Source organism: Catharus ustulatus, chromosome 3 (genome assembly GCF_009819885.2).
Source record: "Catharus ustulatus isolate bCatUst1 chromosome 3, bCatUst1.pri.v2, whole genome shotgun sequence".
Taxonomy (NCBI): Eukaryota; Metazoa; Chordata; class Aves; order Passeriformes; family Turdidae; genus Catharus; species Catharus ustulatus.
In genome coordinates, this window is record NC_046223.1 from 57,018,284 (window position 1) to 57,090,372 (window position 72,089).

General features: G+C 40.1%; 1 protein-coding gene across 2 annotated transcripts; it reads right to left on the reverse strand.

Annotated features, from left to right (window-relative positions):
• Window positions 1-1,995: 1,995 nt before the first annotated feature.
• OPRM1 (opioid receptor mu 1) lies at window positions 1,996-54,829 on the reverse strand. Of its 2 annotated transcripts, none has more exons than XM_033056579.2 (4): window positions 54,699-54,829; window positions 11,027-11,379; window positions 8,934-9,454; window positions 1,996-3,721 (listed from the first exon to the last, which is right to left on the reverse strand). In XM_033056579.2, the coding sequence occupies exons 2-4, from the start codon at window positions 11,367-11,369 to the stop codon at window positions 3,683-3,685; spliced, it is 903 nt and encodes a 300-aa protein (XP_032912470.1). In that variant the 5' UTR covers window positions 11,370-11,379; window positions 54,699-54,829; the 3' UTR covers window positions 1,996-3,682. The 2 variants fall into 2 exon arrangements, with proteins under 2 accessions (XP_032912470.1, XP_032912469.1); XM_033056578.2 differs by lacking the exon at window positions 54,699-54,829 and adding an exon at window positions 24,549-24,909.
• Window positions 54,830-72,089: the final 17,260 nt, after the last annotated feature.

Sequence of the window (72,089 nt, forward strand, 5' to 3'; positions counted from 1 at the left end):
CACTGACCTTATATAGAAAACTGCAGTGATCAAAAAGAACCCAATACACTGACATCTGTGAAAAAAAAGTAGCAAGGACAGGGACACCACGAGAGGACTGTGTCTGCAGGCAACCCACACTGGAGCAGGGACCCACTGGAGGCTACCAAAACAGTAATTTTAATACTGCAGTTGGCGTATAGTAATTTTCAGAGTTTTTCCTGATTAGCTGAGTCCTTATGGTTAATTAGCAAGAATTAGTTGAGACTGCTTTGCTCATGACACAATCTAAGTGCCCTATTTTTTTATTATTTTGGAGATATGTAAGGTCATGATGTAGATTTCTAAGGTTTCTTCCCATTATTCAAAATGAGATTCAGATACCTGTGGCACAAGTAAGCCTACTCATGCTGCTTGGACTTAATTAACAATAAAGCCAAAAAGACAAGGAGTTCAACTGTTGAGCTCTCCCTTCCTTTTGTTAGTTGAGTGAACCAGCATAAGTCAGTTCAAAACCAACTGAGCTGCATATTTCTTCTATTAAGGCATCTGAAATTGCACTCAACTACATTCCAGCTTCCACAGAGACAAACTCACACAAAGAGACTTGGGTTCATGGAGTCTATCTCTGCAGTGGAAAATGTCAACTCCAGGATGGAGCACCTCTTGTCAAGGGGTCATTTAAGTAGAAAATCTCTTCAATTTTCCTCTTCCCTTATATGGAGACTCCTTCAAGTAAATAGGGAATTGGCTGGTGTAATTGCCAAGACATTCTTCTTCATATTTGAAAAGTCATGGCAGTCAGGCGTAATCCCAGGTGACTCAAAAAAGGGAAACATTGCATGTGTCTTTAAAACGGGTAGAAAGGAGGTTCCTGGGAACCAACATATCAGCCTCAGCTCTGTGTCTGGGAACATCATGAAACTCCTAGAAGTTACGTCAAGGCACATGGGGGACAGGGAGATGATTTGGGACAGTCTGTATGGCTTCAACAAGGACAAATCCTGCCTGACCAACCTTGTGTCCTTCTATGATGGAGCGACTACATCAGTGGGTTAGAGAAGGGCTTTGGGTGTCATCTGTCTGGACATAGGTAAGACTTCTGACATGGTTTTGGTTTCCCACAAATGTCCTTCTCTCGAAATTGGGCACACATGGCTTTGATGGGTGGACTGTTGAACAGATGAGAAACTGCTGGGACGGCCACACCCCAAGAGTAGTGGTCTAAGGCTCAAAGTCCAGATGGACATTGGTGACAAATGGTCTCCCTCAAGGGTCTGTTTGGGATCAGTGCTTTTTAATGTTCTCACCACAAACATGTACAATGGGGTTGAGTGCAAATCCACAAGAAACAGACATTTTTATTAAAGGTTTACAACGCAGATACAGAAGTTGTATAATAATATGCTACTTACTGGAAAACACTAACAATGAACATTTGGGCCTCATGGTAAAGAAGATATTTTTATTACTTTTTCCTAGTGCTCTGCTAATAAAATTTACTTCCTCATATCCTTAAACCATCAAGGCTACAACATTATTACTGCTAAGCATATTTACAGTCAGGTTTCTCAATTGTTGGATTGCAGAAACAGAAAATGTCCTTAAAAGTATTTGGCTGTCTGCTGGCACAATATTTTGCCTGTGTGCTTCATGCAAAGTAAAGGAGAAATAGAGGCTTCAATTAATTTTGTTAATTTTGTGAAAGCTGAACTTTTGATTACTCACAAAACTATGATCTTAAGTTAACTTAAACATGTTTTTGGTCTATCAGTTAAGACTTTCCAAATACTCATTCAATATTTTAACATTTTTTGATTGTTGTATGTGAGCATGTCAGACTACTCTGAATCCATCAGGTAGCAATGATGTCATAGGATGTCAGTCCATTTAAATCCAGTGTATTCTGTGTTTTTTTATTTAAATAGTACTGCTCTGTCGTGCAAAACAATGTATCAACTTCTTCCAAGTGCTTCTCTAATGCTGTTTGAGAATTAGATGCAAAACCTCTCAGAATGGTGATGACTCTGGTTTAAACTTTAATGACAACTATGAGGTGATACAGCTAAACTAACACAAAATTAAACATAAATCCATATGACCACACAGTGGAATTTTCAACAGAAAGAGAAGAAAATTAAGGCACTTCTTTTATGTCTAGCTTCATAGTTTGCTGATATATATGCTACATATTTAGCAGCAACTCAGTGATTAAACTCAAATAATCCTTTAATTTACAACTTGCAAAGATTTGGTCTTCAATCTTTATTATGCAGTCTATGGCAGAAACAAACAATTTCACATTAAAACCTATTATTACACATTTAACAATGAAAATAAGAAATATATTTTGGCTGCAGAAAGACAAAGACAAAACCCACGCTATTCTATATAGTTGTATTTCAGAATACACTTAAATTCATCAAAGTACATTTCCCCCCAGTCAGCTACTGATGATTTATTTACAAAGCAAGTAACAATGTATAGAAAATACATTACACCACAAATTATCTACATGGATATTTCTAATTTTCATACTAGAAAACAGCTAAGAAGGCATTTGCTGCAGCACAATGTTTCTTCCTGAAATCTTAATGTGTTTTAGCAGCTAATACAAAATGCAGATGCATTTATGTTAATTAGAAAAGCAAACACACCATGGGTTTGGTTAAGAAAAAATAGATATCTAGCAAATTGTTTTTTAAAATTTCTTCTTTAAAAAAGGTCTAATGCACTAACTGCTCCAAGTACTTCATATAGGGGCTGTTGTTTACTTACAAATTGAAAATGCTGCTGACAGAGAAGCTGAAATTTGAGAAACTACTTGAAAGAGAAGACATGTGCATGCTCTGACAGGCTTATAGCTACATTTTTATTCACAAAGAGATTTATGTTAATATATGCTGTTTTGGGGATCATCTGACAATCAATAACAATGTAGAATACTTTCATTTACTCATCTCTTTTAGAAAAAGTGATAGCTCATTATTCTGATTTTAAAGTCTTTTTTAATATATGTGAAGTAGAAGCAGAAGATGAAGCTTGAAAACTTTTTTGTTTGGTTGTTTTTTTTGTTTTTGTATTTTTTTTTTAGGGATCACTAAAAAAAAAAATTTCCTTTGAAAGTGAAGAACATGCAACCCTCACAAGAGAAGACCTCTTGAATTACAAATGTGTTGTTCTACATGACCTTGTGAGACTTCAGCACGCAAATCACCTGCACAGAAAACACCTCTACAAATAAATTTTAAGAGTAAATAGAGTGTACTCAACAGTATTAAAACTTTTTATCCCATTATTTTCCATCCTCAAGAACTCACCTTATTTTTCAAACTATAGTTGTCTAGTGTTTGAATTTTTCTTTTCAACCTGTTTTAACAGCACTGTACCTTACCAAGAGCACATCAGGTTGCTACAGGCACAGTAGCTTTGTTTTAGACTAAGGTATGTGCTCCTGCTAAACAGGACTGCTTGGAACACTGGAGCCTGGAAGGTCCCTGTATCTCCTGGCTCTGCTCGCTGTTACATTTCATGCTTCTGGTATGTGCAATGCAGATGTGCTGCAGAATCAATTTTTGACAGACTGGAAAAGCAGGCACTTTCCTCTGTGGTATTTTTTTGAGGGAAAGCATATCCTACATGTTCCCACTAGCACTCTGTGGCAGTGGCAACTGCTCTGAGAGCCATGCACCAGGAGACCCTGTCACGGCAGTGGAGTGGTTTCAGCTTCTTGAAGTTCCAACTGAAAGGAAAAAAATTGCAAATACAATGAACAATTGCTTGATATCTTCCCACCCACAAGCTTGTGTGTGTGCTTTTTTTAGGATGAATTTGTTTCTCATTTGCAACTACTGTCCTGATGTATAAAGCTAAGCACATAGCCCAGAGTAAAGCAGGACTATGCTTTTGCCATGAAGCAACAGAGGAAATAATCACAAAGAAACATTAGTAGGTCTGAAATTTGAATTAGAATATACTTCATATCAAGCCAGTTGTTCTCTTTCTGTTCTTCTCTATGAATTTCATGAGCATGGAAAAAATTTACTCCCTTTCTGTATTCATTCTGCAGCAGTTACAGGGGAATCAGTATTTTATTTGAATACATTCTGTGCTCATATCAGAAGTGTCTAACGTTTGGATTTTCAGTTATAGTCTAGCTGTGAGGTGGACTTACACCAGCAAACAAACCCAACAACCTCTCAGCCCTGTGTGTCCACAGTCTCCATGTTGAGTCCTACTTGCATGCAGGCACAGTAGCACTACAGATGTTTTCATCAAGAAAACCTTACTGCATGGCAAGTCCTGAAAGGTTGCTACCCCTTTTTGCTCAACAATTTTTGTACCAGAACCTGCTGAGAGCTGGGTGAGAGTCACTGCAAATCAAGGGTTTATGCAGTGGAAGGCAGAGACACAGATGAAGCCAGGAGATTCACAAAGAATCCATGTCAATGCATATCAGCTCCAAAAGACAGCCCAGTTCTAAGGCTCTATTGAACTTACACAAGTGTTTCATAGATATCACTATGTTGCCAAAAATGGCCTTTTAAAGAAACCAGTGCTTCAAAATTATTATTGAAATACAGTATAATTCACAAAGGAGATATATTTTCTGAAAATACACAAGAAGGCCATTCTCTGTTAATACAGGTAGATGTGAATCTGCCGAGAAGCTGCCCATTTTTTTTCATGTTTCTGCAACAGGAATCACCAGCATTCCCCATAGTTGTTCACAGTGGGTTATACAGCACAAGGAAAATTAAGAAGTAAGAAAACTCATTTATTTGATAAAAGTGAAACTAGCTTTCAGTTTTTCCTTGTTTTAACTTAAAAACTTTTTCTTGAATCCAATATCTTTCTTATTTCTACATGTGGCTGCCAATTCAGGTAGTAAAGGCAAAGCTTTCAGGGCTGAGCCTTTTATTATTGAACATATCTGAGGCCTCATTTTCAGCATGTGGAGAGGATTTACAGTTTCCATTAGGGCATTTAGACATTTTCAGTACTTGACAAGAAAGCATCAGAAGCTAAAACTGAAAAGAGTTACACATGGGACGACTAAGTAGTCCTGAAGATGTGCCTATACATAATTTGCTTAGTTGCTTGGATACATTCAGGTGAAGTTGCTATAAAAGCAGCTATAAAAATGGGTCACAAAAAATGAATCCACTGAAACAAATAAAATTTCTCAGATTTCTATTATTATTAATAATCCACTTCCCTAATTATTTAGGATTTTTTGTTTTTAACATAGATGCTAGCAAAAACTTAGTTTTCGGGGGAAAATAACTATCAATTGATTTTACATTTAAACCGTCTTTTAATCTCAGAGGTAGATTGATGCAGAGAGTCTGAGCATCTGAAGTAAAAGATATTTCAATATACTTGCCAATATTTTGATAGGAATCAGCTAATGCCAACAACAGCAAAAAATCCTCAGCCTTTTGCAAAAGCTACTATTTGGTCCTTCATTCCTCTCCCCTGACAATACTTGGTCATACAGAAAAAAGTTCAAAGAAAGCAGTTTTGCTTTTCAAGCATTTTTTCCTCATTTTTTACATCACTCATTCTCCATGTAAATGCACTTATAAGATTGCATAAACCCTCCAGAAGAGTATAAGCACTTAATCTAGACTTTTTTGGTAATGCCAAGGAACCAGAGACTAGGCCAAAGGCCAGTATATTAACTCAGAATAATATGAATATTTATGATGTTTCCTGTTGGTGCTTTTAAACTGATAGAAGACACTGTTAAATACTTAAGAGTGTTAATTCTAAATGCTTTTAAATACCTCAAGAGTGTTAGGCCTTATGTGATTGAGCCTTGCAGTTCTCATTAACTTTAGCAGGAGAAAAGAACACTCACTTGGCAAAAAAGTACCTTGTAGAACATCTGTTCCTTAGAAAATTATATGAAGTGTGCCAAGTACTACACAGCTTTGCAATTAGAATTTATACCAAATGCTCTCTGAGGCCTTGTCTATACAAGAAAGAGCTTATAAGTATACTTCAATCAATAGATACACAAGCTAGACTTTCTTTAAAAGTAAGCACTTACCTGTAAAAAGAATACCCTGTCCATAGAATCTACAGAATCTCAGTTTCTGAGCAAATATTGGTTTGTCTGGTCAGTTATTTTCTTTTTTTCTTTTCTGAGAGATAAAGCTGCACTCACTCTAGGGCTTTTTGTGTTTAAAATAATAATATAAAAATATTAGGTATTACATTTGTAGTTACTATTTCAGAGAACATTTTCAGTGTAGATTAGTTCAACAATTTTGTCTCATTCTGATAAAAGCAGACATCAAAAAATGTCTCTTACAGAAATGTTTGAGAGAGAAAAAAAGACAAGTTTAACATTAAGCTTTGAACACGGCCTGCTGTGAATGTATTCCGTGGACATTGTGGATAAAGACTGTACCAAAGAGCTGCTGAGCTGAACTCCAGGGAGAAGGCCCAGTCAGCATTCAGGGAGCACATGTGGCAGAAATAAACCAGTGGCAGCATCAGCAGCTGCCAAAGCAAGGACTGCAGGGATGGTGGTGAAGGAAGCAGAGTCTTTCAAACACCCGAACATGCAAAGACTATCCACCCACCTATGAAGACCTGAGCTACCAAGCTTCTTCTCCCTGGCTCTGGGGAAATCTGATGGTTGGCTGCTAGGAAGAGCTATCAAAATAGCCAATTTATTCTAGCTCTGCATACAAATTTCTTTGTTCCATGCAGCTTGGCTCTTTGCCAATCACTTTCCATCCTTACTGCCTCACTTGGATGTCATTCCTTATGTTTACCTCTCCCCTCAGCATTCTTCCCTTCCCTTCCCTTCCCTTCCCTTCCCTTCCCTTCCCTTCCCTTCCCTTCCCTTCCCTTCCCTTCCCTTCCCTTCCCTTCCCTTCCCTTCCCTTCCCTTCCCTTCCCTTCCCTTCCCTTCCCTTCCCTTCCCTTCCCTTCCCTTCCCTTCCCTTCCCTTCCCTTCCCTTCCCTTCCCTTCCCTTCCCTTCCCTTCCCTTCCCATTTTACTTCTTCATCACTAATTTATTTCAACACTATTCCCTAAAGGAAAAACAAACAAACAAACAAACAAACAAACAAACAAACAAACAAACAAACCACCCCTAACCAGCAAAGAACCCAACTACAGGACTAGCTTCCTCCTTATTGCCACTCTCAAGGTCACTTCACTGGCTTGCTCCATCCCTGCCCCAGCAGGCTGCGTCTCTTGGTGGTGTAGGCTGAAACATCTTTCTGGGAAACATCATCTTCTATTCTGTGTTTTGTCAGTGCTCAGGGAAACAGATTTTATTTCACTCAGCCTCTAGGAAGTACCACATTAATCTTTTGGGTAGAAGTTTGGAAGGCTACAGCTCTCCTAGAAGTAATATAAAGACACTAAATATAGAAAATGGGTGCATACACACTGCACTCTAAAAAGCTAGAATTGTACTAGACAGAAATACAATCTTGTTGTCAGATACATGCACAAAATTGACTCCACTGAGGATTACAAATGCATTATTAACAGATGAATGTAGTAATTTGCTGCACCTAGTAAATACTACAATACATACATACATACATACATACATACATACATAGGTGCGCCTATGCCAAGTTTGGTGGTTCTGCTTCACCACCAGACTGAGAAGGTGCCGGTTTCACAGGCCACAGTTTGGCATGAATCAGTATGAATCAGACACTGGTGAACAACACCAATTGTTGATGCTTAATAAAGCTTCTCGCTTTAGCCCTTCTCCCTTTAGACTCCTCTCCTCTTTTGTGGTGCAAATACTGTTTAGTCTCCTTGGAGATGGGAATACTCTTATTTGGGCTATCTGGTAGCAGCTGAGTGCCAGGCAGGTAGCTGCTTTCACAAGAAGCCAGCGAGTTCTGCACCTCGAGGAGGCAGCCAGCTTGTGGCTGAAGTGGCAGCAGTGAGAAACTGTTGCATGAGCAACGTAAGTATATTGCTGAAAGGTGACATGGCAAGGAATGAATTAGGCTTTTGTTCTTATTTTTAAGGAATTACAGAGACAACTCAAACTTCTAGTGCTTGTGATGTGCTTGAATTACTTTCATGAATGTTAAGATTTGCTTTCATGTTTTGCTGAGAGATGGAGCTTGGAAATTCTCAGACTAAGCACAGGACAATGGATACTGAACATGTACAAAAGAGCTTCTTCACAAAAACTATGCAAAAATAGACTGAATTAAAAAAACCCATCAACAAACAGCTCTTGTTATCTGATGTGCCATAAAATCCCTACTTCTTAAAGGCTTTTTCTACATGGAAAAGGTATTTTCTTGGTATGCCTGAAATGGCAAAATGGCACATTAATATTTAACATATGTGTATGTATTTTTATATATATATATATATACATATACATACATAAATATCTAGCCCCACCTTATTCACCACATAATTATCTGACACAAGGACTGTATGTAGACAGTCTATCTCTTGCATGACTTTCAGGACAAACAAGGCCAGGTAGGCCTTCTTTGTACATCAATCAAAAGTGAACAAGCACAATTTTTTATCTTTTTATTCACTGTTGCAATGGGAGAAGAAGAAAGATCTGTATTCCGTCCCACTCCTGTCTCCATCAGCAGACAAGGAGTATGAACAGGGAAATCTGTGATTAATTTTCAACCTGTTGCAAACATCCTGTAAGTGAAACAGTTTTATGTGCTCTGTACATGCATGCACGCTGGACCCAGTCACTCAAGGTACCCTTTAGAACCCTTGGCTTCTGAGCATCAAGCAGGACAGAGAAAAATTAGCACCATGCAGGACTGGGATCTCTGTGTATGCATACACCAGTTTCAAATATAACTTTGAAAGTGTTCAGACATTCCAAAAGCTACAAATCAGTGTAAGCAGTAACTTCAGAACACATGTCATCTCCAAGCTGGTGGCCTGGATCCAGAGATGACATCTCCACTGCTAGTCATACCTGATGGTTAGTCCTATCCACAGTGTTGGCAGTGGAAGCATGGTCACGAGTGTTTTGTCGGACTCGGGTGGAGTTTTGCTGCTCAATGGTTGAGGAAGTGGGGATGCAGAACTCTCTGAAACACCTTTTGAAATTCTCATCTAGAAATGCATAAAGGACTGGATTAAGGCAGCTATTTGTATACCCTAGGGCAATACAGAAGTGCCAGGAGACAGTCTGGAAAGTAGTTTCTGGGATGTTGACCAGGGCTTTAATGATAACATAAATGTGGATGGGAGTCCAGCAGACAATAAACACTGCCACCACCACGAGAACCATCCTTGTGATCCTCCGCAGGTTCCTATCCTTCTCTTTGGAGCCGGATAACATGCGAACGCTCTTCAGGCGTAAAATCATCAGCCCGTAACACACGGTAATGATCAGGACTGGCATGATGAAGGCAAAGATGAACACACAGATTTTCAGGAGGTTCTCCCAGTACCAAGCAGGGTGGGAGAATGTAAGTGTGCAGTCAATTGAACCTGAGGAAAAGGAAAACAGCAGAGAAGAGCATGCAGGTCAGTTTTTATTTGCTTTTCTTTAACCTTTCTTTAATTAAATATCATCGGCAAATATATGAAGAATTTACACCTAAGTAAACATGTAAAACGAAGCAATATGTGACCTGTCATTTGCACAAACATTGGTAGGACAGAGTGCTGCAAAACATGCATGAAGCCTGAATTAGGAAAAGAAAACCAAATTAACATGTTCTCGTTTGCATGTTATGGCTTGGAATTTAATGTATACTAAACAAGGAAAAGAGCTGATTTGTCATATATGCTTAAACTTTGACTTATTTTCACTTCCAGTATAAAACATGGTGAAAAGAAAGATTGATAAGTGTCCTGGGGTGATGTTATGGTGCTTGTATCCCCAATCGTGTGTTCTGTTTAAGTGAAGGTTTGTTTTGTCTACTTATCAGTTGGCTCCCCTCCCCCATTGTCTGTGCTTCGGAGGCTGGGTTTGCAGACTCGGACTGGTTTTTGCTTTGCTTGCTTGGCTTGCTGGCTTTAGCTTTGCTGGCTTTTGCTTTTGCTTATTAGTTAGTTTAGTTAGACAGTCCCATCTCTTTCCCTGGACTGTTTTTTTGTTCTTTCTTTCTTTCCCTTTTTGTATACCATCTGAACCTGTTCTGGACCGGGACCTGGGAAACACCAAGGAACATCAGGAGTCTGCAATTTGTGATCTGCAGCAGTCATCCCCAGCACTGAAGACTGATACCACTCATAGGAGAGACTTTCTGAGTTTGTCATTCTCTCACACAGGTGAAAGAGGTCTTTTTGTCATCTGGGGCTGTTCCATTTTCTTCTCTTGTGTTGGGGAGTGTTTTGTTTGATTAATAAACAGTTTTTTCCACTTTTCCTCTGAGGAAATTCTTCCCGAACCTGGTGGTGGGGGGAGGAATTGTGGGGGTTTTGTTTTCTGGGGGCTCCTTCCGGAGGTTTTCTCAAAATTTGCCCTAAACTAGAACATTAAGCCACCATATATGCTAAGAGTTTGGGCATTTCAGGGCAATGGGGAAAAGAACGACACAACACTTGGTAGGGAGGGTCTCGACTTGTGTTGACATGCTGTCACTGTCCCTTTATGGAAGGTCTTGGAGCACCACTGGTTCAGAACGTGCTCTCTGTTCTGTATCATGTCCTGTCAGACAGGGTGTAACATATCTATGACTGCCTGCTTCCCAGTGGGAGTATCCTGGGTAAAGCACAGGCTCCTGTGCTACAGGGTAATGCAGAATTGCCCCACAGGAGAAGACAGGCAGGCACAGATGCTTTTCCAAACACTACAGTAACCGAGTGTCCCAGCAGGACTTGCATGGGCCCACAGAAGAAGCTGAAGCTGCTTGTTGTAAAACACAGGCCACATGCATTGCTTGTCCAGTGAACTACAGCAAATGCAAAACTGCTGAAGTGGCTCATTTGCACTGATACTTGCTTTACATGGGTTGGAAGTCAGCAGTTAATTCAATGCCTCTATACTACAGTGAAACAATGCAGAAAGGAGTTTAAACGTTGAGTACTCAGTTTAGGAATGAAAGCCAGACTTACCATGCCTGTATTTAGTAGTTGCCATGAACATAACTGGCAGGCCAATGGCAGAGGAAAGAATCCAGTTGCAGACATTGATAATTTTGGCATTTCGGGGGGTACGGAAATCAAGGGCCTTGACTGGGTGGCAAACAGCCACATAGCGATCCACACTCATGGTGCAGAGTGTGAAGATACTGGTGAACATATTGTAGTAGTCTATGGATATGACAATCTTACAAAGGATGGTACCAAAAGGCCAGGTTCCCATCAAGTAATTCACACTCTGGAATGGCAGAGTACTTGTGGCTAGGGCATCTGCCAATGCAAGATTGAAAATATAGATGTTGGTGGCAGTCTTCATTTTCGTGTACCTAGAAAAGAAAAATTGGCAGAGCATGTGAATGATCACAATTGACTTTGTTAAATAAAACTGAATTCAGTGCATCATCTATAGGAAGCTCCTATAAAATAATGTGCTAGATACTGTCAAAGATCACATTTTCTGCTTTTAACCAAATGAGCATGCTATGATCCACCTATATGTTGGCATTCCAGTGAGACATCAGCTAAAGGGTGTAAGGAAGAAAAGATTAATTTAACTTGTGCAGAAGGAAAAGACACACATAGAAGAAACAATATTATAGATGCTAAATAATTCAGAAGCTGAAAAAATTGTATGTTTACAGATCAGACACTGTACTACGTGGACAGATTTTCTGTACCTGCTGATGTCATGCCAAATATCATAACTATGTTCTGTAGAAATAGAAAATTTATTTGTAGGTTGTGGAGTAGTAATAATATAATTCAAAATGAGCAGCACTTGAGACCCACTTTTTATGTGAATGCTGTACTTTTGCAGTGGTACAAAAAATGTTTCAATTTAAGTAATGTTCCTGTCCATGCTGCCCTGATGGCTGCTCAGGTTGCTGGACCTTGTGGCAGCTTGGATTTTGCTGGGTCAGATGGCTTGCTCTTTTGATGAAACTTCCTTCCTGTTCCGCAAAACTAATAAGCAGAGTGTTTGATCAAACATTTTACAATTTATAGAGTTCTTTTCAGGAGGAATAGCTCATTTCAAAAGACCTGCCGGGGAACCTGCTAGGGAAGAACAAAATGTAAAATACACTATTTCATGGGTTTTATCTCTCTGAGTTAGATCTCTTCAGAACATGAGTCATTTGCAAAAAATCCCAATGAAAGAATTCTGTAGGAAATGTGCATTTGGAACTTTTCTTTGGCAGAAGAGCAGACTTCATGTTGAATGGACCGAGAAAGCTTTATGATTAACATGTGAAGTAATTGGTACTGGATCTGTTCTCTCATTTTTAGCACTGTGCATGAGAAGATACTAACAATACTAATTTCAATATAAGGTGGTTTTTAAAAACAGATTTTCAAGTAGATCCAAACTCTACCTTGACTGCTGCCTTGAAAAGGTATGATCTGAATATGATACTTTCAAGTTGTAAATAAAGTCCATATTCTGAAAGTCCTGCAAAAACTTTTCTCACTCCATTTATATAACAAGTCTGTAACTAACATAGATGCTGTAAGCATCTACAACTCTCTCTCCAGGAAACTGGAAAAAATGTACAGGATTGCAGTGTGGGAGAGGCACACAATAAAAGCTACAGCTCTAAAAACTGTTTGGAGGGAGGAGAAAATATTTCTTGGGCAATTTGCTGGAGAATCTTCCAGATGAGAATGAAAGCAGCAATATTTATATTTTGCTTTTACTATTATCTAGTACTAAGCCCTGTGGTTTATCAAAATAAGTATGTCTCCAAAGGTCTGAGATATCCAAGAGTAGCTGAAGGTGTGTGCAGAGCTAACCTGAAGATGTTGTGGGCAGACATATCCAGCTTGCTCCCACCTGACCTGCTCAGGCTGGGACAGCGACAGAGGGGCAGTGGCTCTCAGCTCTGCACAAACAAGCAAAGGTGATGAGGATTCTGTGCCCTCACCTGGGCTGCTGATCCCTGCTCAGACCTTAGATGATTGCTTGCCTTCTTTACAGCTGGGCAAGAAAGCACCTTGGGAATGCTGCTCAGTGCTGCTGCCATCACACATGATTCCGGGACAGGTGTGTCTGGAGAGCGTGTGGTCAGATATTAGCAACAACGTTTTGTCATCAGTAGTTAAAGCCATTATGATTCGAAAGGAATGCCTGACCCAGCAAAAGCTTCCAAAGCATGAACCCATATGTAAATGACTTTCAGGTTAGCATGACAGACCATGGACAGAAAAATGCTCTGAATAAATAGAATAGAATAGAATAGAATAGAATAGAATAGAATAGAATAGAATAGAATAGAATAGAATAGAATAGAAATTTCTTCACTGGGCATGGATCTTATCCCACTTAAATGCTGCATATGTTTCAGTTTCCCACTTAAATGCTACAGTTTTCAGTTTCATTGTCAGTTTGAGTTTAAAAGTTCTTGGACTTACTTTGTTTAATACCCTCTGCAGACCAATGGTGAAGGGTTTTGCTTGATGTATGCTATACTTTTTGTACTTCTAAGCATGCTGTTCTTACAATGAATAGAGGCAGAGCTCTCATGGTGATAGAAAGTATTTACCTCCACAACTACCTAATCAACAAAAGCCTATTGAAATTTACAATATTCTTTTCAGTGAACTCTATGGGATTTGGGCATTTCTCTGTACAGAATACTTAAAGATTTTATAAGGGGTTTATTTCTGCAAGGTACATTTTGTAAAACACATATTTTTCTAAATAAGTAGATTGTCAGTGTTCCCAGGATTATTTTTTGACATGAACAAATAAATACCAAAGCAATTGATTAAATGTAATTTTAACAGCATGAAAAGTAACAGTCAATCGAAATGGAGCTTTTCAAAGTCTTGATCCTAGCTGTTACTACACCTTTTGCTAAGGTATCAGTCTACCTATTTGAAAAAGCAGAACAAACATTTCCATTATCCAGATATTGATTTATATGTGACAAGATTTCTACAGTTGAGAGGGACTTGGTAATACCAAAATTTATAATGCAATACCAAAATTTTTTAATGCAATCTTTTAAGAGACTGCTTTCACATTTTCATTCAAACTCACTAGAGAATCTAAAAGTTAACAGATATGTAGAGAAAAAAATATTAATTGCAAACTCATGAAAATCTGAATACTGGTATTTAGATTACATTGAAATTTCAGCATCTAAAACATCAAGTGTATTAAATTTTGGATGACAATGATCAAGGCTGCAAGTGAAGACAGAAGTTGGCTTTGAGTGGCCTTACTTTTATTTCACAACTCTGTAGTGAAAAGACTAATAGAATGTGATGATTCAGGGGCTTTTTGTGAATATTTAGCACAATACTGCTCTTGATATATACCCAAATTAATTACACATATTATAATACTGGCACCTACTAGCATACCCCTTCTAACTGCCCAATGCAGTTTTTCTACCATAAAATATCAATGAGGAGGAAAGCAGAAACAGTCTTTTCCACCTAGGAAATAAGCAGGTCAGTGACAGACTGGTAATAATTACTTTCAGCAACACAAAGGCATGCAAGGTTTTGCCTACAGAATGCTAAATTGGAGACAAAGACTACTTCAAGATCTATGTTTAAGTTCAGTGCAAAATACATGAAAAACTGGACAAAATCACTGGAGATTCACTGCAGAAAGCAGTCACTCTCAAAAATGGTTTGGCTGCTGAAAGAAACAACAGCCAACAGTTAGGTCTTGCATACAGACAACCTGACATAAACTCTTCTTGATTCTGCATATTAGGTTAGCATTTCAAATTCATGTTCTTCTTGCATAAATGACTTGTTAAACAAATGAAGAATCATTATGTGCATACATTAGATTAGTTGAGGTTGCCTTGGGTGGGAAGAATAAAAACAGGTGAAGCATGCCTAGTTTAATCAGTTTAAATTAATTTTTCCCCCATGATTGTCCTGGCACACCTTGTATATGCAACTCAAGAACAGTAGGAAAAAGGGATTTTTTTTGTATGCTTTTTTGAGATATCAGGTACTTTCAATTTTTCTTGAGCCTTTAAGACTTTTAAGAAAGTTATGACATTTTCAGGGTGGTCTGTAAAAACCCTCAAAAATTTTCTGTCTGCCAATCCAGTTTTAATATTTGACACTGAAATTAAGTCTCTCAAGCCACATTTTGGAAAGTACCTTTGAGCTGAAGGGTCACAAATGATGGACTTCACTGATATCCATCTATTTTATTATCCTTTTCTTTTCTTCCCATGTTAATGGATCTCTATAGAATGAAAGACCCATACTGTATCTCAGCCACAGCTGCTACACGTGCTGTGACAGGCTGTAACCTGTTAAAAGTTTTGAAGTCATATATATTCTGGATAGGTCTAACCTTTCTGCCTGCGAGCACATGATTTAATCAGCCTGAAAACTTAAATCTCTGATTTTTCTATTCATGAGTTCTTCTGAATGCTTATTCCTTAAGCCATTAAATTTAATCTCTGGCTACAAGCACCATAAATTTATGCACAACCTTGATAGGTGGAGGTGCCATCTTGTGGTTAACAACCTCTGCATTCTTTTGATGTATGTTCTACTGAAGAGATCTTACACAGATCTTACAAGGCTGTAATCTAAACATAGTAAGCCCTGAGTGAAACCAAACCAACAACAAATTGAAAAACTAAACAAAACCTTGAGCAGGTACAACAGTAGAGCTGCAAGTGTTCACATTTGGTTGCAATGAAATTATGCAATTTATATCACATTCACTGACTTCCTGAACCCACCCTGAGTTTGGGGGGAAAAGCTGAAATGGGGCAGTGAGGAAGCCTTTACTGCCTTTAAGAAAGACAGAGGCAGTTGCTGTGCTCTCCTGTTGAAGTCTTGCATCCTGACTCCCAGTACAGCACTACCCAGTCACTGCTGTGATCTGTCACGGTGGTTTAGTTAGAGATGAAAAATATTAGGCAATACTTAGGTGTCAAGGCATGACATACTGAGGGAGTGCAGTAGATCTAAAATCAAAGAGTTTAGTTATTTGACATACTTGGTCATGCTTCACATACATTGTTATGGAGCAGTTTTCTCTCTTCACTCACTGGCAAGGAGATGTTCATTTTCTGAAGGAGTCTGAGTATATATGTGGTCAGTGTGGACTTGAGCACAGGGCAGGGAACTGCTGGACTGTAGTTGCTTCAGTTGCTACCTCTTTTCTCCCCAACAATTTGTTTTCCCACTGCTTTGTCACATTATTCTCCTCCATAGTACAAACTTTGGCAAGAATGTCATCAAAGTTTACTTCCCTTGAGTTACCTTGTTAGCATCTTTGCCTTCCCAGCTTATCCCTTCCTCTCATCAGGACCGTGCCAAGGCATGTGTAGATCCATCAGTATTTGCTTACAGGATGCAGGAGAAGCAAGTAGAGCACATCATCTCCTGGGAAGCAGCACCACCTCAGGGCCATTTCTCTTGTACTCAGAACCCAGCAGGAATTTATCTCATACTTCAGCTTTGTGAGAGGGTGAGCTAAACAAAAGCCTTTTAGGCAGAGTCACCTTTAGACTTCAGGGCCAGTCTTTTGGGAAATGGTGTGGCACCAAGAGAGTTGTGAGGGCATCTGACTCATCCTCTTTCCTGTGCTGGACTCTGAACTAAAAATGACTTGCTGCTGTCTTTGTGGCTCTTCCTGATTTTATTTTTTAGCTACTAAAAGGCATCATATAGAAGTCATCTTTCTGCTATTTAGCTTGAGCCAGTGAGTTTAGTCCCTACCTAGATAAAATAAAACAAGCTTTTTTCTTTTAGGAAAAATAGCTATTTTCAGGAGGAAGGCTGGTCATTTCCCTTGATGTCTGACTGAGGGGATTAATAAGCAAGGAGATTACTTCAGACAGAACACACAAACTTCACAGTAGTCCTAACAGGCAATTATTATATGATTTTCTATTATTTTATGCCTTTTAAAGTTACATAAATGTGAAAAATACAAAATAAAGCTGATGAGATGCCATCTTTTTTTTCAAAAAGGGATGGAGAACCAGTCAAGAACAGGTATAGGTATATCACTAGCCACAAAAATATTTAGGATGTCATGTCTTATAACTCCTAATTTCTTCTTCTTTTCCCAGACATCATAAAAAGCTACTTAATGATAAAAAACAAATTACAGTAATAAGTATGCTCCAGGGCCCAAACAGTCATCTGCTGGTACACTTTCTTCCCTTCCAGCCTAGTTGAATGGGGGGAATTACCTGCCAATTATTTCAGAACTTAATCTGGTCTGTTTGTCAAAGCACTTTTATTTGAGTCTCTGTTTGCCTGGTGCTGAGGCATATATGGGTCTCCAATAAAAGTCGCTGCTTTCATGGTTATTCTGTAACATATCTCTCTGAAATAAATCAATGGTACTAAAAAGGTTAACTTCAATATATTGCCATTATCCAGCAGCAGGTGCTTATTGTTGAAGGTTTTGCTTTGCTAGAAAGACATATAAAAGAAAACTGTCAGTATATTCAATTTGACTTTTCTCCCTCTGCCTTCAGGGAAGTGTGATTGAGAGTAAAACTGCTGACTACACCTCTGATAACTGTGGTGACATTTTTCTAGAGGGGACAAGTTATCAGCTACTTTGTCTGGTTTCCAGGTGCTGGTACTCTCCTCCTGACATGTAGACTGATCACCTGAGATAAGGACCGTACATGAAATATCCCTGGTCAGCAGGGAAGCTGGCAGGGAAGCCTTTGAAGACAGTTTTAACTCTAGCAGATGTGAGATCCCTAAAGATGTGGTAGGGAACGGCAGGCAACCAATCCCCCTGGTCAGAGGGTAGCAGGGAGGTGGCATGGGGCTGGAGGCCAGGCCATACACAGACTGCACAGACCAGTAACTAGGTGTACAAGGTATGGCCTCTCGCATGCAGGAGATTGGGATCTTCTGGTGAAACTGTTGAGTGTGATCTGGAAAGGAGTGACAGAGGCGAGACAAACAAACTACAGAGAGAATAAATGCAGAGGAAGGTTTGCCTATGATGTGGGGAGAAGGGGAAAGCAGGCAAAAGCTGGCATGGCAGGAAGAAGGAGCACATGTGTCATGTGAGAAGACCAAAAGCACTGAAAATCATGGACTCAGTCTCTACATGACAAGGATAAGATTGTGTTTGAAAGTGCAGCTCTGAGGGAGTTACTAAGACCACATCCTTATGAGAGTGATTTGGGTAATTGGCTCCTTAGATGATTTTTCTATATGGGCAGCACATCCCAGGGCTGAAGATTAGCACTGTGGCAACTGCTGCTCCCTGTTCCCCTTTAAAAAAGAGACTTCACTCAGTTGGAACTGCTCCACACAACATGACAAGGAGAAGACGTTCCATTTTACACAAACATTTTTGTTCTGAAGTTTTAGTCCTGATCTGAGATATAAGATCTTATAGCTGATAATTGAACACTTCTCAGTAAGAAGGTGGAAAAAATCTATTTCATGTCCTTCACAGTTATTTGATTAGCTATGGTGTGTCATGCCTACCTTTTTTCATCATGTAAATTCAAAGGGAAATATAAATAAAATTTAGAAGTGTTTAACAATAAATGGATGAATGAGAACGCTTATCACAACTCAGCTAAGCTGGGGAACTCCTTGATTGTGAATGCCATTAAAAGCCCACTTCCAAAAGGGACTAGAGGTCTTTGAAAGATAATGACAATATTCCCACTTTCAATACCATAAACCCAAACTTCATTATAAAAACCAAAGAAGACACAGATGGTTATAAAAAGAGCTTTCTTTGAGATCAGCTTAAGCACAACAATTCAGAAAACAGTTGCTTTTGGATTTTTTAAAAAAATAGTTACAAGAGTGGATTTTGAAGCGATTTATCAAGCATAGAAAACTTGTTTTCACCTGGAATCATAATGAAAATAAATAATTTTTTGAAAATGCATGTTAATGAAGATCTCTACAACAACCTGAGCTTAAAAATAACCAAAATAGAATAATTAAAATGCTTCAAATGTTTGTTTTGAAGCAGCTGTGTTTAGTAGTGGGAATCTTTGTTACCTAATCTTATTTTTGATCCTCATTTTTTTGGGGAGTATTGCATGTCAGAAACATCCACAAAAAGCTACTGAATAAATGCTGATGCAAACTGCAGCTCAGAAAGTCTCTCTGCAGTCGATTAGAATGATACTCACACAGTGTTGCCCCTATTTTTTCCACTCTGTGACTAAACACCAGCTGCTGGCTATGACTGGAAAAGAGGCTAGAAGCTAAATTTTGATTCTGAGACATTTGGACTTGTATCATGTTATGTTTGAGATTTTTGGACTTGTATCATGTTATGTTTGAGATTTTTGTAAATATGTCACCTTTTGATGTAGAAGAGTTATAAATGCTCATCCACAGTGTTGAGCAAAAGTTATGCTTGATGGTTTGGGAAAACACTGTAAATTAAACAAAGCAGTACTTCAGGATTGTGTTTGCTAAATCACTCATTAGTCATTAGTTTGCTAGTAATCATGTAGTATAAGCAATATGTGCATACAGTATTTTCTACCCTTACTGAAGCCTTGAAAAGTTGGCAATTTTTGATTATTTTTAAAAAGAAATTCTAAAAAAAAAAAAAGTCAGGAAGTGTTTTACATTATTTTTTTCATGGGAGCCATTACCATAATGTCACTCCAGGAAAAGAACAGTGGGATCAAACAGCTTTTTACAGGCAAATTGAGTGAGCAGGGTTGTTTTCTGCCCAGAACTGCCTGGTGGTAGGCATGAGCAGAGCCAGAGGGTCTGTGCACCTGGGCCTGGCATGCATCCTGTGTGCAGGAGTTCACTGGGACTGCGGCCAGGCACAGGGTCTGGAGATGAGTCTGGGGCTGCAGAGCTCTCATCCCTCAGGTGCCTCTGCTTCCTCAGTGAGATGGGTGTTACCCCCAGGCTGCAGCCTCATGTGTTTTTGGTCACATTTTCATCATATCTGGAAAAAAATAATTAAAAAAATAATATAAAGCTATACATTTCATTTTATCTGTCTGCTTTCCTTCAACTTGGGGAAGGGAGGGGAGCTGCTTGCTAGTTAAACATTTACCCACTAGCAAAGGTTGGTAAACTCAGTAACAAACAGTATGCAAACAGGGACACCTGCCTTTCTGTAAGGCAGGATGCTGAGGGTCACCCCCTTGCTATGCTGCTGATTTAATTCAGCTTCTCTGCTGCTCCTCCCAGCAGTGCTCCCACAGTTCTGTCCCCAGGTCTTCTCTGGCTGGTGCTGTGAGCTGTATTAATTCATAATTGACATGACTGGGTAAGGCTGCTGAGGCTTTCAGCTCCTACTACGGGAGTGGAGCCTTTGCAGTCAGTGGAACAGGCAGGACACACACTCACACAAGCAGTGCTGCGCAAATGAGAAGTTCATGAGGCTGTGGACAGGAAAGAAAAGCAGGAATTTTGTGCACCTCTCATTTTTTAAGCTCCCTGATCTATGCTGCTACAAAAGATGCTGAAGTCCACCACACATCTGCAGCCATAACACCATGTCACCTTGCAAAGAACTTATTTTTTAGAAACACTTGTCTAGCTTCACCCACTTTCAAGCTTGTGATTATTTTTAGATTTTTTTCCTCTAAAAAGACTTCACGCTTTTGTGCACCTGTGTAAGAATATTTTTTCTTCTGGTAATATCAATTATTTCTACAACTGAAATTTCAACTCTAAGTCTGTTCTACTTAATAAAACAGTTTTTCTGAATTGTGAGTGAGCTCAGCTGAACTAACCAGAGTTTTCAGTACTGCACAGTCTTTCCAGATTGGATGATGCTTCAGTCACAGTTCTTTTTGTTGAAAACACTATTAAGAGGATGTTTTGAGACACATAGAAAGATTTGCCCTAATTTCAGAGAGAGGACTTCTTCAATTTCTTTCTCTGTTTGCCGTTTTTTTTTTTTTTTCCTTTAAAGCAGTGTAATAATTCATTCAATGAAAAAAGATCTTCCTCTACAAAAGACTGCGGGGAACCTGAGGTTCCTTTGTTTATGATATGTGAAAAATTTATAGCAAAACAAATGAGGAATCCCTCTGCACTTGACTGACTTCAGTGGCTATTGGTGGAATTAAAGGTCTCCCAGAGCACTTGGATCGTGGAGGAATGAGGCCTCTTCGAGCTACTCCTCTCTTCCAGACCTGCAATGCTTAAGATTTTCATCTAGGATCTATTGCAGCTTTCTAGCATATTGCCTTAATTATGAGGCATATTCTTATTTCCATTCTAATTGTGAGAAAAATATCCCACCAACTCGATGACAAAGCTGGAAAAGCCTTTGGATTACCCTGTAAATCAATTCAATGCCACATTGTACTAATTGTACACTGTCCTCCTGTACTCTGCAGCAGTTAGAAGTAGCATTTGATCTAGCCATAACAACATTGTGTTCATATTAGTAATTTACGCTTACACAAAGCACACGAGGAAAACAGAGAATAAAAATTATTTACAGATTTTTCTGATTACAGGAAATTCATGGCTGGCACTAAAACCTATTAAACTCCCACTGCTGTCACTTCAAGGTATTTTTTGGTGCTTGAGAAAGGAAAGAGCTCAGTGTTAGTAACATGAGGTTAAGCCTCGCACATTACATATACAACACGTAAATATTAATTCAAGGATGAAAGCATTCAGCTGAACAGAAACCATCTGGAAGAATGAAGAGGGTGGATGAGAAGGCATTAATTAAAACATAATGTGCATAAATTGGAAATCCATAGACCTGCTTTGCACAAAGACCCTTCTTTTCACATTGATAATCACAATACATTTCTAACTCCTCCTTGCACATATCTGCTTTCTGGCCTCTGTTTGTCCCATGAGGGATAGCATTGTGGCAGGGTGGCATTGTGAAGTGACAGTGATAGTTCCCTGTCAGGCTAGCACTTGCACAGCTCTGACTCCAAACCCCTGGATTAGCCTCATGTGAAAAAATTTATGAGTAATAATGTTGGTAAGAATTATATAATTATTTGAAAACTATTTCCAAAGAAACATCTCCAGCACGAGGTGTTAGCACGCTGCAGACTCAATCTGAAGTCACTGCTGCTTTCTCTGGGGCTGGACTCTAAAAGGTGAGTAGGACCGTTTCAAATATGCAAGCACCTACCTCCCAACTCCTAGTATTTTTCAAGACAAACTAGGTGCCAATATTACTTTAAAATCTTAAATTTTAGTAGCCTCAATTCTTCTCCTGATTAATTGCAAGTTTAATGTTTTGCTTTTCCTGAGCAGACATGATGGGAAAGGCAGATAAAGAAGGAGAGTTTTACATGATGACAAATTCAATCCAGTGAAACTTTGGCCTCTTACTTGTAGTTGGATGCAAGGAGGGATGAATGTGAGCACATAGGATCACCATTTCATAGGTTCATATTTATGATTTGGAACACTGTCAAGCTAATACAGCTTGCAATAGGAACTAAATCACTGAGTTCCCTATTGCTGATCAGATACACTACACCTACAGAGCAGCACAGAAAGGGAATGTATTTTTGTGTTGCTTAAAGCACAGATCCTGTTCAGCCATTAGCATGTAAATTCCTTGTCACCCCAATTGCTCAACAGCTGTGTTGGTATTAATCGAGAAGGAATTATGTCATACCAAAAGCTGTTCTTTCACAGGAGATGTGGGGTTTGCAATAAAATTCCTGATGGTTTTGGACAAGCCACTTAATTTGCGTTTTCCTCTGTAAAATTAAATATATATTTTTGCTTTCTCCTATTGCTTCTGGCTTTTGTTTTCAAGCCGTCATCTCAGGGAAAGATGCTTTCTTTAGATAGAAATCTAAATAGAAGTGCCTCATTCGATTTGGCTTTGTGGTGCAAGTGTAATTTAATTAATTATTGTAAGAAATATGAACCTAGTAAGGGTTATGCCCAGGATAATAAATACATAATTCCAGGGACAACCTGTGGCATATTTCTCTGCTGACAGCTACCCTGCCTCTGTTACACTGTGCATCTGCTTTTCCTCCCAGAGGAATGCATTCAGCACTGCTACAGTGATTGCAGTCATGCCCCCACTCAGAAGCCTTTCTGCAGATGTCTCTTCCCACGGACAGCTTGAATTTCAGACTGATCAAAACCACAAGACAGAAGAGAATCTCCCCAGCTCTGGGCATGCAGCCTCCAAAGTATAGTTAAACCCACAAGGTTTCTGCACTGCTCTAGTCTGAGCCACTGATGGATATTACTTGTATTCCCACTAGGTCTGTCAGACGCTCAGGCTTTGCATCCCTAACACGTGCCGAAGGAATCATCCTCCATCCCGCTGCAACACCCCACCGTGACCGCGACCCTCACCCCCGCCGGCACGGCTTGCGCTGCACCCACGCACCACAGAGCCACCCGCTGCGCTGGCTTGCCAGGGCTGCCAGAGACGACCCCAGGCGGCCCCGGCTCCCCGGGGAACGCAGAGCTCAAAGGGAGAACGGGCGCTCCGGACGGGGGGAAATGGGAAGTGCTGGAGCTGACTTGATAGGAACGGAGCGCGCCCCGGGCCATCCCCACGTCCCCCCTTAAAAGCGCCCGCTGGGCTCTCCAGGGCTCAGTGCACGCTTGGTTTGGAAACGACGAGCAGCACCAAGGGCGCCGAGCCCAGCCGACCCCGTCCTGCCGCTCCCCGCCGTCCCGCTCGCGGCCCGTCGCTCCCGGGAGGTGGCAGTGTTCCCCCACGGAAGCACCCGCTCCGCTGCCAGGCCGGCTGGGAGCCTCTTCCATCTCCCTCTCACTCGTTTTCCTCTCATTTACGGGCAATGGCTTTATCGCGCCTGATCTGATCTGTAATAGCCCCACTGGGGGCTTTTTCTCTTGCGGGCGAGAAAGTTGCGAAGTGCCGCAGCACAGCCGGAACGCCGGGATTACGGAAAGCGGTCGCGATCACGGCACACTTATTCATTCATGTGTATACGCATGAATGTCTATACACATACATAAATGGATTTCGATATACACATATAGATGTAGACATGAGGCAGTGGATCTCTAAACACGGCCACAGAGGAGCGTTTAACCGCGGTGCCATTTACATTTTGTTCGTGCATTTGGGAGAGGTGGGTGGAAAGACAGGTGGATGCGTGCCGGATACCCGCGCACCACCCCTGTACCCGTAGGCGCTCACAGGCAGTGCCTACAGTCCCTTTAAATCCTCGCTCCCTAGGGGACAGGTGCGGGATACCGGCCCCGTTGGCCAGAGCTGCTCGCAGAGGTGCTGCAGCTCGGAGGGTCCTTAGAACATCCTGGGACAAGATGCAGCGGTTCTGACGGACCGGTTGCCCCTCAAGGCTCCACCGCAAGTTTCTCTTCCCCCATCACCCGCTCCGGCTCTTTATCAAAAGCCTCCTTCCCTTTCCCGCGGGGCCGGCGGCTGTCCGCACCCCCCAGCGTGTCCCTCTGCGCGCTGCCCGGCGGAGGGGGACCGCAGCATCCCTGCCGGGACAGCATCCTGCATCCCGGCTCCTGGCGGCGGGGTTCCGCCCCGACGGCAGCGCCCGTGGGCTGCGGGGCGGGGCAGGGCGGCACTCACCTGACGATGACATACATGACCAAGAAGTTGCCGAAGAGCCCCACGACGCAGACCACAGAGTAGAGGGCCATGATGGCGATGGCGGTGACCACGGAGGGGCCGCCGCCCGCGGGCGCGCAGGGCCCGCCGCCCGCGCTGCCATTGCCGCCGCCGCAGGGCTCGGAGCGGTTCCAGCCCAGCGCCGCCGAGCTGTTGCCCCACGCCGGGCAGGGCGGCCCGGGCGGGCGGCAGGCGGAGGTGTTGGCGGCGAACGGGACCTCCAGGGCGCCGGCGAGCAGCGGCGCGGACGCGTTGCCCAGCAGGTAGGCGACAGCCATGGTGTCAGCGCGGCCACCCGCTCCCCGCGCCCGAGGGACGCAGCGCTGCTGCCGCCGTGTCAGGGAGGCGACGGCGCCCGCCCGGCCCGACGGCGCGCCCCGCCGCTGGGTGCGGGCACATGTGTGCGGCGGGCGGGGCGGGCCCGGAGGAGGGGCTGGGCTCGCAGGAGCGGCGGGAGGAACCTCCCCGCGCCCGCCGCCCGCCGCTCCTCCCAGGCCGGCCGGGCGCCGTGCGGCCGCCCCCAGCGGCCGGCGGGGCGCGCCTGCGGGCGGCAGCGGGCGGTGTTACCCTCCCCTGCGGGTGGCACTTGAAGGCAAAGAGCTTAAAATGTTCGCTTCCCCAGCACCATAGGCACCAGGGGCAAAAACCAGAGAGAACCGAGGGAGACCGACTTGGCGAGATAAAGGCAGGTGCAGAGAGGAGATCAGTGCGCGACTGATTATTGTAGTGAGACGGATCTTTGCAAAACCATGCCCTCAGTGATTATAGAGATAACGGAACCTTGTAATAAAATGTGATGAACTTTACTGCAACACTTTGGGAGGGGTGGTTGCGAACAGAATTGTCCTTTGGAAATGACTCGGATCTCATGCATCCTCAGGGTTTTCTGAGGACCTTCTGTTCAGAGCTCCAAGGATGTTCTCCCGTAGATGTGGTGTGATTGTTATTGGATGTGATAACACAGATAAGAACGACATCAAAACCATTCTCTTGAGCTGTATACTCATTGTCACCGGGTGCTTAATTCACACTGCTTGTTTATGCCAACACCTTTTCGTGATCAATTGTTCCAAATGAGTACAGAGGTGCAGGACTGCTTGGTGGCTGATTATTAGGACTTACCTCATTTACTGTCTCACTAATGAAATCAGAAGAGATCCCTGGTAAGGCAGAAAAAAAATCTGGTGAAAAGGAAAGTGACAGAGTAGCAGTGATTGCTCCCACTGTCTCATCATGGATGCACACTTATTCTGCTCACTCTGTGCAGAGCACCTACTGCTATTTCAAGATGGGTAATGACAAAAGTGGAGAAAAACAAGTTGCAACCTACGAAAAAGGTGCAGAATCCCGGGCATTTTAGTCTTAGGATGTGCTTGTGCCACAAGCAATGGGAACCAGTGCTGCTCAGGGCAGGCAGCAGTAGTGGAACTGACCACACAATCTTTCAATGTATATCTGATAATTGGTGGGGAGGAAGAAGTGGGAATGGGAAAGGGGTGTCACTGAACTTTGAGAGGGGAGTAGGTCTAGAGAATTTGTATTCCTTTTTTTTTCATTCTAAAGTGAAATAGAAGGAGAAGAAAGAGTAGGCTATTAAGATGCACATTCAGTAGATAGCATGTATTGCTTCATGGCCACAGTGAGTATTTTCAGCATCCTTCATTGCTAGGAGAGGGCCATTTAGCATTACATTTAGGAAGAGCTTTAGAATAGGAGTTATTTTTGTGTCTGGTAAAAGCTGTGGACAAGAGGAAATGAAAGCAAGAACTCAGAGATTTTACATGGTCAAGGACACTACCTCTTTATCCCCTTCTGAAGGATAGCGTGTATAGTCATACAGAGAGCAGAAGGAACAAAACTTTAAAACTGAGCCTTTCTCAGAGACTTTCATCTGTGGCTATGTTCACAGAGTGTGGGAGCCTCTCTCTGTGCTTGCCTTTTGTTGCACCAAAGCCATCAGATGAGTTTAAGGTAAGCCTGTACACAATTGGTATTCAGCCCTTTGAACACAACTGTGCCTGGCTGTGGAAAGGACTGACAAGACAGAGAATAAAAATCAAGGCTGCCAGGAGATTCACTCCATATCTTATGTCATAGTCAGATTTGTATCACTCTCACTATCAGAAGGCCTTTTTGTATATTAAAAAGTTACTTTAAAATTACATTAAAATGTCTTTAAAAAAACCCTTAAAAACAGATGCCCAGATAAATGGAGTGCTCTACACAAGACTTTATGACTGCTCACAGAGAAGTGATTGCACAGACAAAAAAATTATTATGCCCAAATAAATCAAGCTTTTGGCAGGTGCAGATGAAAACTTAAGATGCAGAGAGGGCTGGCAAAAAGCCCTGGGAGTTGAGCGTGTTTTAGACAGGCCTCATTAAGCAACATTTCAAGGTAGGGGAGTGATAGTTGGATGCACCTCTTTGCAAAGTTATTGTAGGTGTTACTTTGCAAGGACATAGGCAATGTGAAATAAATCTTTAGAATATTGCTTTCAGATGGTAAAGGTCATTTTCAGTGTAATAATGTGTGAGACCCTTTCTTCAAATAATTTCAGATAATGTAGGACTGTGTAGCCAAGATTCTGATGAAAGAATGTTTGTGAAGTTGAAGACCAGTAATACTTTCTTGTTGGTCATTGTCCAACTTTTTCCTTCTTCACTGAAATTAAACAGTCTTGATAATTTGCAGTATTTCTGTATTCACAGATCACCTGAGTCTCCTTCCTAGATTGTGACAGTGACTCTGCAGATAAGGGCAATCTACGGAGTGGCAAATACTATATCCATTAGTTGAAAAAAAGTACTTTAAGTTTCATCATCTCTGAGTTATTCTGCCCTTGTAAAAAATAAGATGTCTCTTCAAAGTTTGATAAATGTAGCTATAAGTGATAGCTTTTGTGTTTGCATAACAAGTCTGAAGAGTGTCAGTTGGACCACATTGATGGTTGGATTAGATGATCTCTAAGGTCTCTTCCAACCTTGACAGTTCTGGGATTCTGTGATATAGTATTCAATTTCCTTATCTGGCAAGGCTAGAAAGCAGATTCATGATGGTATGTTAAGGACTGTATTAACTGTCCTTGGTAGTTAACTGTATTCTCAGTTTGAGAATCCTTGACAAACAAATAGTTTTATCCTTGACAAACTAATCGTTTTGCTGAGTTGGAGCTACATATTGAATGAGTAGAGTGAAAGGTGTTCAAAAAAACTACCACTACAGTTAATGATATAAGGGTCAAGAGGAAGTTAGTGTGTGATATAATTAAATATATAGTAAGGGGAACAGTTCAGTTCATACAATCTTACATTTTATAACTCTTATGTATTTTGACTCTGCAAATTAAATTCTTGGTCATTGGTTAGGCTTTTCAAATGCAGTAGCTCAACAGAGGGGAGGTTGCTGAAGCTCTGTGCCCTCAGGTCCAACTAATAGCCAGACTGATCTTGTATGCCCAATAGTCAGCCTACACACACCTTTACAGAACCCACACATAAGCATACACACACATTTGGCCCCAGAGACCAGCACAGAAATGAACTCAGCACTGGCAGAAGCACAAACTGCACCAACAGCCTCACCCTGTTCCCCTCTGGCTGTTCAGGGTGAAAATCTGCTAGTGGGAGTATGTATATGTACATGTGCACCATATGGCTCTCCTCACTGAGCATCTGGATCAGACAATCAGTCTGCCCAGTAGCTGTTCCCTGCATCCCAGCTGTTTGCACATGGACATAGGAGCCCTGAGGCTGCAGCACCACTCAGGCTGTGGATACAGACCCACGTACAGACACCCAACACACACATGTTGGGAACACACGAACGCCTCCTAGGAATCATCCTCAGACTTAGTGTATCCAGTAGCTGGCCTGTATCCCTCCCTTTTCCTGCCTGTGCCTCCTCCCTGAAGCATCTCATGGGACATTTTTGTGCAGTTCCAAGGTACTCTTCTGCATCCCATACTGTGTCCCATATCCCCAGGAGTGACACCCCATAGTCTGGGAATTGCTCCAGGCAGCTGCTCCCCTGTGGTGTTGCTTATTGTGCTTGGCCCATGAGGCGAAGGCTCCTCTGTGACAGCCTAGGAACAGTCTAGGGAGAGATCTCATTTCTCTGATGGCATTTTTGGTGTTCCCTCATCTGCCCTTGTGTCCTGGTGCTCCTTCCTGTGTGAGGAGATGGGTCTTTTTTGGGGTGGTGGTTCCTCTGGTGGCTCCTGGAGTAGCCAGGGCAGAGAATTGTTTAGGGTCATCCACCTGCTGCTGTCTCTGTGTCTCTGTCTGCATGTGTGCAGATACAGATCACATAGCTTAAGAGTCATCTCTGGCAATCTCCCTGTTAAATACTGATTTCTCTAATATGCCAGAAAGGCAGCGTTAGGCATACACAAAGGATGCACTTGTTGAAGAAATAATTTCCACAGAGACTGACTATTCTGCCCACTCATAGATGGTAATGTAGGGAAAAATATTTATTGTGGCCATAAAATTGACTTTTGCTGAAGGGAGGAGATTCGAATAGATAACTTAAATACAGTTATATACTTCTAGGAAATCCTCAGAATGCACTAGTAAAGTATTTATTATGGGCCTCATAGGTTCCACAAGGCATTCAGAAATGGAAAACTCTGAGCCATCATATATTGTCCTGTGACAAATATAACCTCTAAACTACAGTGTAATGCCACTTTGGTAGAACTAAAAGTAGAGCATTATGTGACACTAAGTAATTACCACCCATTACATGATTAATGAAATTAAATAATGCAGTGTGGCAGAATAAAGGGCTGACTTTGATTATTGGAGTGGGAGGACACTAGCAAAATTCCTACAGAATGGGCAGGGTTATATCTGGCTTTTTGATTTATCCATGTGATTTTATTTTGAGAAATAAATTATTTCCAAAATCAAAAAGAGAGGGAAAATGAGGGATTATGATTTGAGAATTTTCCAATGTGTGTTTTGGTTAATTTTAGAGATGACTGAAAGTTACAGAATTTAGAATCTGACAAGCTCCACTTATTTTCAAATGAGGAAATAGTCTCAATTTTCTCCTGTGTGAAGTGTGAGTTTATGATTCTTTCCATAAACCCAGCTGTGCGATTTTGTTTCCTGACATGTTTATCAAATTTAGCATTTCGTTGTCTCTACCTGCTTACATTTCCAAAACTTTTTATGGGCATCCTATATGGATCTGTTTTTAGGACTGCATTATTTATTCTGTCCTTCAGACTCATGCCCTATTCTCTTTTAAATAATTCCTTTTTAATTATTTCCTTTGCAGCCCTTACAAGAAGTGATGAAACATACATTTGATCTATCATAGGGAAATCTGTCCAGTGTAACTCTGCTGATATAATTGCCATCATTCATGTTCCCATAAGAATACTCTTAATTTGAAATAATGGGGAGTTTTGAACAAATGAGTAGTTTCACTTCTAATTATTCTTTTACATAAATGTTAAAAATGTCAAATATAATGCACAGCTTTGTCAACAGTAGCTGTCCAAGCACAGTTTGATTGTCGCATCGTATATTTAAAGGGTAATTTTCACACAGCAACTTGTACCACTGCTTCAGACCTGAGCGTATCATCATAGCGTGCATGTTCACCTGGTTCTCTGTGTCTTCATCAAATCTGTTCTTCATATGCCTTACAAGGGAGAAGATGGGGGGGCATTGCAAAGAAAGAACCTAACCTGTCTCCCCTACTGGTGCGAATGCTCAGGATGTTGCCAGTGTCCTAGGTCACAGACATGACAGTATGGCTGCGGTGAGGAGGCAGCTATGGAGATCATGGAGGGATCATGGAGTGATCTCACCCTCACCAGGGTCATCTACTGCAGGTTGCTCACAACTGTCCTTTCAAGTTTTGAGTTACTCCAAATATGGAGACCCCACAACCTCTCTGGGCAACCTCTTCAAATGTTTAACCAGCTAATGAAGCATTTTCTTATGTTTGAATGCTATTTAAATTTGCTGGCTCCATCCTCTTTACACGGTCCTGTCAGGTATACACATTGATAAGATCCTCCTGCACCTTCTTTTCTCTAGGCTGAGCTGTCCCAGCAATCTCAGTCATTCCTCATATACTAGATGCTCCAGTTCCTTAATTATTTTTGTGGCCCTTTGCTTGACTATCTCTGTATGTCCATTTCTCCTTTGTACTGAGAACCCAGAGGTACCTTGCTCATGCTGAGTAGAGTGGTAGAATCTCCTTCCTCAGTGTGCTGGCAATGCCAATGCCTGTGAGCCTCTGCAGGTAGATCCCATCTCTAAGGAGTTCTTGATCCTCAAAGTGGGTGCCAGCATGGTGCCATCCCTAGAGCCATGCAGTTACTTCATCTGATATGTTCCAGGTCTCCCCTGCCCAGAAGAGAGCTAATAAAAATATAATGATGAGCTGTGTCTTCCTGACTTCCTAAAATTTTACAGCTTAGACATAGAAAATAGAATGTCAAATCTGAATAATGGTCTTCCCAAGTGATAATACCAATATTGGGATATGAATATAATTTTTTTAAGTTTAGGTAGAGCACATACATCAGCTGGCTCTCAAGGCAAAGTCATAATCTTCAGCCCTTAGGAAAGCCATCTGTAAACTTCTAGGGTTGGAAAATTGAAAACGTTGCCTGGCTAATGAAAAGATGAAAGAGAGGAAGAGAGAGGATTTGATTTCAACAGCTGTCTATCTTACCCCTGGTGAGGCTTTCCTGTACCACTGAGAATATTTATCTTTGTTGGCACCTCTTTTAGTCAGATTCTCAGTCTTGTCTTTTGACAGGCAACAGTGAAGTTGTTCTTTTTATCAAAAGGAACATGGAGAAAATTAACAAGGAGTAAGCAGTAGTGTCTTCAGTCACAGTTATTCACCCTTTCTGTAGAGAATTTTTGATTCTCAGAAAGGGCTTGACTCTGGAAATTCCTCTTCCCTTTGCTGGCCAGGAGTAGAGTATCTGTTATTACAATCCTAAATTAACACAATTTAAGAAAAAGTATATGACAAGTTAACTTGAAAAAGCCCCCTAATGAAAACAGCTTAACCTCATAAGCCAAAAGGATGATGTTAAAATTGTATTTGCAGCTTCCATCTGGATATCAGAGGTAATTCTGTTTTTTGATGGGAGAAACTGTTGCCCCCTGAGGAGCCACATTTTGCTACATTTCAAGAAGAGAATGTAAAATCCAATGGCTGGCAAGGCTTTGGTGTATTTTCTTACTCTATTTGATAGTGAGATCCTGATGTTACACGTGTTGCAAAAGTCATGCTGCAAAAGGATTGTCATGTCATTGTGTTATGGTGTTTTTACTTTATTGCCTTTTTGCTATTTGCTCACTAGGGATGAATACACTGAGACAAGATAAAAGCACTGAAAAAAAGGTGCAGCTGAAGCTGACAGATGACTGCTCAGGACCGTGACTTCCTTGGACGAGAAAGATGTGTGCTTTTTCTTCTTGTGAGTTCATTTCCAGCTGCGATATACTGTAAGGATTAGTTAGATTTAAGTATTAGGTGTCCAGCATCCTAATGGATCATCCTGGTAATGTCTCCCACAAAGGGATATGTTGGCTTTTGTGAACATTCCTTGAGACTTTAATCTTCTGTGTCCTTCTGGAGGAACCTCTGGATGTCATTGGTGAAGTTTGTTTAGGTTAGTGAGTTCACTCTTTCTTGTCTTTAGTCACTATAGATACTCCTTTAATCTCAATACACTTTACTTATGAGGTGCAATTTGCCTTACATCAACCCAAATACCATCCTGTATTGGACAAAAATATCAACTAATGAGGGAATCTTAGCAGGATACCAACAGAGTTTAGGTGTTGGGGTTCAAAATTATAAACCTGTCAGTTGTATACCGGATATATTTGAGATCCATAGTCACTTAGATTTTCACCTTCAAAGATGCTGAGAAACTTTTTGATTATGCTTAGATGAACTTCAGCCTCCACAAAATGAGACTGACGATTTTTTTGGTAAGAGTATGTGTTTTTCAGAGTTTCTGCTCCTGCTGCAAAGATTTTTTAATGTATTTTATATCAATATTTTATATTTATGTATTTTATAAATAGAATATGTTTATTTTTAGGAGAAAATAATTTTATTATTATTTAATTGTCATGTTATTATTTATGTGGTTTTTTTTCTTCATCACCCACTGAATCTTGAATTTTCTCCTATATCTCAGACAGGTTTGGTAGGAACAAAGACTGCTTTCCAGAGGTTTTCATAGGGTAAAGGAAGGTTTTCAACCTAAGTCTGTCATCATCCAGAATTCAAAGAATAATTGAATGCTGAGTTACAAGGGACCCATCAGGATCTTTGAGTCCAGCTCCTGGCCCTGCACAGGATACCCCAAGAATCACACCATGTGCTTGAGAATACTGTCCAGATGCCTCTTGAACTCTGTCAGGCTTAGTGCTGTGATCACTTCCCTGGGGAACCCATTCTAGTGCTCAATCACCCTTTGGGTGAAAAACCTTTTCCTCATATCCAACCTAAACCTTCCCTGACTCAGCTTCGGGCCAGTTCCTTGGGTCTGGTCATTGGTCATGAGGGTGAAGACATCAGTGCCTGCCCTCTGCTTCTCCTCGTGAGGAAATTCTAGACTGCCATGAGGTCTCCACTCAATCTCCTCCAGGCTGAACAAACCAAGTGATACCAGTTGCTTCTCATCAAGGAGAAGTCTTCCCATCAAGGCCCTTCACCATCCTCACGGCCCTTCTTTGGACACTGTCTAATAGCTTAATATCTTTCTTATATTGTGGCACCCAGAACTGCCCCCAGCACTGGAGGTGAGGCTGCTCCAGCTCAGAGCAGAGCAGGACAATCCCCTCCTTTGCTTGGCTGTGATGCTGTGCCTGATTCCCCCCAGGACAGGGATGGCCCCTCTGGCTATCAGGGCGCTGATGAGTGGTGTTCAAAGTGCCATTTTTCTGCAGCAGTGCTCTCCAGCCTCTCATTCTCCAGTCTGTGCATGCAACCAGGGTTGCCCTGTCCCAGGTGCAGAATCTGGCACTTGCCAGATACAGCTGGTGATTGCCCAGTCCTCTAATTTGTTGAGGTCTCTTTGCAGGGCCTCCCTGCCTTCAAGGGAGTTGACAGCTTCTCTCAATTTAGTGTCATTGGCAAACTTACTTTTCCTGGAGTTCTGCATCCAGATTGTTTATGAAGATGTTGAAGAGCACAGGGGCTAGGATGAAGCCCTGCAGAATCCCACAAGTGACTGGACACCAGCCTGATGTAACCTCCTTCACTATAACCCTTTGTGCCTGACCCATGAGCCAGTTGCTCATCTATCATGTATGGATGTATGCTGGATATTTTGTACAGAAGGATACTGTAAGAGACAGTATCAAAAACTTTGCCAAAGCCCAAAAGGGCTACATCTACTGACTTTTCTAGACCAGCTGGGTGAGTTACTCTTTGGGGTCAGGTTCAACAGTTGCTAGCTGTTGCCTAACTAAAATCAGAAAATCAGTCTCTTTCAGCTTTTTTTTTGAAGAAAGACTATCCTTTTCCAGGGCAACTGGGAGAAGGATCAAGTGTATGATTCTACCCATTGTTACCTCTGAGGTGCTGAGAAGGGCAGGATGTCACAGCTTTGTCCTTGCCATTTCATGGTGTCTAACGTAGTGGGTCACATCCTTGTCAGGCAGATGCATGGATGCCATTCAGAAGTGCCTAAATCTGCTTGTTTTGTGCTCAAGGAAAGAAGAACCAATGAAGTCTGTGTTCTCTGAAAGCTGGACCACCTTGTCAGCTAAGGACACAGTGGTCAATGCTGTGGTAATGTCGGCGTTTTAGCATTTTATGTATGTGTGTCTTGTCTCCAAACCAGTATTTTTGAATTCAAATAAGTCCTAAAGATAGTATTTTAAATTTAAATTTTTATCAAGAAGTTACGATCTCTTTTTCTTAGGATTACTGAAAAATTTAACATGTTTTCCTGAGTTTTCTGAGAAGCTGTTACATATATTTTTCAGATAAATTTTGATTTTTAAACTCTTCAATGATAATTTGCACTCAGAATACTTCTAATATTCAGAAGCCAGTGGTAATTTTAAATGATTTTATATATTTGTTAACACACACAAGCATTTTATTTTGATATCAACAGAGATAAGCTTGATGTTAATACAAAATTTTAAAATAAACTTACTTGAAGAAGCTTCTGCCATTCAGAAAATCTAAGGAAATAAAAGTGTTTTGGAGTATTCCACTGGGTAAGTGTGCATACAGTGTGAAGCTGGCAGAAGATTTCAAAGGGCTAATAAAAATTATATTAGATATACTGTAAATCATGATGAAGACAAGCAGAGAAGAGATTAATTTCTCAGCTCAGCTTATGAACCTTAAATCCTAGAAAAGTATTTTCTAAGAAATGTGGTGTTTCTTGGCAATGAATAATGTTATATTCTAGGAATTATTTTTTGCTATTTTTTTTTTTCAGGGCAAGTTGAACAAAATATATTAAATGGGAATAAAGAGAGAAAACTGTTGATGTGCTCTTCAAATATCCTGTTTTCCCCCTTACAAAAGCATGAGCCAGAGCTGAGGCACCACTGAAAGGAGCCAAAATGAAAATCCAGTGCACCTCCTCATAACCTTTATCCCTCTGTTTTTCCACATGCAGAGGAAGCCCACTTTACCAGCATATCTGCAGTAATTTGTAGGGAGATCATTTTAGAGACTGATATAAATCATGAAAGCAATGTCCTCACAAAAAGTGCTTGCAAAAGCACTAGGAACACACCCAACTGAGAGCAATTACCTACAGGCATGCCATGGGCTTTGTTTTTTCAAACCTTTCCAAAGTAAGTGATACTGCAAAGTGAATTAATCTCAATTTTGTCTTCCCAGTAAGTATCAATTAGTGGAAAATAAGGTCCTCTGTCTTCCAGCTCATAATTGTTGCTTCTTGTTTGATTTGTCTTTGACAATTGATAACTCAAAATGCTCTTGAAGCTTTTGTGTGCCTTCTTGCTGTGTGCAGCGTGCCTTGCTACTTTCAGAATGGAAGGCTGCCTGTTTTTGTAAGACAGCACTACACTTTAAACCTTGTATGTAACAGATGTAAAACATAAGTAGGGCTAGAGGCTAAGCAAAGACAACAGGAAAGGAAAAGGCACACTGGAAAACTTGAATTCCATAAAGAGTTTGATGTCGAACTTCTCATAACACCAGGTGCAGTTCTGGAAATCCCTGCAAATAGTGATGGAGGCTGAACCTCATTTGGTGTTATTGAGTGGTAGGAACAATCACCTTGAGATGCAACATGAGTTCTTCAAGTCATCATTGTAGCCACAAAAAAACAGTTTGACCAAAAGTTTTAGGTATTTGATCACAGAATCACAACTCCTTTCCAAAATGTGAAGTTCCATACTTCTGTTTGGCTGCCATGCATCACTAGATCCTAAATATTTTGTATTTATAATGTTCATTGGAATAGGCATTAGTGTTAAAGTTCATCTCAGGAAGCAAAATTTCTTAATTGCAGAACTGGAAATTATCATTGTTCCTTTGCTCTGGCTCAGTAAATGGTTAATTATCCACAGCTGGATGGAGCAACTTCTAAGGACAGAGATCCTTCACATCATCTTTGCTCCCAGTCTCCCCTGAACTATTATCTGACGTTTAAGCACTCTGCTAAAAACTGTGCTTAGGTCCTTTTGATCTCATGAGAGATGAGAGATCAGGCATTCCATCTTCTTTGCAGGGTGTCTTGTTCTTGAGGTTCATATGAGGACATATGAGAGAGAAGGCACAGGAGCAGCAGCAGCAGTGATTGATGAAGTGACATGGTGATGGTCACCCAGCAGTGAAAGGAGTTATGTCTGTGATTTCGAGGGAGGCATCTTCCTCAGCTACTGGGTAAGGGAACTTATGTTCAAAGGACAAATTCTGATTTTGGTGCTAAAATTCACTTTAACACTTGCAAATACCTGCTTTACAGAAACCTTGTGGTTTGAACTCAACCCACATGGTGCTCTGTAGATGACTGCTACAAGATAATGACATTGTCTAAATAGAGTATTTTAAGGAGAATGCTGGTGTAATCTCAGTTTAGATTTATGACAGAAAGCAGAGCGCTACTCTTGCTTAGGTTGTTTACTTGCATTCGTCCTTGTCATACCTTTGACAAATGTTTGAGTTTGCACCTTACAAGTATTGCACCTCTATAAGACACAAAATAAAGAAACTTATGCTCCATTTATTTTTTCCTAAGTGTCCTGGTTTTAGCTGGGATAGAATTCATTTTCTTCTTAGTAGCTGGCACAGTCTTGTGTTTTGGATTTAGTACAAGGATACTGTTGATAACACACTGATATTTTGTTTGTTGCTAAGTAGTGCTTACTGTGAATCAGAGACTTTGTGTCTCATGCTCTCACAGTGAGAGGGTGCACAAGAAGCAGGGAGGGAGTACAGCCAGAAGAGCCGACCCAAATGGTCTGAATGAACATTCCATATAATACAACATTATTTTCTGTATATGACTGGGAGAAATTGGTTGGGAGGGGATAATCACTGCTTGGAGATGGCCTGAGCACTGATGAGTGAGTGGTGAGCACTTGTATTGTTAATTGCTTAATTTTCCTGTGTTGTGTTCCTCTCTCTCTATTATTATTATTATTATTATTATTATTGCTATTTTTCAGTTTGGTTCAATTATTAAACTATTCTTATCTTGATCCAAAAATTTATACTTTTTTCCAATTATTCTCTTCATTCCAGCAGTAGCAGGAGTGAGTGAGTGAGTGGCTCTGTGGTACTTAGTTGCCAGCTGGGGACAAACCATGACACTCAGAAAGCAGAACTGTCTTGGTATGATGCTTTTTTCACCTGTGACTTGACAGTTCATGGGCTGAGAAAAGGGTGAACTATTGTAGCTTTGTTCCCACACTACTCCATTTTGAACCATGAACCTGATGAGGGGAGATATTGAAGGAGGGCAGAGAGTTTTCCTGGTTAATTTTTCTAGGACAAGTATATCTGCTCAGCTTATTTCTTTGCAACAAGTACAAAAGACAGCATTTGAACAAGTTATAATCTTGATGCCACATAGCACAGGATTTCACTGAAACATGATGATGTGTTATTGTATTCCAAGTGCAGTATTTCTATTGTGAATATGTGCAAGCAAGCAGAGACTCTGCTCAGTGAGTTATTAAGCCTTTTTATCAAATGCATAACAGAATCAGCAAGCTACACAAATTAGATATGTGAGTCATAGTTTTCACATTTGCATAGGAGGGATAATAGTACTACTTATGACAGGATGAAAGGTCACAAGTATGTCCTGTATTTATTTATGTATTTTTAAGTAACATAAATTTTGAAATAAACCTTTATTTATATTTTTTCTGATTTATGTTCTCCCTTCCTTTTCTATTTTCTTTTTAGTTGCAAGTAGTCTGCAGTTACTAAAAAGAGAGTAGGAGATGATTCATTTCCAAATAACCACAATAGGAGAAAGAAATCAACTTGAAGTGAAGATTTCACACTTATCTGTATAATATGCACTTCCAGTTTCTCATCAATTAGTTGCTGTAAAAAATAATTTGCAGTAGGATATGACATATAGGAAAATGATCTTTAATTTGTCTCTAAGATTCTGAATGCTAACTGGCAATAGAAAGGTGTCCTGTTGGGGTACAATGACATTTGAATATCTTTTCTCTCTTTGATTTTTCCTTTCTATGAAACATCTGTAGTCTATTAGGTTAGGATCTCTTGTAACCTCTGATGTGTGACTTTGTTGCCTTTGCCTGCAAGAATAAACAGAGTGAAGCATGTGCATTTTTGCCTGAGGTAAATGGGAGCACATATGGGGAATACAGTGGAAAGTTGTGTGATGGATGACTATAAACATGGATATTGTAGTTGCATAATTATCTTTTAATATTTTATGTATTTGAAGTACTTGATATGATAGAGTGGTAGTACCCATGGTATCCTTATTCTTTTCTGGTTTGGATATGTCACCCTTAGCATCACATTCAAAACTTCTTTTCTGGATGCCATTATCTTTTTGTACCATAAATCATTTAACCATAAAGAAAACTATGGGACTGGTTTGTCTTTGATACTACTGCAGTAAGTAAGGTATAATTCTGCTGAAATCAGTGGAGCTTCATAGGCCAGCAGGAACTTGAGGAAAGACTTGTTGGTTATTTTACCCAGGGGAACAGAATGTCTGCTCTCCTGATTTACTTAGAATGCATGTTCTAGGAGGTAGGAAAGATCTTCCTTTTGCTAAAAGTAAATGTGTAGAGAGCAGCAGGGAAAAGAGTCATGGCAAAGGAGGTCACATGGAAAATAAGGACGTAATTGGTGACAGCCAACATGGCTTCACTAAAGGCAAATCATGCCTGGCAAATTTGGTGGCCTTCTACTGTGGAGTTAGAGCAGGGGTAGAAGAGGTACACCCAACTGACATCATCCACCTGGACTTGTGCAAAGCATTTGACACTGTCCCATGACATCCTTGTCTCTACACTGGTGAGATATGGATTTGACAGATCAACTATTTGGTGGGTAAGAAATTGGTTGGATGGTCACAGCCAGGGAGTTGCAGTCCAAGTATCAGTGTCCTAGTGGAAAATAGTGACATGTGGCATTCCTCAAGGATTGGTATTGGAACCAGCACTTTTTAATGTCTTTGTGAACAACATGAACAGTGGGATCAAATGCTCTCCTGGCAAGTTTGCCAATGACATAGAAGAACTATGTGGTGTGGTCATCACACTGGAGGGAAAGGATGGCATCTGGAGGGACCTTGACAGGTCTGAGAGATGGATCTGTACAATCTTCATGAAGTTCAACAAGGTGAAGTGTAAGGTCTTGCACTGGGATTGGGGCAATCCCAAGCAAAGTACAGACTTGATGTAGAAAGGATCAAGACTCTCCCTGAGCACAAGGACTTGGGGAGGTTTGTGAACAAAAAATTCAACGTGCACTTGCAGCCCTGAAAGCCAACCACATCCTGCACTGCTGCTGAAGCAGTGTGGCCAGCGGGGTGGGGGAGGTGATTCTCCCCTTCTACTCTGCTCTTGTGAGAGAGAGCTCACCTGGAGTGCTGCGTCCAGCTCTGGGGCCCCAACAGAAGAAAGACCTTGACCTGTTGGAATGAGTCCAGAGTAGGACCATGAAGATGATCAGAGGGCTGGAGTAGTTCTCCTATTCCCAAGAAAGGCTGAGAGAATTGAGGTTGTTCAGCCTAGAGAAAAGAAGACCCTGAGGAGACCTCATAACAACCTTCCAGTACCTAAAGGGGGCCTATAAGAGAGATGGAAAGGGACTTTGCACAACAGCATGTTGTGATAGGACGAGGGCAATTACCTTTTAGTTGAAGGAGTGTTGGTTTAGGCTAGATAGTCAAATAAATTCTTTACCATAAGGGTGGTGAGGCACTGGAACAGGTTGCCCAGAGAGGTTGTGGATGCCCCATCGCTGCAAGTGTTCAAGGCCAGGCTGGATGGAGGTTGGAGTAAACTGATCTACTGAAAGGCATCCCTGGCCCTGTTGAGAGGGTTGGAGCTAGATGATTTTTAAGGGGCCTTCCAATCCTAACCATTCTGTGATTCTATATTTCCGGAGCCTTGGCCTCATAGAACTGGCCTGCCTGGAGCCCGCTGCTTCATGCTGCATCCATATCATGACCCATAGTGGGAGGCTGTACAATAGCCATAGTTGATGGTTAGCTGCTGTGCAGGGATAGCAAATGATGCAGGAGGAGAGAGACAACGGATGTCGCTTTTTTGCAGAATTTACTGCAGTGGTACTTCAAAAAGAGCTTGGGGCACTTGTATTACTAAACAATCAGCTGTGCTAATAGCAGAGAATAGTAAATTCCTGACTTGTATTTTCATTAATGCTTCAGTGAATCTGAAACAAAAGGAAGTTTTAGTCTTCTGGAATAAACTGCTACTGAATTCCCTTTATTTCAAAGTAATATGCTGACATTTCTCACTTCCTGCTGAAGTGTTTATATACTGTCTGATAATTTCTTGGTTCTCTCTTGGAAGCTAGTACAGTTTACTGAGGAGCTGAAGCCTTCATTACATCTTTATGTGTCTCAGAAGGGTATTAGGAAGTTCAATTAACATTTGAGAAGTGTTCTGCAATCCTCAGATGACATGTACAGTGGAAGCATACAAAATGGTTATTATCCATTAAATGCATGATTTTTGCAGTGCATCTATCTTTCATCAAGTTACTCCTAGGTACAAGTGTGTTCTTCTTGGTTAGAAGACCACTTGAACTTGTGCAGCAGTACTGGCCAAATAGGGGTGGCAAATAGCATTAGGGGGTGTGAGATTTTGCTGCTCACTGAAATCGCTTTCAATTGAAGGGAGAGTGACAAATCGTTCTTCAAGACTTCATTTATATAAAAATCTTAACAATTCTCAGTCCTACATCTTGTAAGGACCTATGAAGTCATTGTGAAAATAAGCACAGAGGAAAAGAAATCTAGGAGGCAGGAACCATGATCCTGCTATTGTGTTTCACCTGCCAGGGAATGATTACCTCTGCAGTCCTGCACTACTTCTAAGGTTGAGTAAGCGGAGTAATTAGAACATGAATTCAGAGTTCAGACTGTCCTTGTATGTTTGTGCCTTGATATGGCAGACTGTGGGAGTATGGGTTTGCCAAAACCTTGACATTTCATTAATCCTGGAATGAATCATTTGTGCAGCAGAAAGGCTGAAGTCAGTCTGCCCTCTTTGAATGAATATGGGTTTTTCATATTCAAGTATTGTGAAACTGGATTCAGAGCACCCCACAATTCATGCTTTCCAATAGCTCACTTAGTCAATCAGGAAGCCCTTTGGATGGGGCTCCCTAAATGCAAGTGCCCAGGAGAGCATTGGACTGTCAAATGCTGAGTGGGGTTAGGGCACAAGCACAAAATAAAATGTGGGCAAATGCATGGGGTCCTTGAGCTGTAGTACAGAAGATGCAATTGCAGATGAGAATCTATCTCTAATAAATAACTCAGCAATTCAGTGAGTTTATTTCTTCCTTTCCAGGTCCTTCTAGGAAAACTTTCCTTTGTTCATGAGTATCATAAACATGTACAGGAGGGATGGACAACAGAGCTGCGGTGGGGAGAAGAAGTAGTGGCAGAGTAGGAAGTGCATGTGCAAGAGGCATTTCTCTCTCCTGAGCAAGTCTCTGTCTTTTTTTCCTGGGTCTATGCTGGCCCTCAAAATCCCTAACACAGGTGCCTCTGTTAAGTGCCCAAGTTAAATGAATGTAGTTTTCAATTTCTTAAATTTCCAGGGGATAACTTGCCCATGAGAACATGTAATGACCTATACCCTGAGATAATTAGAAATTTTTGTTGACTAAAGCCATGGAGTTTATCCATCAGTTTATCTGTATCTATTTCTTTCCTTCTATGGCATTGTAACAATAAGGAACATATTTTTTCTCTATCAGGTGTAAACTGAGGTAGGTTGCTTCCAGACTACAGTGCATGCACAAAGGTATGGAATCCTAAGCTGGGACTGGGCATATTCCCTGTCAGACGGCCTTGTCAGACATCTCCTCCCTTGCGGATCTGTCAGCATGTATTCAGATCCCAAACCATGCCCTCATTGCATTGAGCGTCCACAAAATAACCTTCCTCTTCTGACAGGGGCACTTCAGAGGTGCCAGGGCAGATTCCTTACTTGTTACACCTTACTTGTTACTTGTAAATTTTCCTCACTACTTTTTTTGTGGTGATTTATAAGCAACACTAGCAAATAAACTAAGGTGCATCAATCACCATATCTGTCATCAGGTATTAGTGGATGGTGTGTCTTCTCACCATAAATACCTTTCTATTTTTAACTATTGATTTGAACTTTTCTTTGGTAGCATAGAAAAATTGGTGTAGAATAGCTTTATGCAACAGCAGAAACTTTAATTTTTAAGAGTGAAGGGCTAATCTTGTCACAATGTGCTACTAAAAATACCCAATATGTTCTATTTAAAGTGTTTGCTCTTTCCATCTAATAGATATTTGCATGTCAGAGGGGATGAGAGATGATTACCAGATGTTTCCAATCGTCTTGGGAATCAGATCTGTGTCCTGAAGGCTGGAAGCCTTTCCTGTTTTTTCAAAAGAGGCTCATTTGTAATCCCAGAATGGTGTTCAAGGATGTACAGGTATGGGTATTACCAATGTTCACTTAATGTGATCTTTAATAAAAAGATGGATCTATATTTCTATTTCGGCCTTAACTCCCACCTCCTACAAAGACCACCAAACTTTGAGACTTATTTCTAGCATTAAGAGTAGAAGAAAGGGGAAAGAAAGGAGGGGGAAAGAGAAAACAGCCTACCTGTGGAGACACATATTATGTATACACCATGTGTCTTCCTTGGTATGGTCCTTCAGATAGAAGAAAAGACCAACTCCCTTTCCTTTGCCAGAAATGTCTTTCTAGAAGGACACTGTAAATGCAGTCAGAAATCTATATTCCAGATTGAAATTTAGGGGCACCAAAAAGTAAGTGACCCAACCTGATATTTATGTCTCAAACAACTCCACAAATGGAGAGCACAGGCTGCCTTCTCTGCCTTCTCAGTCTGGCTGTAACACTGCTTTAATTTAGAATACCTTGTCCTTATGTCTAAGCAAGGTTTGGATGTAGTTTTGAAGTCCAGCAGCTAAAAAGCAACTGACTATAAAATTGCTTAATAGCGAAAATGTCAAGAATTTACTTTTATGTGTATCTTTTCCTGTCTCCTTCAAAAGTTCCTTGTTCCAGCCTAAATTTCTTAAGCCCACACAGAATCTGTCTGAGACACACAGAGTAGAAATTCATTCTCTTAGAGAAGCTTACAGTTTTAAAAAATTACTTTAATTTCAGCTGTGTACAAAACTTGACATTTTAAAATTGGCCAAGAAAGAATCGAGAAAAAATAATTTCACATGGAGCAAAGTTTTACTTTCATAATGCTATTTTTTTATCTGTGATTTATTTTTATTAGTCTCTTTTATCTGCTCTAATTGAAATTTTAAAATGAAAAGTTGAATTAAAATTAGTTTTCAGCACAGTCATGGTGCTCTGTGAAATGTTTTAGCAATCCCAGAATCTCCAGGTCAGCTGCCAAAACCTTTTGTCTCTTTCTATCCTTCCCTAACATGAGATTCACTGTGTTCTCTGCATGGAATGATCTTCCAACTCAGTGATGTTGTACTTGGACTTGCTGTTGTTTCTCCCATTATATTCAAAGGGTTGGAATGACATTAATAAACAAAATGAAATAAATATTCAAGCTTTCACCTTCTCCAGTGCAGGTCCCAGAGCATATCTTATCCTCTGGCTTTTAGACATTAGTACCTTCTCTGTGTCCCAAAGCAGCGGAATAATTAAGTGTGCATTAAGACAAAAAAAGAAAAACACTTTTTTGCAAAATGTGGACCACTGAATTTGAATTAGAGGGTTCAGTCTTGACAGGGGCAGCTTTCTCAGTGGCCAGTTCAGGGTGAAGTTCAGTTCGTTGAGCATAGACATCCATTACCATTAAAGATATCCTTTATGATGTTCATCGGGTTGTCCTGTTGAGTCTTCAGAAAGTCTTGTGTCATTGCCACCACATGGTGTCCTTAGACAGTACAAGAATTCTGTTTTTAGGGTTTATTTAAAGTGAATCACAGCAGCAGTTTCACTGAACTCGGTATTAAGCAGATGCTGAAGTTAAAATACCACCTAGTGATGTGTTTCTGTGGAACTCAGACCACTGCAGGGCTTTGTTTACTTTGAAAAGTCAGAATACTACTTATGATTCACAGAACCCAATACAGAGTGGAATATAAAGATGTCAGCCTAAATCCTGACTTTGTTAGTCATCAGTAGCAGGTGCTATTTGTAACACAATAGTAGCAGCACCAGTATGTAGTAGTGCTTCCTCAGATTTTCTTCTGTCTTCAATAAGTTTTCACTTAGGGACTTCCCAAGACAGGGAGGATATCCTTGTGTCTGCTAAGACATCACTTATCCCTTCCCATTCCCCTTCCCCTCCCCTTCCTTTCCCTTCTTCTATATGGAAGAGTTTTTGTTATGAATACCATAATAATGAGCTATATACTGCACGAGGAAAAATGTCAGTGAGCCCTCCCTGGCATCTATTTGGGTATTTTTTCCATAGACAAGTATGGTATGGTAATGCTATTTTCTACTGTCTGAGAACCACCTACACCTATCTTTATCCTTACAGTCATCAGAAATCCACTGTCAGCTGTAAATAACAACAAAATTGAATTGTAGGCATTTTGTATTTAGCCCTGTCTTGTCTGAAAGACATTAACACCCATCTGTACTTAATGTAATATTTTCAAATGTCAGTGTCTCTTCCTCTACCCATGCATCATGACTGCCAGTAGGCAATGCAGTTAAGGACAGAGTTCAATTATTTCCAAAGAAATTGCACTATAATATTAGGTATGGAGGTATCTTCTACAATGATTCATATTCCTTCTTGCATGACTGTCTGCTTCTTTTGGCCACTACATACACCCTCTTAACAGTGACTTTCTGATCTCTAATTTGTTTTCTGATTAATCTGAGTTTCCTTACTGCTGGCATACAAACAAGCACCCCCATTATCTAGTTTGCCTCAGCATACACTATACATACATCTCAAACTATCTGTGTGAATAGTTTCTTCAAAGGAAGAACTTTTCCTGTTGATAATCTCTGCAGTAAGGGAAGTAGTTAATGTTGGTTTGCTAAAGATGCAGCTACCCTTTGCTCAGCATTGTCCTTTACCATGTCAAAGCTGAGTGAATTTTCTCAGCATGCCCTCATCTGCTGTTGCATTAGGAGAACTCCTGGGAAAAGGCATGAAAAGCCAGAGACACTTGGGGTTGTAAAAATATTTTTGTCAAAGAAAACAGTGTACAAAATCAGAAAAGCAAGCTCTCCTTTTCTGTTTTATTTTTTTGAAGAAGACTTAACACTTCTTTTTCTTTTTTCTTTTTCTTTTTTCTTTTTCTTTTTCTCTGTTTCTCTGTTCTTTTTTCTTTTTCTTTTTCTTTTTCTTTTTCTTTTTATTTTTCTTTTTCTTGTTCTTTTTCTTTTTCTTTTTCTTTTTCTTTTTCTTTTTCTTTTTCTTTTTCTTTTTTTTTTCCTTTTCTTTTTCCTTTTCCTTTGTCCCTATCCCAAAGGTTAAGGAAAACTGGGTTTGAACTGCTGGTCTTACCTAGTTTGGTTTCTCCTCAGGAAGGGAGTGCTATTTACTGCATGAGCAAAAACCCAGTGATGGATTAATTTTTAGTGTTATTTGAATTGCTCCCAGGATTAGAGGAAAAAAATCGAATCTGTGGGCATGTTTTGTGAATGTTAAGCAAGCTGTGACCTTAGTTTATGAATTCCTGATTTTCAATTCAGCCATAGAGGTATTCATGCATTCACCTCCTATTTAAATTACATGCTTTAGGTTAATTAAATCAGGACTAGATCTATAAACGGCCAAGATATGCAGTTCTTTATGTAGTTGTATTCTTTATGCATTTAAACCGACTCTTCTAGCAAGCCTGTGGCAGTCACTGTCAGATAACACAGGAAATAATACATGATCACCACTGGGGACAGAATAAGATGTAAGTAGCACTGCAGCATTTATGAGTAACTGTTTCAAGTGGTTTGTGTCAGCATAGCTCTAGTTAAGTAGAAAATCAGATGACTGGAAAACTGACATGAGAAAAAAGAGGTGAGCTGGGGATTTCCACTGGCAAGAAAGATAGTGGAGTTAGCTTGACTCCAAAGGATGCACTCTACTTATATTTTAACTTTTTTTGCTAAAATGGTATCCAATTGCCTATTGTACATTAAGATGATTTTATATTAGTGAAAAAGATAATAAAAGAATAGCCCTTTACAAAGGTACTGCTCCTTTGGCACTGAATTCATATACATGCTAAGTTTCCCAGAAGCTTTCAAACCTTTTTCTGATCTTAGGAAAAATTTTCACAGAGTGATAGAATATCTGGAGGTGGGAGGGACCCACAAGAATCACCCAAGTCCAGCTTCTGACCCTGCACAGGACTACCCCAAGAGTCACATCATGAGAAGGAGAAGAAGACTCAATAGGCAAACATTTGCTGTTGACAGTTCATTCCTTCCAAAGATTTCAGGTTAAGGATTTTTGAGAACAGGATGGACTTGGTTCTGATGCCTGGGGAAGGACTTGCCACATGGGACAAAATTGGAGAAGATTTCAATTCAACTGAACATGGTGACACCTGAAATCTCCTCACTGGTACATGACAGAAAAATGCTCATAGCATGCCCCCACCCCTTATGAAATTTTAAACAATGAGCGAACACTATATGTCATGTGTCTGACAGCATTTAAACAAACATAAGAAACGAATCAATGTTTTTCTTATGTGCAAGTAATTCCCTCAGAGATCCAAAAGCTCTTTGCAGACAAACTCTATTGACCACTAATAGATTATTTGAGGGCTAGCTTTCTGTAGATATAATTTTTTGCCATGTTTTGGCAAAATAATTGTAAAAGGAGAATGAAGGTAGGTGCAAAGAAACCTGAACTTTGTGATAAGCAGAATGTTGTTAATTCGACATTTATAGTTTGTTTAATGTACCATAAATTGAAGAGGAAAAGAAGGTCATCTTATACTTGATTTCTGTAGAACATCTGCACTTTTTTTTTAATGGTTGTGAAATTTTGAAAATGGGAAAAGAAGACTTCCACACCACTATAGCTAGCTGTTGTACATGACTGAGAGATAGTATAGTATGGAGGGATATGTGTTATAGAAATGCTAGGTTATGGCAAGGTTGGAGAAAGGAATGTGGTAATCTGATTTAAGACTTTAAGTACTGGACTTTGGCACTGACTATAAGTTCATTTCAGTTATCCCCACTGACAGCTGCCTGAGACTATTAAATAAAACAATTTTTATCCAATTGCCATCTGTGAGCTGCTAGCAGCTTTTCTCTCATCTGAGGCACTGTATCTGACAGTGTGGCATTCCCATTTTACTGTAAAATAAAGGAATCCATATGAGATCTCACTGAAGGTGCTCCTCCACCTGTCTAGACTGAGGAGTTTGATCTCGTGAACAATTTCAGAGCAGGTTGCTGGTGACGCTGCGGGACCATTGCTCTCAAGGGGTAGATGGCTCCTTGCTAAGCAAGAACTCCTGGTTACAACACATATGCAGAGTTCTGCCTCTCCTGACATCACTTTTCCTCTGAAAAAAAGGAGCAGTATTTTCCTTTCTCCAAAGGTTGTACTTTTGTTGTTGTTGTTGATACAGTTGTGGCATTGCTCATAGGAGTTCAGAGTAGCTGTGATAAAAGGTGAAAAAAAAAGATCTGGTCTTTAGCTACATGTTTTGGCTGTTCACCTGGGAGATAAATAGCATGGGACTCCTGTTTGACAATCACTTAAGCAGTCTGACTAGAGCACACAAATGGTCTGCAAACCAGGGTGGGAACCTGAGTCTCCTCACTTTAATCTGAATGCTCAAACTACTAAACTGTGAAGCCACACTTGCTAATATTGTATCTTGGCTGCCAATTCACTGTTAATATTCTTTTCCCAGAGGTTATGCTCACTAAGCAATTTGTAAACAACAGCAAATCAGATAAGAACGAAAAAGCTGCCTTCCACAGTAATAACAACAAACAATAAAAAAAACCCAGACTTGCCGATACTATCTAGATAAGATCACTTTCAAAGTGAGAATTTCCACCATACAATGAGTTCTTTTATTGAGGTGTTCTGAGAGGTACATAATTACTACCCAAGTAACTGTAGACAAGCTGATATCTGTGATACATCAAAGGGAATCAAAACTTCAGCCTCACTGAAATGATATATTATTACATACAGTATTGTGCTGTAGTCTATGGAAAAAAAAATTGCTAACCTTACTTTTGATTAACTATATGTTAACTGTAGAAAATATGTTAATACTGTTGAAATGATGAAGTGCTTTCTCTTAACTTTTGATCTAAACACTCACAAAGATCTATATTTAAGACACTGTGCCAGCATGAGGTCAGCAATAGGTAAATAGATTGATTAGGATCTATAAAGAGTGAGACAGGAATACACAGGGAAATAAATTTATATCACAGAGTTTTAAGGCTGGAAGCAGCCTTGGGAACATATTTAACTCTTTTCCAGTCCTAAGACAGAACTAAATATGCAAAGTGCACTTCTAGCAAATTTGTTTGTATATTCCCTCAATACTGGGAGGAGATTTCTGCTCCAAACAACTGGGTTCTAGAAACATTTTCTGAGATCACTGAAGGGATTGAAATTCTAAATAGTGTCAGAATCAGAGTCTTGACCAGGTCTGTGAAAGGAATCTGTGGTATAACAGCTGGTACTAGGAGGAGACTGGGACTGATCTCTGGGAAAAAGTCTCTATATTCTTAGAAGGAGCAGGGTATTCTGCCAGGAATACTATTTAATTTGATTCTTGTTTATGCAGTCCAAAAATCTAGCTAACTGTAAATTTGCAGAGTAGGTTTAAGCAAGATGTTGCAGTGCAAATCAGCAGGGAACACACCTGGGCTCAGTCTTAGCTGCTCCTGCCTTTGGACAAGCATACAGGGAGGAAAACAGTCAGAAAAACAGACTAGAAGAGAGACGGGGAGGGGATGGAGCCATTGTCTAGGGCAGACAAGCTTCTTGTGTGGGGCATTGAATAAAAGCATGAGTGTGAATCCACCTTTCTCAGTCCCCAAATACTCTGTCCCACTCCCTGACCAGCAGCCAGTCTGACCTTCCAGCAGCCTGGCACAGGCAAAGGAGGTATCCAGCCTATGAGCATTGGTTGCTGCCCTGTTGCCTTAGGGAAGTCCTTACATATCTCTGATGAGCCATTGCTTCCTGCTTGTAAGAAATCACCATCAGAGTTGGAAGAGTGTACCCACCTAGCTGACCCAGCTTGGTGCCACCAGAAAGCCCCCACACCTTTTTCTTTTCTGCATAGACCATACCAAGTCCTGATGGCATATGACTGCCTCTTAAGTACTGCCAAAATAATGTTAGATTGAATCTTCTAGAAGGTATGCCCCCACTTTTCTCCCCTTCATCCCTGGAAACATGACTTTCAAAATGTGAGGAAAACCTGCATGGATTTCTTAGGGCTGAACTCAGGGACTTTTTAGCAGGTGTGTAATCATACTAGATGCCAGTTTTTCAAGTTAAACTGCAATCCAGATTTCCTGATATGCTACATCTCCAAATTAGATATTGTCTTACATTTCTCAGGGGTGAAATAAAGATGTTTTCAGAATAAAACTGTCAAAGAATGTTAGCTTTATTAGCAGTAACAAAAATGAAAAGCAAGCTGTCTTGAGTGTATGCAATACATAAAACTTGATGAATGCAGATAAAAGGGCAGTTTTTATACAATTACACTCTAGATCAAGAAACTGAAATGCATAAGTGATAAACGTACAGAAAAAATCAGGTTCCTTGGTATTAAGAAAACATTTATTTTATCTTGCATGAACAAGTAGAACTGAAGAAAGTAAAATATTAAAGAAAGACTGGTAAATGCTAAAAATAATGTAATATAATGTATTTCGTGTAGATTTACTTTGTAGTATTCAATTTCTCTTTACAAAGTCATACCTCAATTTGCATCAAATTCCATCCTTCAATAACAGTACTTGGAATAAGTTCACGCATACACAGGCAAAAACTTAATTTAAGTAGAGCTCATGTTGGAAGCATAGCTAACTAGTTTTAGTTGCAATATGTTTAAATATATTTACAGGCTATTATAATTAACTAATCTGAAACCAGAATTAAAAAATTGAGAGAATATATTATAAGTGAATCTAGAATTTATAAGGTATAAAAAAATGTTTGGGTGCAATTGTAGTATTCCCTCTTAGATAATTTCCAAATCTTCACCTGGTTTAAAGGCTGCAATCCTGTTCACTAAGTACTTCAGAAGTTCAGAGGTTCACTAAGTGCTTCAATTTTTTTTGTTTCATCACTGATGAAATTCCCTTCTTTGGAAGAAACGTTCACTTTCCTCCTTGTGATATTGTGCAAAACCTACAAGACTGCATTTGCTAACTTTAATGTTTGTTGATCCAAATCAATTTACACTATACTATTTTTAAAATATTATACTGTTTTATCTCCCACTCTTTAACAGTCTTGCTATAAGAGAAGGTGAGAAATGTTGGTAGGGATCTGGGGAAGATGACGGGAAAAGATGGGGTTTGTAGCCCCAACTCATTTTGTGAGCTCCTTCTCCCAGTTTGCAAAGAAGGGTTTTAGCTGTATTCAAAGCAGGAGGGATGAGAACTGCCAGTTATGATGGAAAGCAGAAGTGTGTTTATACTCTGTGGTGGGGTGCCAGGAGAAAGGACTGCATCATGATTGCTTTAAACAAGTTTGCTTGGGTGCAAGAGCACTGTGGCCATGGGACCTGTACAAGACAATTACTGTTCTATTTCCTTCTTACCTCTGGCCTGGGAGGACAGCTGTGGGTCCTGCCAGTGATTTTCCCAGCAACATTCCCACATCAGCATCTGAAGTTGACTGAGAATCCAGAGGGGCTTTCACATTATTGTCTTGCAGTGGGAAGATAGCTGGTAATTTCACGATTATAAGCCGCACCATTTTGACTAAAATTTTGGTCCGAACCCAAAGTGCGGCTTATAATCAGGTGCGGCTTATATATGGACAAAGAACAAAAAGTTGCTGTTTTAGTTTGGAGGACAGGTGTCTGCTGAGAAAGGCAGGAACTTCTCTTTGAAATGGAGAATGTAAACCCCCTCCAAATTATTATAATTTTGAAATCAAGGGGCTTTCAGGCAAAAATATGGAAAATAGGAATAACAGTTCTTTTCTAGGGAAATCAAAATAGAAATACAGTACTACAAAGAAACAAACTCCAAACACTGACAAAGTCAGAGTACAGCCTGACACCCCATCAGGCAGGGTGTTGGTAGCAGTCCCATTAAATGGTGGCTGCATCCTCCTGCAGTGACAGATGTGATTCAGTTGGAGCAGTGCTCCTGCACAAGGTGCAGTTACCCTCCGGAAGTCCAGTGGTGATGTGAAGAAATCCGGTTTTCCTCTGGAATCCAGTGGAGAAAGGGATTCCCTTAATGTCCCAAAGCCTCTATTCTTATCTTGGTAAGAAATGTTGGGCTCTTCCCCCTGGCTGGAGCAACTTTCAATGGGGTGCAGCAATTTTATCAGTCACACAGTGGGACTCAATGGGCCATTAGCAGAAAATGACTGGCTGGAGGAAGGATGGGTTGTGAAAAGATAAAGAACAATGCCCCGCCTGGTTTCAGTGGATGGCCCATTAGCAGAATATCTGCCATTGAGATAGGGATCACTGTCCCCACCCTCAACAGATGATGATAGAATAGATAGATTTTATCACACTCTGTATTGTAACATGCGGCTTATAATCAGGTGCGGCTTATATATGGACAAAAAAACAAAAAGTTGCTGAAACCCAGAAGTGCGGCTTATACTCAGTGGGGCTTATAATCGTGAAATTACTGTAATTTACATGGCAGAAAAGAATGCTGAGAGACATGCTGATGTTTTTCCTTTGAGTTTCCTATGGACATGGTACTTAGGAGCTTAATGTAGGCCTTTCAAATTGTTATCTTCTGTCAGTGCTTCTTACCTTCAGTACATCTCATTTTGTTGTAATCCCAAAGCCCACTGAAGTCCATTGCAGGACTCCACTGGCCTGTGTGGGTTTGGGACCATATTCTAGCATATAATTTATCTTTGACTGCACTAGAAATGGTCAAAGATGAGCATTAGTAATGCCATGTCTCAAGCTGAGTCACTTTTCATTCAAATAAAGTGTTTTGAAGGTGTTTTGAAATTGGATGAATTACAACATTAAAAAAAAATAAAATCTGGAAGTATTTGACATTCTCAATGAATTTAGCACAGCTGATGGCAATTTTGACAGTGTTGTGCCCTCATGAGCTGTTTGGGCAAGTGACAGTCCCCCATTCCAGTTTTTGAGCAACATGACTAAGCCAAATACGTATCTTATTTCTTAACTCTTTGCAATACTTGGTTCATTGTGAGCCTCAAAGTTTGTAGTGTCGGATTCCTAGCTGTCACAGCTCAGCATCTTCAGGTAATATCGGTCAAAAAGAACAGCCTTATGACAACTATTAAGGTAGTAGCTATGAGAAACCAACTAATGTTGTTGTCAAGTGAGCCAGTAAGGTCACTATTGCTAGTTACAGGTCACAGGCCCTACACTAATTTTGGAATGTGAGGAACAATTATTTTAAGCTTTTAAGGTTAAAAATGCTTCAAACTGGTTCATGGGTCACAGGCTGCTCTACTTTTGATTCATTGGCCTCTCAGAAGGAGGCACTGAAAAACACTTAAACTTTCAATATGGCACTGGAAAATATGCTCAGTAAAGGGCAGATATATCAAAATGAGGAAAAGCAATGATTGCTGAGAGACAAATTCATTGTTTCTGAAGATCCTGACTACCTCTCTGAATATGTGACTCTGGTGATATTCTAACTGCGTGGGATTTTAGTCTGTGGAAAGCAGGGGACCAGCCAAATGATGAAGAGCTGTAATAGATCAATTTTTAACAATAGAGTTCCATAAATATACTTCATTTTGGCTGTAGAAAACTGTCTGTGCTTAGGTGGCTGTCTAGAAAATTGAGTATTTTAAAGAAAATTGTTGTCCCATGATCAAGGAGAGCTGTCAAAACCACTTGGCAAAAAACAACACAAAGTAATTAATGCCAGAGATATTTATGTGTTATTGCTAAGGAGAGAAAAAAAAGCCATGCTGAGTATATTTGAGAATCTAGCACAAGTTGCCATACAAGTTTTGTGAGGCAGAAGGGGTGGAATGTAAAGAACTCATAAAATTGGCTCTGAACTTGTATTTTCCAAGAGGCAGATTGTATTTCTAGCATGGCCAATCATCTCCATTGCCCTCACACTTCACCATCACAAGGGCTATGTTTGTTGGGATTTACTGTAACATATTTTTTCCTAGAAAACCATCTAATAAATGGAGGACAAGAAGAAACTACAGATCAAGATTTCTCTTATTGCCTTATCTACAACTTTCTATGTGCTGAATCAGAATCAGGTTCCTACCTGTTTGTGTATGATTTTTCTGTAACCTACTACCTTCCTCTTACTTCTGGCTTTGCCCTCTGGCTTCGGAAAGATCTGAATTGAGCCTGAGGTGTCCAGTCAGGCTTATTGAGCAGCAGGATGAGCTGCAAGTCTCCTGAAAGGAGCAGCTGGCTGGGCCAGTCAGGGGTTTCTTAGTGCTAGGAGTGTGATGTCAGCGTTTAGACCCATCTATCTCAGGGTGATGCCAGCAGCTCCCAGCGGACATGGGGCAGCAAGGTGAGAAAGAACACTTCCGTTTCCCCCTTTGCCATTTGACTCCTTGTCTCCTTCGTTTTGCTTGACAAAGAAGTCACAAAAGGAGCGACAGAGGTGATGGTTATGGCTTTATTCCTGTTGTCTCCTTTGCCTAAGGAGGGAGACGACAGATGCAGACAACAAATTTCATTCCAAGGGGTTTTTCCTCCCGTGTGAAAATCAGAGAGGAGGACAGGAAAAGCAGCTGCACCGCTTGATTTTCTCACCCGACTTGTAAATGCCGGTTCAATGTTTAATGCTTGCTTGCTTGCACAGTTTGTCAAGAAGGAGCCGGCGCCGCCGACCAGGCTGGAGCGCCGGTGGCTCTGAGCGCTGCCGGGGCCGCTCCTTCCTCCCCGGGGACGGCGGCAGGACCCGGGCACAGCCGGGCCCCGGGTGCCATCCCGGCCCCCAGGTGCCATCCCAGCCCCCAGGTGCCATCCCAGCCCTGCAGTTGCCAGGCCAGACCCAACAGGTGGCAATCGCCGCCCGGCTGCGCTGCCCCGCCGGCACGGAGGGCTCTGCCTGCCGGAATGCTCCGCTGCCAGCAAAGCCCGCTGGAAACGCAGCTTCCTCTGCACACACTGCTGCCTTCCAGGTTTGGGAACATTTCCTGCACCTGATACCCTTCTCTGCTCCACGCCAGAAATCTGAAGTAGAAGCTGTGAACTATGGCAAAAGCCGTGATGCCGACTCAGAGACATTTACCTGGAGTCACATCGAAGTCCTCAGGCCTTTCTAGGTTTTAGTCTGAAGCAGGATCTGCCCGTCTTGTTCTGTTTTCATTTCCATATGGAAATGAAAAAGGTATGAAAAATGGTATGGAGGTATGAAAAAATAAATAATCTCAGAAAATGAAAGAGTGTGTGTGTGTGTGTGTGTGGAGAACAGTGCTGTTAGTGAAACTAAGAGTTCATGCATTGCCATGGAAACATTCACATCCTAGCAACAGCTTATTGATAGCAAGATGACATGGAAAGACAAGAGCTGATGCCTTTGACTCATGGGAAAACAAGCTATCCTGCATTTCTAAGTCTCTACCTTCTTTTATATTTTTTTCCCAAGAGTGTGTAGTGGTTCAACGTAAAAATCCCTAATGGACATTTCTTTTCCTAATTGTTTGTGTTTATGTTTTTGCTAAGAAAAGTTCATGCAGCTGAATTATTTTAGTTGACTATCTGACAAAAAAAATCTAAAAAATTAAAATACAGTGAAGAAATGCAAAGATATTAAATGTTTTTTTTCCCTTTAGAAATGTAGTGAGACTTTTTTGATTAACTGAAAACATGTAGAAGATCAATTCAATGTTTTCTGTCCATTTCTGCATTTCCCAGAATGCTTGCTACAGCTGAAATCATTAAGATGTCATTTGCTGGGATGCAGGGTGGAATCATTTGTGGTAGGGTCTGCATTCCTTGTGATGCCCAGGGAATGCATGCGCTGGGAGGTACTGAAAGTCTTTATGTGCCTTTGGTTTTGGGTGGGCAGAGCAGGACTCAGGTGCATTTTCTGAGAAATTGCATTTCCTTTGTTTTCCTGGTACACCGAGGTACAAGAAGCTTCACCCTGGTGAAGACAGAGTACCACAGCAGTCACTGTGTGTGGAAGGAGATATCCTAGAGAGCAAGGATCAGACTGCTGTTAGCACTGTTATTATTGCTATTAAGTACAATGGCATTGTGGAGTCCTAGCTGTAAAGCAGGATTTGAATGTGACTTGTCCTATACAGATGCAGGAAGTGTTTTTGCCTCGAAACTTACGATTAGTTTGTTTGCCAATGTGATTGTTCATTGCCAAGTTATTCATTGTTAAGAAGAAAACCCAATATTTCCTTTATTAATTGTGTGTATGTGTGTGGTGGGTGTATGTTTGTAGGAAGTGTTTCTGTCAAAATAGGCATTCCAATAACCATCTTGGAAAATCAAGAAATGGATGATGTTGTTTTGTACCTAGCATTACTGAAGTGTTAACATTTGTTTAAGAGCTTTGCTGAACTGGATATATATAAAGGACTCCCTGAACATTACATTTATTGTGAGACTAACAGTGAATCATAATATTTTCACAGTTAATAAAAAACATGTTTCACAAATGTGACCCTTTACCTATACATGAATTAAAAATGGGAATAATGAAATATCCCAAGAGAAATTAGTGATGTTTACAAACCCTGAGTTTCGAAACCCTCCTTATTTACCTACCTTTCATGATTAAAAAAAAAAATAATAAAAAATAGACTTCTGTGCACCTTTTGTTCCTTCAGCAATATTTTCTCCTTGGAAAATCATCAAGGACTGCTTGGGTGATGAACAAGCCAGGCTGATGTTTTGATACTACCATTGCATTACGTTTACAATAAATGAGGAAGCTAGTGCTGTGGAGCCATTTTGGGAGCAGTCAGAAATATGTGAAAGAGAGGAAGAGTACAATAATGCCAGCAATACAACTGGAAATTGTCATGCCTGCTGCTTAGGTGCAGGATTTCTAAAGGGAGAGAGAGAGAGAGAAACAGCATCTGGAAAAGGATGATGATAATTAAAGCCAGCCATAGATGGACTCTATACTGTTGTTATTGTCCTGTTCTGACCTGGAGTTCCTTCAGTGCCAACTGTGTTGCTGCACTTCCAGAGCAGGATTGATGTGAATTACAAGGCAGAGGACTCTGATCAGCTCCTTCCTTCCTTCCCAATAGCAAGCCATAAATCACAAGTAATCCTGAGAGCAGGAAGTAGACTTGCCAGGTGCTTCTCAACTGGCACTGGCTTTTGCATGGTCTCTCTGGGACCCCTAGATATTATCTCAGCTCCATATTTGAGAAAGGTGAAGGCATAGAAGTGGGAATTGCTCTGAAGGACTATAGTGGAGCTGTCTGCATTTCCTCAGAGCTTGGTAAGCAGCGTGCACTGTGAATGGTGGACTCAGCTCTGACATGATTTTTACTTACTCATTCTTGTATTTGAAATTCTTTTCCCCATTCCCTGTTCTTTTGTGACTTCTTGGAATTAGAGGGAAGGAAGGCCATGCTAAAAGCCTGTCAAGGTTAAGGGCAGGTGTGCATATGTTTGTGTCAATCTGTGTAACAGCATGTCATCAGATAGCTTAGATGAAAACATATTTTCCCTCCACTGAACCCTTTGGAGTTTTTACAGATTTGAAAATATATGAGTTTTGGAAAGGACCAGGCAAACAAGGAATAACTGCAAATTTCTCTCTCTCCAAATCAGAATAAGGAAACAGTTCTGCTTGTTGAGGTTCAACTCAAGAAATTTGAACTGAAATTCAATTTTCAAGAAATGCAATCAATCTTGCAGGGGCTGGGGGAATATTAACTTTTTGGATAGAAGTAATTGTTCAGTTCTAGTAATTCACATCAATTCAGGGCCTGTGGTACCTAAAGAATGCTTCTGCTTTCCTGATTTCTGTTGATTGAGTTCTTGGGACTGATTTGGGAAAATGTTATTTTTCTTTCTTTCAGTTAAGGGTGTGTTACCTGTTAAGAGAAGATTGATTAGTCACCATTAGCACCTGAAAATGCCTTTATTTTTATCATTTCAAGCAAATATGTCTGCAGCTAGAGTCATAATTATGTGCATTACTGAGACACTTTTTTCCTATTCTTTCATTATATTTTGACAGAAAAGAAATGTCAAGGGAGTAGCACTTGCTTTTTAGCTCTGAAACATTTACATCTGTTGTACATATTTGTCTTCTCTTTGTCACACTATCCTTTCAAATCTTTCTTTTGCTGCCTTGTAGTTAGTGTCTTGCCACTGTTCCATGAATTAATGTCAAGGTTTTACAAAGATTTTATGAAGAACAGCTACAGATTTTCTTCTCTGAAGCTGTAAACCATCTTTGTTCAGTTGCAAAGGCATGAAACCCACTGGAGCTTTAATGATTTATAGCAACTGCAAAGCTGGTCAATCTCTCTAAGATTTCAGTGGCATACATTTTTAGAGTCAGACACCAGTGGAGTCTCTATCCTGTTTGACAGAAGTAAAAGGCATTAGTAAGCGTTACACATGACTTCAGGATTGGTGTGAATATGTTAAGTCTGTTTTTCTGGTGTTTACTCTGATATGTATCAAACAACTGGGAAGAGAAGATAAAAACTGGGAATGCCAAAAATTAATTCTGAATGTTTTAATGTTTTCAATATTTTGTAACATTTCTGTCTATTTGGCTTCGTTTTTTTTTTTTTTGTGGTTTTTTTTTTTTTTTTTTTTGTGAGATATAAAGCAAATTCAGTCTAGGCTTGTACCAATTTTTTAATTAAGAAAGAGTTTGTCCCATCATCTGCAATCATTTCCATATTCAAGGATGTGTTTCTAAGAGGAAAGCTCACTGTTGCAAAATATCCCAAGTTAATTAAAAGAACCCAGTTGTTAGGGGATATAGGACAAACTGTCACTGGACTTATGACAGTAAACAACATCTAAGTAGCTGTCAGTGAATCCCAAATGTAAGAATTAAGTCGTGTGGCACTGTTTCATCTAAGCTGTGTTGAGAAACTGATGGGAAGAACTCCATGCACCATGCCATTTCCTTGAGGTGTTACATTACTTGTAATTGAGAGATCCTCTGAGAGAATGACATACCATCCCTAAGTGATGCTGATGCTTTATTTCCCATAAAGTTATAAGTGATCCATAGCCCTGTTGGGATGTTAGGAGACACTGTATTGCTTTGAAGAATTGTCATACAAGGCACAAACTTCAGGATCCAGCTTGTTTGTTGTCCTTATAGGTGCTGCTGTCCCTTTTAGAAGGAAGCAGGCATTCTCCTGAGATTTCTGCATGCATAACCATGCCTTGTTTCCCTCATATAGGCTTTGCAGTTCAGGTTGACCACTGAACTGCTGCTAGTTCTTGTTTTCTAACTTCTTTCTAGCATACAATTTGGATCAACACTTCAGAAAGATATTGTAGCTAGCCTGCCATCCCTAGTCCTATAGGGCTTAAGATCGTGATATCTGCAATAAATAAAAAAAAATTCACAGAACCCCAAGGGAATGAAAACATGCCACAAACCCTATTAACAGTTTCTTCACTCCCTCAAGTTGAATTCTTTCACATTTTCTTAACTTCTTTCTACTTGAGGTCAAAAAGTAGCTGTAATGACAGGCTATTTTATTAAGGCTCCTTTTCTCTTTGCAGTATGCCTTCAAGAATGGCCATCTGTTTCACTATGCTAGCTGCTGAATATTTAGTTTTAATCTAGGGCCCACCACTGAAATGAGCTCAACCAAGTTCATTTGGCTCAGCCAAGATTGCACATTTACTTCATGGTGCATTGGACCATTTCTCTGCAACATGTACTTTTGAAAATTACATCTCATGAATGAAAATTACAGGCGAGGTTCTTGGCAGTGGCAGACAGAGCCCTACTGAACTGAGAGGAAAGCCTGATTAAAATGGGGTATGGAGAGAAACTGAAGACAGTTTTCGCTCCTACTTCCTTTTTGCCTTACTGAAGAACGCTTACTAACATTTAAGGATACCCATTACAGAGTTTCTTAAGCTTCCCTTTTCCTGCTTTCCTTCTTTGCCCTGGTATTTTTACCTCAACCAAGCAAGGCTCAGTCTTGTCCAAAAGTTTTCACCGTCCTCACTGTTCCCTACCTTCTTTCAGGGGAGATGCATTATGTCTGTGAGCTACTTCAGAGGAGATGTAAGAAGGAAGAGGCAACAGGAAGGCTCAAATACAGGGAGAAACCTTATACCTAGCAAGAAGATATAAAAAAGTGTGGCATGTGAAGGACTGGCTACCCAGAAGTCCTGGCATGAGAAAAGAGGACAGGGTTAAAGAGGGTAGGGAGACCTTTCACATAGTAATGTGGCAAATGGCAGTCTGGGACAACAGAGCTGAAGATGAGCTGTTTTGGAGGAGGGTGAAAGGAGAAGCCCCTTGGATGAGACAGAAGCAGAGGAGGGGGGTCAGATGGCACACAGGGAACTGAAGGAATAAAATGAAGGAAAGCAATGAGCCCCTGCTTATGTAACACTTGCACAACTTTCGGAAGCTGCAACCAGTGTGATCTTCTAGGGCTGGGACACAAATGACATCTGATTACTGAAGTTCCAAATGGCATGAAGGCTAACTGATTATAATCAAGTTTCCAAGTAGTTCTTTTGAGCACTGTGTTTTAAATCCACTTACATATTCAAAGATGTGGATCTAATTTCTTTTCTACAACCACATTATGCTCTTGAAAGTCGGTTGCTTTTCACCTTAACAGGAAGAGAACATGCAAGGAATGAAAAAACACAGGAAGTCAATCAGTATAAAAGTCTGAGCAAATGCTCAGTGAACAGACATTTTTACGCTTGGTGAGCAGACATTCTGGTTGTGGTTTTTGAGTAAAGCCTTTTCCATGCTTGTCATGACTAGTGAAAAAATAGAAAGAAAACTTAGATTTATTTTTTAATGTCTTTGGGATGTCTGAGAAATTGTGATGGGATGATTCATTGGCATTTTGCGTCTGGGTTACTTAGAATACCAATGATATATGTTTAAACTTGAGTAGATAAGAAATAAATGCAACCTTTCCTGTGATAGATTGTTGTAATACTTTTATTCTAAGTTGCCATTTAGGCTTTTGTAGAATTGAAGTCTGAGATTTCTCCTATGACTCAACCACCATTTTGATAAATCCTTTAAATAAATGAAGTGATCAGTTTTTAATGTGAAGAAGAACATTCAAATGTTGTAGAATGTGAGACCACAGAATGAAAATAGAAAAGAAGGCCTCTACTGCTTTGTTTGCTTCAATGTGAATTTGTGAGTTATTTTGGGTCAGGGACTAGAATTTAATGTGTAATTATAATATACTCTTGCACTTTACACAGACTCACAAAGCAAGAGATCACTGTCCTTGTTCTATGTACAATGCAAATGCAGTTGATGATCTTGTTTTCCTCTTGGACTTTGCTAAGTATGCATGAGAGGTCAGGGAAAAAAAACTCCAGATGTTAATGAAACCACTTGCAGAAACTAAGCCTTGATCTAACCCACACAGCCTCAAAACTGTAGCTTTTCCATGCATGTATTTATGAATGTTTGGGGAAGGGAGAGTGTATTCCGGTTACAACGCATGTAACTTCAACTATAGTAATTTCATGTTTTCCATATGTTGTTCAACCTACAACCCTGAAAAAGTGTTAATGCAACCAAATAAGTTAAAGCTGATTTTTCCCAAGATTTGAAAGGAAAAGTGATGTGCAAATTAGATTCCACATATTATCTTTATCTTTTAAGTATATGTACACTTTAAAATATGCAGGAAAAATGCAGTCTTCAATATAGGGTATGGAGGTTGGGGAGTGCATTTTTCTTAGTTCAGATATGTAAGCTCAAATTCAGTATTTTCCTCTGTAATAATGAGTCTTTTGATTTGTGGTTTAGATTTGGTTCATTGTGGTAAGGGACTAAAGTGTGAAATATGGATTCCCATCCTCACAGGGATTTCGTCCTCACAGCTTCTCTCCATCTAGTCCATCATTCTGCAGCTATTAAATAGTGAGATAACTCAAGGCAGAAAACATTGCCATCCTGCAAAAGCAAACACAGGGGTTTAATGCTTCTAAGATAAAGGAGAAACAAACCCACAGATTGTGAAACATAGTACAGAAATTTATAGAAATTTAATAGAGTTTCATAGAAAGATCTGAATGAAATTTCACACATTTTTCACTCCTGGGGGTACCTTATGTTCCAGATGAGCAAAGGTCTTTTTGTCTACAAAATCTTCATGTCAACCTCATCTGTCCTGAGTCCTGTGAATTTGATACTGCGGGTTTCTGTTTATTTGAATTTTAGCTTGTACTTAACACAGTTGGCCAGAGATGGTGCTGAGTGCTTGGATATTGCAGATTGAAATGCAGTGGCAACTTGAACAGAAGCGATTTGGGACATTAATCATAGCTAGACTCAGCTGCCATGAGTATGACTTTGAGTGAATTTAAAATTAGAGAAAAGTGCCCCGCTTGTAATAGTTAGCAAAAAAGCAGCAAATAAAATGAATTTAGAAAATGAGAAAATGGTTGGGAAGATGTAACACAGGGAAGAAGATTTATCTGTTTGTTGTATTTGCTGATATTTTATTGTTCAGTTAAATAAAGGCAATCTGCTGGAAGTGAATTCATCTGGCATTATCAGATAGGTAGTAGAAATGAAAATAAGCTTGATTTACTAGTAGCACCTTTCTGCCTTTCTTTTCTTAATTGCTCTCTTATTTCATCTCAGTTATGTCTGTGCAATAGTGAAGCACTTGGAGCACTTGAAGGGTTGCACTGTAGGTGAAAGTCAAACACTGGAACCCTGTCCTTTGTGGTGGGTTCTCATCCAAAACTGACCCTATTGTAGTCAATGCCAGGGTTCACTGGGATGGGGTTCTCTGAGTTTCTGAGATGAGGCTGGAGAATTAGCCACCTTTGTCATATATACTGGTCTTTTCCTTCTTACCCGTGAAGTTTTTTCTCCAATAATAATTTTTATGATTTATTGAAGTATAACCAGCATGTCAATACAAAGAAAAAACAAAACCAATCGAAAAGTCCTGTTCATGATCTGTTTTTTTCAGTTTTTATTCTGTGTTTGCTGCTGCTAGCAGCTGGGCCAAGCCCTTCTGGTGCTGACTTTGGATGGTCATCTCCTTCACCAGTCACATGGGCGTGCTGGGTGCAGCTGGGGGCTGTACCAATTGATCAGAAATGCCTTGTCCCCACGGATCTCTTCACTCCAGGATATCCTTCCTGCAGGGACAGGCATGAAAACCTGGAGCAATATTATGTCCTGGTCCCTTGTCTGTCCAGACAAGGGCTTATCCTGAGTGGGCCAGGATACCTGCCCTGGCCTGTGTGAAAGCCAACTTGCCATGGAAAGCAGTGCACAGGGAGAATGTTGTGTATCTGACAAAGCCTTGGCTTGCTCCTCAGTCCCATGGTGTAGATATTACCTAAGCACAACTTACAAGGCTGGTGCATCCCAATTTCTTTGCACAAATTCATATGCTTTTTCATGTCCATCCTGCCCTTACTAAAGCATTCCTTTTGACCATTTTAGCTTACTACAGGAGTAATACTTTTTTAAAATTAAAAATATTAACTAGATTTAAATCTAGAAGTTTGTTATTATGCTTTCTTCTTCAATTTGCCTTCTTTTTCCTGTGGAGAGAAGGGTCTCCCTATGGGCAGAGCTTTCCAGGTTTGTGGGATTTTTTTCTTTCCTTCAGTACAACATCAGATTTTATCCTTTCCCATCTCCTGCCATCCTGTGGCTTGGGATGCTGGTCTTGTGGAAGCACACTCCTATATCAAGTTCTCATGTACTTTGACTCTTGGACCACGAGGGCAGAATTCCCTAATACTGGACTGCTATTGAGTCATAGAGTCAAACAGGACTGTCAGGAAATATTGGGTATTGCTGCAATCAGAAATAAAGTAATTTTTTTCCCACTTTCGCCTCCAGGATATTTAATTTGAATAATGTGAGCAGTTTCCTGCTATTTCTGGAAGCCATTAAAAAATGGGAGGGGTATGTGGGAGTCAGATTTCCTAGGAGGTCCCTGGCTGTGGAAGTGCTGGGCCTATCAGCACAAACTGTATTCGCCTCAGATGTCAACAGCTTCTCTCCCATTCTAACAAAGATTTTTGGGGATTGTTCCTACTGAGCACTCTTTGGTTTGGTGCTGGGGATATTCCAAAACTGATGTTTATACATGCTTTTGGGAATAGAAGACAGAAGCATTGATTCAGGAAATCTTAAGTGCTACAATATACTCTTTATGAACTCAGTGAGCAGATGGTGCTGTCATTATTAAACGATCTTGAGTTTAGTGCGGGGGCAAGCAAATAGAAAAGATGGAAATTGGGGGAAAAAACCTCCTAGATTGCCTATCCTTAAATGCTGGTGAATAATTGACCAATATTCATAAACAGTTTAGTAAAAATAAACAACACAAAAGTAGAATAAAGTTTTTAACCTTTTAGTTAATGAAGAGTGGTGTTTGTTTTACTGAGAGTGGGCTTTGTCAGTGAAAATCTTTGAGAATAATTTTCCTAATTAATAAGGCAGGGTTCATATAATGGAAATGAAACTGCTTCCTACACTTTTTATCCATGAATATTTTGACTGAGGGAAAGCCTATTCCACATTCATGTTGCTTTTGAGAAAATGACAATTTTAAAGCTCTGTGGAGCATTAAAAAGGATTTAAAAGCTTTGTGGAGCCTTAAAATCTCCTTCCACCAACCCCTTGCTCATGCACATAACTTGTTAAAAATACAGAAACAGAATTAAAATAAGACCTATTCTAACTCAAAGATCTGCATTGGGGGACCTTAAATTGAGAAATACTGGATCTAGTCACAGTGTCTAGAAGAGCAGAGATCAGTATTCATTTCAGCGCTGAACCATTTACTTCACCTAGTAAAATGAATCATAATTGGACAGATGAGTGGAAAACATGATAATGAAGTGCCTGATTTGATCACACTCCTTCTGTTGTGTATTTTGTCCTGCACATCATATACACACAGATAACAAGTTAGGAGGGGGTAATTATGGCCTGGAGGGTCATGTTTTTTGGGCACAATATGGAAAGCTCTTTGATGCAAATGAGTAATATAAATAATTTCCTACTTTGCCAGATAAATTTAGACACCTTTTAAATCCAAGTTTGCATTCCTTGACAGGCATAGTGCTTGACAACAGACAAATAGTGCATGAATCACTCACGTTATTTTGGCATGTGTGAGACAGATTAGGATATGGAGGGAAAATTTCTATGAATTAATATATTTGGTGCTCCATTGCATTCAAGTAATAGTTAGAAAGACCTTCCAACTGTCTTAGAGTATGAATTAAAAGCCTACTCTGAGAACTTCTGGAATAGGTGACCTCCATAAATTCACTATTTTCAATGTCCAAGAGAAGCTGGAATATACCACAGACAAAGTAATAGTGGACTGCATCACCTGTCTCCGTTTTTCAAAAATTTCATTACTTCACAGAAATTTTGTACTGAGCTGGTGGGCAAACCTTTGTTGATAGCCATGTCACCTGTCACACTCTCCCTGATGAGTGTTTTCCCACTGTTTATTGTGTTGATTGTGTCTCTGACCTTTGGTCAGTGCAGAATATCATCTCTGACACTTGGGACACTTTCCTGTGTAGCTGTCATCAGCCTTACTAACTAGTCTGCTTTTTTTAACTCTGAAAATGCATCCTTTTTCTTTGACTAAATTTGTGTAGGAAAGCACATGGATCAGATTCCTAGGTAGAATCATGAGCTCAGCTGGCACCACTGCCCTCCTTCATGCCCAAGGTGTATTTTGGCTGTGCATTTTCTTACACACCCACCTCTAGCCCATTTCAGTTCAAGGCAGATTCTTTGAAAGGACTCTTGGTTGACCAATGTCTTTCTTTTTCTCCATGTTGTCTGTGGAGAACTGACAGAACCCTGACATGCCCTAACTTGTAAGAGCCCATTGTATAGCTGCAGGAGTCATCCTGTTAACACAGATTTTTCCAAAAGGCTGTGAAAGGGGATAAGGGGATAAAACGATATTGCCATGCTCACTACAGATGAAATACAGATGCACAGGGCTGAACAGTTTTTCATTAGTGGGAAAAGTGTTCAGGGTTCACGTGTTTAGAGCAAATTGTTTCAGGGGAGTTGTGTGACTTTTCCTTTATTTGCTAGTGAAAGCAGCATAGTTCCAACTCATGTTATAAGGGGTTGGTTAAGGCCTACATTCCGTCAAGGAACAGCAGGTTTATGGGAGGTTTATGTGCCCCAGTTGGTGCTCACAGCTTCTGCTGACCTGCTGTGACCAAGGGCATGGCCAGCATCCCACGCCAGAGTGCAAGGGCAGGTAAGCTCTGGCAGTCATGCTGCAGTTTCACACCCTTGTTTACCACAGGACTACGTGCCTGGGAGCACCTCTAAGACATTTGAATTTGGTCATTTCTAGAGAAAACAGATTCATTCATTCAGTGTCATAAGCACAGAAATTAAGTTCTTATTTTTTAATGGAAGCTGTTCAGACATTTAAATTAAATTTAAATTTACATTCCCTTTAAATTGCTGCTTCTGCTTTAAATTTTGTTTGGTTAAACCTATTTAGGTAGGTTTATGTAATATGCACTAAAAATATTATTAAACTCCTCTATTATACCATGTCAGAACCTGAAGTCAAAGCAATATTGACCTCCATAGCATTGGATGGATATTCTGCCTCCAAAACAAAACAGTAATGATTCCTCCTATGCCTTGAAGGGTATTTGTGTCAGTAAGATTTGTTTTAGCAACTTTTGCATAAGCAGACCTTTTGAACAAAATTGTTTGAAAAACAGTGTTTCAATCTGGAGGAGAAATAATAACATGTTGTGCAAAGCAGTATGATGCTTTAAAAATTGTAACAGCCACACAGAAGCTGAAAGGAAAAGTATATTCTGCATTTATATATTAAAAAAAATAAATTTCTGAGTGGAATTAAAATCCAATTAGTTGCAAAATAAAAAATAAAAGGGAAAAAACATACTGTTATCTTTTGCCCATGAGCCAGTTCCCAGAAAAGTCACTGGACTCTCTTTTGTTAAATTGTGAAGCGAAGAGATTAAAACAAAAAATGCAAGGAAAGGCTGTCATTACTGATGAACTAGATAAGTGTCTGTTCTCTATTTTCCATTAGATATGGCAACTTTATCACTTCTACCTTCTCAGCACCCTCTTCTACCCTTAAAATATAAACCACATTTTGTGCAAGATTGTACATAATTTAAAATTATCATGTTAGATACAGAACACTGTTCTTGTATTTATATTTAAAGTTCTCTGCTTCTCATTAATTTCTGAAATAGAGCTTCTGCCTTCAATGACTTTTTTCATTTTCAACAATAATAGCTGGTAGAAAAAGGGATGTTATTGCTTTTCACACTTTGTCACTCTTCTAATACTTAAAATGTTTTGGAAATTAGTTTTATCTTTCTTTGGTGCTCTGTATAATAGATCTAACACTTTCCTGGTTGAATATCCAAAACTAATCTGAACCCTTTCCTTTTCTGTCTTAGAGAAATACATTTGTTTATTAGCATACTCAAGTTTTTGAGACTGGAATTTTGAGAAACAAAGATTGGATTTATGGTGGACCCAATATGATTTTTAGAATAAGGAGGGCAAGATGAGCATGGATACACACTGTCTATGGCCCATGGTAAATTTTAAGCCTTGTATGTTGGCAGTGTAATTACACTCAGTTGACTTTCACTTCTCAAAAGCCATTTCTTACCTGGGTTATGATTGTTTGGGGTTTTTTCCAGCTGCCTGGAGCCCTTATAGCATCACCTGAGCTTGACACCTCTGGCACCCCAAGCAAGTCATGGTGCCACCCACCCCTGGAGGATGCGATGTTTGGCATATGACCAATGGCTCATAAAAAATCTCCTGGGAGGAAAAGTCCTTCCCTTGCCATTCTGCCAGCAAGTGCACCTGAATTTGCATGGCACAAATATATCCCATGGACCCCGTTGCTTGGACCTTAATCACACATCACACTCCCCTGTGTGAATCAAGCTGCATTCCTGTCCCTCTGGGTGAAGGTGCAGCTCTGGAAGGTGCAGGATATCTAGCTGCACTTTCTATGAAAGGACATACACCTGTAGTTTTCTTCTTTGTCTAACTTTCATTCCCATTTCCAAAACTACAGCTAGTTACAGTTTAAGGGAATAAATGAAATTAAAAGTTTGGATAGAAGGGATTGTTTTTATGTGGTGCAGTAGGAGAGGAAGTAGCAGCATGCCAAACACCTCCCAGAACAAATGTATTTATTTCTATTGTCTGTACCAGGTAATCTGAGGTGAAAGACAGCAAAAGGGAGACATCAAGGTTCTATTAAAGCTCTTGGATACATGTTATAAAATCTCTTATGTCCTGAAAGAGGGGAATAATGTGAGGTTCTTAAACTACCATGGATTTTTGTGTTAGACTTTTGGTTTGTCCATGTGAGTGGTGTGGATTTCTTTGGCACACTGATAGCAGAAATCCTAATGATTTAATCAAGTAACCTGTCCTAAAATAAGTTTGTGCTTAGAGCTGGTGGAGGAGAAGTGGAATCAGATGTAAAGAGCATCCTGATGCAGTTTGCATGTATAAGCCCAGTTTCCAGGAGTGTTTATGCAGCGTGTAGTACAGGGATCGCTGCAGGCAGAAGGAAATTGCATGTATGAGTTAATCACAGTTTACATTACTGGGAAGACGAATGAACTCTCATAATTGGTGAAATGCTTTTTATTCAAGTCTTCAGCTTCACTAGGATCAGTAGGGTTTGTTATATGAATTTAATTAACATGGAAATCTAAATATATCACTTGGGTTAGGAAATAATTATTAAGAACAACTCTACATCATCACTTATGCATGAGTGCCCTGAAAGGAGGAGCAGAGGGGCTCTGAATCTCAAGTGGCTATAATTGCCCTATCTACTTTTATATTAACTTTCTGCAAGCACTCAGTTTCTGCAATTTTAAGTTGCCTTGTCTTAAAAATGAACATACCTAGGAGCATAATAATTCAGCAAAAATCCTTAGTGGTGATAGACTATTTTATTCCAGAAGAACACATTAGTACTCAGACTAACATTTTCTTTGGGATTCTTTTGCATTTCTGTCCCTCAAATGTCTCTCAGTAAATCAATAATTTTCTTTAAAGAAAATAAGTCTCAAAAAGCAAGTGTCTCCCTAGAGAGCCTGTTAGATAAATGACAAAGTTTTTCCAAAGTGTGGCAATCCTGGTTTTATTTAGCTTTTGATTTTTATGATTTCAGAGTTTTCCTCTTTGGGTTTACATGTTCTGAGGTAGACAGCTTGATGCAAATTATAAGACGAAATGTGCAGAATATGGTAAGCAAACCTTGCACTTCTGCTGATGAAAGCTTTCTGCAAACACCAGTAAACACTGAACATATACTACTCAGCAGAAGGGAGTGGTACTTTCATCCCTGCTGTATAAATGTAGGTGTTAGCACTGCATGGGTCTCTATTCATGTCAAGATGATTTGCTTGTTAGAGAGGATATTTGTACTCTCTCTCACTGTGGCTATTAAAAGGAAGGCCATACTGCCTTGCAGTTACAGAAGCATGAATATTATTTGCCAAAAAGACCAGAATGCTATTTCCAGTGTCTGCTCCAAATTTCAAAGTGAAGAGCTCTTGGCTGCATGGCTGAAGTTTTGAGCTTACACCTACATGGTTTATCCATTGAATAACATCAGTAAGCTGTATGGGTATGCAGGTTGTGCTTGCAGTCTTTCTCTGTTTGATGAAGAGAGCTTGGGACTGCTTCGAGTCTGATTCATTGGCTACTTTGTTTATGGATTTCACTGGAAGCTGTGCTCACAGGACACAGGTGTAGAACTTAGGATGTAAATGATTTATGGGTCTATGGGGCCAAGAGGCGATCTGTAAATGCTGGACCATCACAACTGTTCTCTATGTGTAAAGCTTGAGTAAACCTAAAAATAATGCACACACAAAATAGAATCACAGAACTAAAATCATGCCTCTCAAGCTAACACTTATTTTGATGGATCTGAAGGGCCAAAATATTTTCAGTCTTGTAAGATGAATTGTTACCCAAATTCAATACCCTCTCTACAGACTACTTAAAAAAAAATTATAATTTTTCTTAGTAGATCTTTCCAAAATAACCCATTTTGATCCATGATATTTGTCATCTAAGCTATTATTATTAGAGTCATAAAGTTTATTTTCATTACTTGGTCAGTTCAATGGCAAACCTAACATGTAGACATCTTAGAGCTTGCTTTCCTTTAATACTCTCTAAGCTTTCGCTCAAAGTCTTTAACTGGAAAGTAACTGATTTTGCTAACAAATGTTGATCTGTAAAGTTAACAAAAAATGAACTTAAACCAGGCAAACTCAACAAAAATTAATTTATCCAGTTTACAGACATAGGCAGACATTAGCCCCCCTAGTCCACCATTAAGTATGTCTTTAGGTGCAATATCAATTTGCAGTGGAGCACACTGAAAGCTTTTTTAAAAGTATCCTTTCAGCAATTCTTGAACATGGAATCAGATGAAAGGCCTTTCAGAGTAAACACGAAAGGAATGAAAAAAATGTGACTAATCAGAAGGATTGAAATGGCCCTTTATTAAATAGCAGTACAGAACAGATACTTTAATTGTCAATGGACATGCTGACTGCCAAATTATATGTATTATGCATATAGGGACAAATGGGATGCAGAAAAAGTTAAGGGGAACAGAAAAACTGTTGCTATAAACTTTCTAGATTAAGTTATGCTATGAGAGATACATGTTGTATCCCAGCATAATCTTAATTCAAGGCCCTCTTTAAGACCTCATAATTTCCCTATTTTAGTGCCTCACCTTCATCTAGAGGTATCCCTTGAAAAATCCAGGTCATAATCTGATTTTAATGACTCAGATGTAGAACACCCTGCCTCTGAAAATTACTGAGACCTTGGAAATACTAGAAACTTTACATAAGTGGTCAGTGCAGCCTGTACTAAAAATGTTAATATGTTCCTTGGGTGTCTAAATAAGTGAGCAGTGAGGTGATTTTTATACTGGGACTGGAATACTGAGTATAACCCTTCTATCATCATTATAAAAGGACTTGGAAAATCTAGAGGGAAAGCAGGGAAAAAAAGCCATGTATTTCTGGAATCCAGGGGAAATGCCTCTGACAGTGGAGAGTTCTGTCTGCTAAAGGCAGTGAATTGTGATTCCTTCTTTGGGGTGTGTAAATATTTTCACTGTAGAAGATAATAAGGATCTAAAAGGCTACTTACTAGGGCCTGCAAAGACATACTGTGGCAACTCATGGCTGGAATCTGCAACTTGAAAAACTCAGAACAGAACTTGAGCAGAATGAGAAATCCATTTTTGGCTGTGACAATGTTCAGCTGGTAAAGCAAATGAGTGAGGGGAGCACTGAAGACATGTGGGTATGCAATACATTTTTTGAGGAAAGCTGATGGACAACTGGTATCAACTTTAAGCACAATAATTAAAATAAGTAAAAGGAAAATGACCATAAAGAAATTTAGGATTGTGATTCCTAGATCATACTTACTTTGAAATACAGATTCTCAAACTCTAAGCTGCTTATAGAAATATTGTCCTTTGTTGCAAGCTGATCCATTGTTTATTATAATTTGTTCAGTCTTTTTTCTTTATCAATGTAAATATTATTTTATGAGCAGTATAGATCCCATAAAGTCTTTTTGCATTGTGAGGCATCAATCTAAACGTTATAAAATTTAAGAGAAAATAAGTGCTCTCACTAAAGCAGTTGGTTTTTCTGTTTCATTCAAAGAGAAGTCAGTTTGTTAATAATAGAAGCTCATTTAACAATGATGAAAGGATGTTAAGTAGCTGAAAAGCTGCTGCAGGTCAGAGTTTTAGCTAGAGCTGTATGGCAGTTAACAATAAATCAGTTATTACTTTCCCCTCTGGTAGTTTTACAAAAAGCAATAACTTGGACCAAATTAAAAGTCATTCAGGTGTCCATGAGTAGAAAAGATGCAGCCACTCTAATGCGTCATTTTTTGCCCTGCAGACACCTTAAGTGTTTCCAGTAAGGACTGCATGAGGTGAAGCAACTGCCCTGAAGTTCCTGGGGCTAAGGTGGCTGTGCAGGGAAAGTGCTCATATGCTCCCTTGTTGCAGGTAGGAGAGAGCATCTCCCCGCACCACTGACCATCCTCTCCATTGCCACTAACCTCACTAACAGCAGGTCTTATTCCAGGCATTCTCCTAAATCTTGGTGCTGAATACCAAGTGTGGATCACCATGGGTTTAATTTTCTAAGTGTGATTAACTGTCTGGCAGGCAGGATGTAAAATGTTACACTAAGCTGGTTTTGGTGGGTTTTTTCTTGGGGGTTTTTTGGGGTTTTTTTTTTGGGGGGGGGGATGTTTTTATTTTTTGTTTTGTTTGGGTTTTATTTGTTTTGTTTCCTTTTCAAAAAGGGGAAAAACCAGCCCCAAACCACCAAGAAGTACAGATTGCTATACAGATTAGACAGTGGTTGAGTGTCTTGCAGATCTTAC

What these genes read in the sequence shown, in the direction of transcription:
- OPRM1 (XM_033056578.2), bottom strand. Translation starts at nt 24,865, where the DNA reads ATGGCTGTCGCCTACCTGCTGGGCAACGCGTCCGCGCCGCTGCTCGCC. An exon ending in GTCATGTATGTCATCGTCAG is followed by an intron (nt 11,380 to 24,548) that starts GTGAGTGCCGCC and finishes TTTCTTTTCTAG; the next exon opens with GTACACGAAAATGAAGACTG. An exon ending in AACTACTAAATACAGGCATG is followed by an intron (nt 9,455 to 11,026) that starts GTAAGTCTGGCT and finishes CCTTTTCCTCAG; the next exon opens with GTTCAATTGACTGCACACTT.